The sequence below is a fragment of the Megalobrama amblycephala genome, linkage group LG22, assembly GCF_018812025.1.
Source record: "Megalobrama amblycephala isolate DHTTF-2021 linkage group LG22, ASM1881202v1, whole genome shotgun sequence".
Taxonomy (NCBI): Eukaryota; Metazoa; Chordata; class Actinopteri; order Cypriniformes; family Xenocyprididae; genus Megalobrama; species Megalobrama amblycephala.
This window is the reverse complement of record NC_063065.1, coordinates 25,150,527-25,222,615: the sequence shown is the minus strand read 5'-3', so window position 1 is coordinate 25,222,615 and position 72,089 is coordinate 25,150,527. Positions and strand designations below refer to the sequence as shown.

Genomic DNA, 72,089 nt, shown 5'->3' with positions numbered 1-72,089 from the left:
ATGTTTTCCACAGTCTTTTACAGTTATTTATTTTGGTTTTTCAGTTGTTTTTCAGTGGTCACCATTTGCATGTTTTGAAAAAAAAAAAAACTACGTTCAGAAAGGAAGAAATGAAGGGAAGGAGAAATGTTTTTGTTAATCCCATACCGTCTTTTACAGTATATTCATTTTTTATAGTTTTTCAGTTGAATGGTGCATATTTTGCAATTAAATTTGTTAAAGAAAAATGAATGTGTGTCCTTTTCATGTCTTTTAGGTAATCAATTCCTGTGTACTTTGGAGTACTATTATTGCCACTTACTGACCTGTCTTGGTATGACTGTAGCATCTGCAGCATTTACTTCCAGTGATTGTACTAAGATGGGCTAATAAGGTCAATGTAGGCACTGAACATATTGAGAAGAAAATGCTGTGTTTTCTTGAATAATACTGAGGGCATAATGCAAATATGAAAATATCTAAAAAAGAGCCACTTGTCAATAATGATGATCAGGGTTATACATACTTAGGCTGTTTATATATTTGGGCCCAGGGGCCAACAAGTTGTGTTAAAAGTGCGTCGCATACATAGTACCCTCTCGGGGGGCAAGGAAAAAAAGTTCAGGCTCAGGAATTTTTTTCACTATCAGCCCTGTGTATATTATCAGTATATAGTTTCCTAATTCCTATTAGATTAAATATAGCTGATGTTAGTCAATAACAAATAATCTCTCATTTGTTTGTTTGTTGCATAATAAGGTTCTCCACCTTATTATTTTCAGAGAAACAGTTTATCTTTCCATAAGATAACGTAACTCTTCCATAGCCACACTCAACTTAATCACTTGTATTCTATGTATCTTATGCACTTTCTTCCTTTATCATTCATGGTATTCATTTAGTAGTTGTGTTAGTTATTCTTGTTTATCTTCTGTTAATAAAATTTATTTTATTACACTTGTGTCTTCCTTGTGCTGATAATACAGAAAAGGTTCTACAAGTTAGCAATTTCACCAATCTTTCAGATAAATCAGCTGACCACTTTACATTAATTCTAAATGAATGAAAGCCCCTGTTGGGAGTGAAAGACCCTGACTGGTGCCCTGAACTAGGGAAAGGGGGGAAGTGGTCATCTGATGTACTCATAACCACACCTTAAGAGACGTGTGATCCAAAAGTCACAACGTCAGCGGTGACTTGAGTACCAATCCCTATTTTACTTTGTGTCCTTTGATGGACAAAGTAAAAATCACTACAGTTAGGTGTTTGTCTCTTACATCACCCTTATTATGACTATCCCTGTGAGGTTGTATAGTTCCTAGTTCTGGCCTCTTCCTGAGGGAGTTGTTAGGCCGTATGCCCATTTCCCCTCCGCTATTATGTAGGTGCTATGGCTGAGGCTAACAGCTAAGGTTATAGGCTGTTATTAGCCTTCCTGGTGCTGTTTTCCCAGGTGGTAGGGCCTTATCTTTGAGGAGATAAGTTATGCAGTGGAAGATACTCTAGGTACTCTAATGTGAGATGGTAAACTATTCCATCTCTTTGGTCCTGCCACTGCGAAGGCCCAATCACCCCTCCGCTTGTACCTCGTCCTCTGAATAATTAAAACAGACTGATCAGAAGACCTTAAAGTCCTTGGAGGCTTGTGCACCAGTAAGATCTCTGCCAAGTTAGAGGGAGCTAACCCATTCGGGCACTTATATACAAAACCCAGGAGCTTAAAATCAATCCTGTACTGGACAGGCAAACAGCCCAGAGAAGATAAAATAGGAGAAATATGATTCCATTTGCGCGTCCTCGTCAAGAGCCTAGCGGCAGCATTTTGGACTAATTGCAACCGGTTTAATGCCTTTTGACAAACACCTACATACAAAGAATTGCAGTAGTCAAGCCTTGTAAACACAAAAGCATGGATCACCTTCTCACAGTCATTAAAAGAGAGAAAAGGTTTATCCTTCGCCAAAAGACGTAAATGAAAAAAACATGTTTTAACGACTGAGTTGATCTGTTTATCAAATTTTAGGCAACTGTCAAACAGCACCCATAAATTTTTAACCACAGGTTTACAAAAAGGGGTCAGCTCGCCTAAATTTGACAGTTCAGGAAGGGCAGGACCACCGTTGAGTGTAGAGAGTCTTATTTCTAGTTTGAATTAAAGATGATCTCCGTTAACTCCCAGTTGATCATGACCACAGCAGCTGATTTACATACAGGTGCTGGTCATATAATTAAAATATCATCAAAAAGTTGATTTATTTCACTAATTCCATTCAAAAAGTGAAACTTGTATATTATATTCATTCATTACACACAGACTGATATATTTCAAATGTTTATTTCTTTTAATTTTGATGATTATAACTGACAACTAAGGAAAATCCCAAATTCAGTATCTCAGATAATTACAATATTACTTAAGACCAATACAAAGTGTAATATATAACGAATGTAGCGGTTATTACTAAATTTATGGATGAAATATGAATATAATAATTCATAAGGTTATGAATAAATTATGATTCATATATCGACCCAACAGGGAATTAAACATATATTGTGAATCAATTACAACAAATTATAATCAATTACATATATGATTAGTTCTGGTTTAATAATTATTTAGAGAAACTGTTAGTTTGTCCAGCAAACTAAGTCCCTCACAGAATATTATAAACAGCGTTATTCTCTGGCCATGAAAATAACTAAAGCATAAAGCGATCGAAAAACGTTAAAGTGACTTGGTCTTCAGTTGAAAGAACGAACAGAACAATCGAGCATGAATTAAAGTGTTTAATATATGCAGCTATGACTGAGATTATACGTCTAAAATATATACAGAAGGTATACACATATACATACACAAGAGTGAGAATGAAGAAAAGACATGGAAAGAAAGATGATCAAAGGGTGGCAAATTCTTTGTTAAACCTTTTTGAGAGAGAGCCAGCACAGAAATCAGTTTAGACAAATTCAGATAAATGATAATACTTGCTTATTGGTTCAAGTCCGTGTGTAGCAGTTTCAATGCGCCTGGCTGGGTTGGTCCTTTCAGAGAGGGTTTCTCCGGCGGGGTTTTCAAAAGAGGTTTAAGCTTAAGTAACTTAGCCGAAGAGAGAGAGAGTCTAAAGAAGTGGTCCTCCTGAGCTGCGCGCGTGGTTGGGAAGCGCGGTCACCTGAGGCGTCCGTGCACGAGGTGCTCGTGAGTCAGTCGGGAGACAAAGGAGAAGAAGAAGAAGCGAAGAGGTGTGTGTTGTTGTCTTTATGGGAACCCAAGCTAACACACCTCCTGAATTGTAGCGACCAATAGATGCGCAGAACTATTTGGCGGGCAAAGTTGCTTTGTTTGGTCTCCTAGCTGAATTTGCATACTTGATGATTATCCGATCGGATTTCGAGATGGAGTGCGTTCTTCGCAGGATCATTAAACACATAGAAAAATGCATTTGTCCGCTATGTGACACATCTCAATGAATAGCTCGAGTCCGGAGTTTTAAAACGAGATCAAACTCGATAGGTCAGAAAGGCATAGAGAAGGAGTTACGGTTTACAGACAAAATTCTCTCATTAAAATGCACACTAGCACAAATACACTCATTTAACACTAGGAAACATGCATGCGCTTCAAAATACAGGATGGGTATACGTCAGCGTAGTTGTATTTTACACATACAGTCAAAAATGTATGATTGTGTGTTTCTATATGTGTCTGTGTGTGTGTTTTTGTGTGTCCCTGTGTGTGTGGGGTGTTGGAATGTGGATCTGGTCAGTCTCTGGGGGGGGTGCTCCTTTTGTAGTCACCAAAGTGAGGAAGTTGGACTTTTCTGTTTACCATCGCAGGCCCACAAACCTGCCAAAAGTCACAGCCGTCCGGCGCCGATTTAGTGATTTATAAACAAAGTTCACCAGGTTAAAAGCGTTCTGAAAACTCCAAAGTTTATTGACTCTGAACGGATCCATCCAGGCGTTACAAAAGAAAGGATTTTTAGAAATCTTGGCCAACTGAAAAGTATGAACATGAAAAGTATGAGCATGTACAGCACTCAATACTTAGTTGGGGTTCCTTTTGCCTGAATTACTGCAGCAATGCGGCGTGGCATGGAGTCGATGAGTCTGTGGCACTGCTCAGGTGTTATGAGAGCCCAGGTTGCTCTGATAGTGGCCTTCAGCTCTTCTGCATTGTTGGGTTTGGCATATCGCATCTTCCTCTTTACAATACCCCATAGATTTTCTATGGGGTTAAGGTCAGGTGAGTTTGCTGGCCATTTAAGAACAGGGATACCATGGTCCTTAAACCAGGTACTGGTAGCTTTGGCAGTGTGTGCAGTTGCCAAGTCCTGTTGGAAAATGAAATCTGCATCTCCATAAAGTTGGTCAGCAGCAGGAAGCATGAAGTGCTCTAAAACTTCCTGGTATACGGCTGCGTTGACCTTGGACCTCAAAAAACACAGTGGACCAACACCAGCAGATGGCATGGCACTCCAAACCATCACTGACTTTAAACTTTACACTGGACCTCAAGCAACGTGGATTGTGTGCCTCTCCTCTCTTCCTCCAGACTCTGGGACCCTGATTTCCAAAGGAAATGCAAAATTTACTTTCATTAGAGAACATAACTTTGGACCACTCAGCAGCAGTCCAGTCCTTTTTGTCTTTAGCCCAGGCGAGTGGCTTGACACAAGGAATGCGACAGCTGAAACCCATGTCTTGCATACGTCTGTGCGTAGTGTTTCTTGAAGCACTGACTCCAGCTGAAATCCTCTCTTTGTGAATCTCCCCCGCATTTTTGAATGGGTTTTGTTTCACAATCCTCTCCAGGGTGCGGTTATCTCTATTGCTTGTACACTTTTTTCTACCACATCTTTTCCTTCCCTTCGCCTCTCTATTAATGTGCTTGGACACAGAGGCTCTGTGAACAGCCAGCCTCTTTTGCAATGGCCTTTTGTGTCTTGCCCTCCTTGTGCAAGGTGTCAATGGTCGTCTTTTGGACAACTGTCAAGTCAGCAGTCTTCCCCATGATTGTGTAGCCTACAGAACTAGACTGAGAGACCATTTAAAGGCCTTTACAGGTGTTTTTAGTTAATTAGCTGATTAGAGTGTGGCACCAGGTGTCTTCAATATTGAACCTTTTCACAATATTCTAATTTTCTGAAATACTGAATTTGGGATTTTCCTTAGTTGTCAGTTATAATCTAGTCTGGGTAAACCCAGCCTGATCTGCTGGCGATTTGATTTAGCTCGGTGTGACGAGCAGGGCGGGCGAGAGCCGTGAGGGAACGGCGCGAGGCCGGTGACGCGAGTGATAATGAGCGTCACCTGCGAGGCGTGCCGGCCTCGAGTCTCTCACGGAGGAGCTCCGGAGGCATAAAAGGAGGAGCGACATCAGTGAAGGACGAGAGAGGACCAGGCCTGGACTTTACGTTATGTTTTATTATGTTTGTGTGGCCGGCAGACGTCCGCGAGGGTCTGCCGGCATTACTTTCGTTTTGTTTGTTTATTTTGAGATTAAAGTTTTGTTCAATGTTCGCCGGTTCCCGCCTCCTTCTTCCCATATCTACTAACCTCGTTACATTGGTGCCGAAACCCGGGAGGAAGGAGGGACATGCTGTCGAAGAGCCCTCGCTGCTGAGGGGATCGCGGTGCTGCGGAGTTCGGGCAGCGCGGGAGTGCGTGTAGACCGCGAGAGGCTGCCCGAGGCGGTGGTGCTGGAGCCTTGTGAAAGGTGGGACGGAGACCCGGATGCCGTGCTCCTGGGACGAGGTGGGGTGGCTGCCGTCCTGGACCTGGAGGGAGCGGAGGAGTCGCCGCCGTCTGCCGTGGGCCGGAGCCTGCTGCCGTCCGCCATGAAGGGGAGGAGCAGGGGACGGGGGACTCGCTGCCGGCTGCCCTCAGTCGGAGGAGCCATCGCCGGCCGCCAGGAGGCGGTCGAGGATCGGGCCGTCCACCGAGCGTCCAGTGCCACCGCATGGCACCGCGAGGAAGAGCCTCCCGGCTGGCTGAGGACCGGGCGGCAGTGTGTCTGGGAACCGGACCAAGAATTTTTTTTTTTTTTTTTCTTTCTTTTTCCTCTCTCCCCTCTCTCGTCCTGTCGCTCCCTTGCTTCCGTCTCCTTTCTCTCGTCTCGTCTGTCCTTACCCCCAGGTGCTGTGGCCGCCGAGACAGGCCCCGGGGGGGAGTAAGCGCAGTCGCGGGAGTACCCCCCGGCCTGCGAGGGGCGTTGGGGGTATGTGACGAGCAGGGCGGGCGAGAGCCGTGAGGGAACGGCGCGAGGCCGGTGACGCGAGTGATAATGAGCGTCACCTGCGAGGCGTGCCGGCCTCGAGTCTCTCACGGAGGAGCTCCGGAGGCATAAAAGGAGGAGCGACATCAGTGAAGGACGAGAGAGGACCAGGCCTGGACTTTACGTTATGTTTTATTATGTTTGTGTGGCCGGCAGACGTCCGCGAGGGTCTGCCGGCATTACTTTCGTTTTGTTTGTTTATTTTGAGATTAAAGTTAAGTTGAATGTTCGCCGGTTCCCGCCTCCTTCTTCCCCCATCTACTAACCTCGTTACACTCGGCAACTCAGTCTGGAAACCCGTGCATTCATTTCTGCTGCGCTGTTACACTTTTGCGGGAACCAATCACAGATTGGCTTATCCACCTTGCTCGCTATTGGCGGGTATAACACGATGACGATAGAGAAGCGACGGCAAGATCTACCCGTCTTTCGCACGACCGTCACTCCAAAATAACAATGCATAATCACAGTGACGCCGATTGAGTTAAGAATTTACCTTATCTGAGAGAAATGTAGTAGAGCGTTGATCTGACAGTCTCTTCATAGGAAGATTACAAACAGCGATTAATGACACACAACGATTCTCTGCTGTTATTTTGGTGGTTTGCTTCACAATGTGAGTACAGGACTCTTTTACTTCAGTGCCTCTTGATGGTAGACAATAATTTTATTATTTGCTCTATATGTTTCGTCTCCCTGCTTCTTGAATCTCGCACCGCCTGAGCTGACTGGAATTCTTTTTGGTTGTCATGACAATGACGAAGTTTAGGGCGGCTATATTCCGCGTTCATTTACACTGAACCAGAACAGTATCAGAGTCACCTTTTAAACTCTTGACGATGCTGAATGACTTATTTAGTTAGCAAACAAATTGCTCGAGTGGGTGTAAATAACGATCACTTTCATGTTTTTTTGCACAACCTGGAAAAATCTCTCGATGCCATTGCTGCTTCTGCAAACCGTGGATCAATGCTACAAACCAATACAAACTAACCCTGCATCTCAATCAGCTCCCTAGTTCCCTAGGTCGTGAATCAGTATATCATGCAAGTGAATGTGGATGATTCCCTGATCAGTGCCCTGACTACTGAACTAGGGAGCTTATTGAGACACGCTGTCTGGAGTTTTCTCATTGCTCTGCAAAGGACGTCACCCGGATTGTTGATCTGATTGGTTGAAGGACTATCCAATTGCGTGACTAATGCTCGTTGATCACGCCTCTTGTGCAGTAGGAAATACATAGCAAACTCCCCAGACCAATGTTAAATTTTAAATTGAGCTTGGTCTGGCGATAGCCAGACTAGTTATAATCATCAAAATTAAAAGAAATAAACATTTGAAATATATCAGTCTGTGTGTAATGAATGAATATAATATACAAGTTTCACTTTTTGAATGGAATTAGTGAAATAAATCAACTTTTTGATGATATTCTAATTATATGACCAGCACCTGTATACTGTAAAGATTGTTGGCTCTTTATTGTTAGCCTCCTAAGTACAGCTTGTATCTCAGGCGCTGTTGGTATATGATCACGAGTTTGCTCACGTATCTTAGCACTGCCTCAGGCTTATGCTCAAGTTTGTTTGAGGTGGTAGGCCTTGTAGGCCTCCCTTAGACCATGTTAGCATATTTATTGTACCTTGTAATTTTTGGTACATTGCCTGTTGGAACGTGTAGGCTTAGCTCAGGTTGTTGTAACTAGTTACCCACAATTATTTTGTTGGGTCTAGAGCTGGTACCTTTGAGCTTGGTCCCCATTTATGACCACTGGCTGGCGCCACATGTTGCTAAAAGTAGTACAGGGTATCCAAGGGGCATTAAAAAGTATTAAAAGTCATTAAATGGATTTTGCGAAAATTAAGGCCTTAAATGGCATTGAAAAGCATTAAATTTCATTTCTACAGGCATTACATTTTTAAATAGTTTTGAAGGAAAAGAATACTACCAGTTTATTTTGAATAATGCCTAAATAATTCACTTTGATTTGCTGTCGCAAAATATGTACATTGGTGTGATACGCACACGGAACCAGTTTGGTAATTGCCTCCAGCCGGTGCAAAATTGCCGTTACACCATTTTGGACAGCAGCAGGCTGTGACCTGCGGAAGGCTGCATCAGTGTTGCCAAGTGACTTTTCAGACCCCTTTTGCGACTTTTTTCTAAGAAAGACCTTTTTTTTTTACCGTCTATGGTTGTGACAAATATAGCAACTTGTTAACCTGATCTAGCTTCCGAGAGACACCGGTACTGCCGCACGAGCGTGAGATCTTGCTTTCCTGCCCTTCCTGCCACAGGCGCAGGCCGTTCAGCCTCTGGTTCAGCGTTGAGGATGTGCACTCTGTCAGAGAACAAATAAAATAGATACTATTGCTTCTAACTTGAGTGATCATTTTACGTGTACATATAGCCAAAATCACAGCAATGTCTATCTTATGTGTATGGTGATTTTGTCAGACAACGTCTCGATTAACATGCCAGGGCTCGAACTTTACTTTCCTGACCGGACAAGAACCTGATTAAAGCGTCAATACCAAAAAAAAAAAAAAAACCCCAGCAACTTGGGAATCACCAAAACGCGAGTATGACTGATTTGATTACATTTAGTGTAAGTAGCGATCGCTAGTGGATAATAATAGTCTGTATAATGTAGTCACGCTGTAGTGAAACGTTGTTGAGGCTCACGCACCATCTCGAGGAGAAATGGAAACATGAGCGAAACACACACAAAAAGAAACTCAGTTAAACATACTGCTGTAAAAATTCACAATGTGGAGTTTTTATAACTTTATACTGGTAAGCAAAACCACACAACCAAGAATGCTGTTTACAGGCTACCATCACGATTAAAACAGTGACACTGACTTCATACAACAGTTTGTAAGGCTTGATTTTCCTGCTAAACGAAAACTGAGATCAAGCATCCTGCAATAAAGCAATAAAACTCACCTAGAGAAGAAGATCTCAGAGAAATAGCAAGGGGCAACGCCTTGCCCTAACTCCAAAAGGACAACGCCTCCCCCCACCACACACACACACACACAAACTCTCCTTCCCTCTGACTGAAAGTTATTCAACACATATAATGTAACTTGTGTATTTATTGTTTTTCCCTTTTCATGTTTGGTATCATTTTAAATGTCTCAGTGCGATTGGTAAAATGGTCTCAATTTCACAGCAGTCACTAGAATTATGAAGAAGATGGAAAACTAAGGAAAATGATGTCCTCTTTTTGGGTGGTGTCTCTTCTCCTCTCCCCCAAAACAGGTGTTGGTGTAATAAACATTTACGATCCTTTTGTTCTGGTCCTGGTATAAAAGATAAAGAGCAAAGCAGTCATGTGGGACCTTCTGTAACCAGAACCCCCATACAGAGATGGGTGAATGTCTGAACTGTGTGTATATGCATTTCTTTGAGTAATCAATGTTATGCATTTAACATTTCTGAATTGGTTTCTAATTGCCTAATTGTAATGTAATTGGCATGATATATTTTTACTTGACAAATAAAATGTTATATTTGGTTGATTCTGTATTATTCTTAATTCATTATTTCTAGTAGATCAAAGCGAAGGTATTACCTCAAATCTGTGTTCATGATTGTTCATACGGAAGGTTTAATAGATGGAGCATAGGGCACATCAATTAAGTCCATTTCGATTTCTGACAATCACTGCCTTAAATAAGTTGCAGTTTTCGTAAATATATAAAAAACTATGCTTTCTGCATCCAATGTTTAAGGTCAGACTGACGAGTTTGTGTCCGGGAAGAGTGCTCAAGTCGGCTGAAGTAACTCTTCTAAAGTGATACCGGGACTGCAGTGAACGAAATAATTGAAGATATAAGGTGATCAGAATAATCCAATATCTAAATTAATACATAACAAATGATTAATTTCTAATTGGAAACACAACCTAAGAGTAATAATCATTTGAAATTGGAGTCAGATTAAACAAGTGAAATTAAGTGAACATTCAGACACGCAGAAAAGGCATACACGCGTTAACCTTTGCCCAGGCGTGTCGGATTCCGTTTTTGGGCCGATGCGGGGTTCCTTACAAGTTCAATTAACAAGTAGTTAATATTAAGCCACTTACATTTTAGAAGGAACATTGACTGTTTTTGTTCTATTTTAGCAGCAAAACTTGTTTCAAAGATCACAGCAGTAGGCCTACTACCAAAGCGCAACACTCAGCCTTTTTTTCATTACTGAATGATTCAGCGTTTTGAACGAATCGGTTGTCAAAGATCAAATGACCCATTCATAAACAACTGCCTCATTCTTGAATGAATCAGTCATTGGAATGAACGAATCAATGACCCACTCAAAAAGATGGTTGCTTGATGCCACCTACTGGTGGTTTAGTTTAATTTTTAAAATATAATTTCCCCTCCAACATTTCTTTTTTGTATTTTCAAAAAGTATTTAAAACAATCCCATAACATTAATTAATGCAGTTGTAATCAATCAAAAATATGCAGATTTACATATGTCAAAGCTGCAATATTCTGAAAGGATATTGCTTCAGAACAAATTTATATTTCTACCACAAAAAAAAAAAAAAAATTTCCCCAGACAAGCTACTGTTTTACTCGTACAAGTGACCGATTTACTCTTGTCCACATGACGAGGCTTAATGTTGAGCCCTGCTAAATCTTAATGGGCAGTGTTTCAGTCACCATTTCATACTGTCTGACAACAAAAACTGAAAAAATATATGAAACAATTTTATTGGGAATTTGGCTGTATTAACCCTCTGGAGTCTGAGGCTGATTTGGGGCCTGGAGAAGTTTTGACATGCCCTGACATTTGTGCTTTTTTCAGTTGTTCATAAACATATTAATGACACAAGTGTCATTACACTGTATTCAGCACAAACTAGGCTACCATAATATGTGAGGAACATGTATGTACATGTTTGTGTTTTTGAAGGAATAATGTTTATGCGTGGTTATTGAAAAAACAAAAAACTTAAGTCACTGAAATAAGGCCAAAAAAAGTATATTAAATCTGTATTGACAAGACTTCTGGGTATTGGAGGTTGTAGACTAGAGTTTTTGCTTCAGAATTATGTAAAAATTATGCTGCCTACTCCTTCATATAAAACAATATATTGATTTAGTTTTTGTAAGACACTTTTTGTCAAGAAACACAGTATGCGTGGAGGCGTGAATCATCATGAATAATGAGCCTTTTACACCTGAGAAGACAAAAGAATCACATAATAATGACCTGAAATGACTTGCATATTAACCCTCAGGGGTCTGAGGATTTTTGGGGCCCTGGAGAAGTTTTGACATGCCCTGACATTTGTGCTTTTTTCAGTTGTTCATAAACATATTAATGACACAAGTGTCATTACACTGTATTCAGCACAAACTAGGCTACCATAATATGTGAGGAACATGTATGTACATGTTTGTGTTTTTGAAGGAATAATGTTTATGCGTGGTTATTGAAAAAACAAAAAACTTAAGTCACTGAAATAAGGCCAAAAAAAGTATATTAAATCTGTATTGACAAGACTTCTGGGTATTGGAGGTTGTAGACTAGAGTTTTTGCTTCAGAATTATGTAAAAATTATGCTGCCTACTCCTTTATATAAAACAATATATTGATTTAGTTTTTGTAAGACACTTTTTGTCAAGAAACACAGTATGCGTGGAGGCGTGAATCATCATGAATAATGAGCCTTTTACACCTGAGAAGACAAAAGAATCACATAATAATGACCTGAAATGACTTGCATATTAACCCTCAGGGGTCTGAGGATTTTTGGGGCCCTGGAGAAGTTTTGACATGCCCTGACATTTGTGCTTTTTTCAGTTGTTCATAAACATATTAATGACACAAGTGTCATTACACTGTATTCAGCACAAACTAGGCTACCATAATATGTGAGGAACATGTATGTACATGTTTGTGTTTTTGAAGGAATAATGTTTATGCGTGGTTATTGAAAAAACAAAAAACTTAAGTCACTGAAATAAGGCCAAAAAAAGTATATTAAATCTGTATTGACAAGACTTCTGGGTATTGGAGGTTGTAGACTAGAGTTTTTGCTTCAGAATTATGTAAAAATTATGCTGCCTACTCCTTCATATAAAACAATATATTGATTTAGTTTTTGTAAGACACTTTTTGTCAAGAAACACAGTATGCGTGGAGGCGTGAATCATCATGAATAATGAACCTTTTACACCTGAGAAGACAAAAGAATCACATAATAATGACCTGAAATGACTTGCATATTAACCCTCAGGGGTCTGAGGATTTTTGGGGCCCTGGAGAAGTTTTGACATGCCCAGACATTTGTGCTTTTTTCAGTTGTTCATAAACATATAAATGACAAAAGTGGCATTACACTGTATTCAGCACAAACTAGGCTACAATAATATGTGAGGAACATGTATGTACATGTTTGTGTTTTTGAAGGAATAACGTTTATGCGTGGTTATTGAAAAAACAAAAAACTTAAGTCACTGAAATAAGGCCAAAAAATATATATTAAAACTGTGTTCACGGGGATTCTGGGTATTGGAGGTTGTAGACTAGAGTTTTTGCTTCAGAATGAAGTAAAAATTATCCTTCCTACTCCTTCATATAAAACAATAGAGAGATTTAAATTTCTAAGACACTTTTGGTCAAGAAACACAGTATGCATGGAGGCGTGAATCCTCATGTATAATGGGTGATTCTCACCTGAGAAGACAAAAGAATTGAATAATAATGACCTGAAATGACTTGCATATTAATGAGGCCTTTCAGTCAGGTAGGCTGTGAAAAAACCCTCTGTGATCATGCTGATAACAGGATTAAAGTCCACTCAGGACAAAAAAAAAACATGATTTTTGTGATCTCATGCATGCACGTATTATTGCACATGATATGAAGAAAATTTTGTATAGGCCTATGTTAAATTAGGCCACATTGAACACATTGCCATTATAATGTTTTTAAAAGAAGTCTCAAGTCTCTAACCAAATAATGGTTTTCTATTTTAATATACTTTAAAATATAATGTATTTCTGTGATGCAAAGCGTCTGAACATTCCTACCTCTAGGGCATTTCATATAGGCTACTATATTTGTTATATTATAGAGCCTAAATGTTGATGTGCAGTTGACAAACTATACATCATTAAAAAGATCTAAGACTCAAGCTTCACATTTTGACTCTTAAAATCTTATATTGACCATAATTTCTTAATATGCTTAAAAGCATACACATTTGGAGAAATATTGATGGATTCTCATATGTTTATATCAATTTTCTATACAGAGGAGTAATATTTATTATTCTATATTTATTGTCATCATTATGAGCGCTGGATGCTGTGTTTTTAATTCATACTTGAGCCGGAGGGCGCTCTGCCCCTTTTGTCCACAAATGCCTCAGTAAAAGAAGAGGCATATCATGTGACAATCAAGGAACTAACAGAGGCAAGAGATTGTTAAATATGGCTATTCAAAACACTTTTGAAGACAATAAATACACGATTGAGACGATGAATGCATGTATTGCCTCTGAATTTGCGTCTGAATAGCGCTGGCTCCGTGGGCGTGGCCGCATTAGCGGATAATGAGCTGAATCACAGACTTCTGACATGGCTCTCTTTTCATACAGATTACATAAACACAGAAGGTTTGTTTTCGATTTGACTTATATGTTTTAAAACCTGACATCTTAACGTTTTTTTAGACATAAGTGTAATTTTTTTGTCATTAGTATTAACTAAGTTACAGTTCATTTTCTGAGAACTATCAGATTGGACTTCGTTCAGAGGGAGACGAGAGATCTGTAAACCCTCTGTAACATAGCTGTCAACCCTCCTGTTTTTTCCGGGTTTCTCACGTATTTTAGCTCCTTTCCCGCTGTCTTCCCGTTTTAGTATTTTCCCGTAAAATATCCTGTATTTTTACACTCTGATTGTGTTAACTCTGAACACGCAAGTATCTGTGTCTGTGAAGTGGCTTGCACTTGACCACGGGCGATGCACGTATGCATGCGCCGAACGCGTCTTTCCGCGCTCATGGAGTTTCTTTGAAAGGCTCGCGGGAAATGTACTATATAAATTGTAATGGACATCGGGAGAAATGGGAACACGGGGGCACCGCGATGCGACTGCAAAGGGCACTTTCACTTTCACGATCAAAGTGCACGCCATTGATAAGCATTGTAAATGCAGTATTACAGATTAAACGCGCAGGTCTCCTCTCGTGCGTCCTCCTCACTGGACGAGGCAATATCACTTTCGTTTCACTTTCAGATATCTCTTTTTATAGATGCCATCAATGCTTTTACCTTTCTAGATGTATTTACCGAAATCAAAACAGTCCATAAACTATTATCCTCACGAAAACTTCAGTCAAGCCAGCTTGCGCGTCAACCTGAGAGATCAGCCTTCAAATTTCTCGGTTTCTGAATGGGCGGTTTGGCTTGATTGACATTATATACCATCGACCTGTCCTAAAACGTTAGCACGCTTTGATCGATGGTTTGGAGATCGCGTGTTTCTCCGTTCGAGAGCGCATTTCCGTTGATTGTTTACGAACGAAAGCTCACAGAAACGTGAAAATGAAATGGTCTCATTTGAAAGAAAATATCCTAAGCTAAAAGATGATATAGTGTGACTGATTGAAGCAACCCTTATCAAAAGTGCAGGGGTCCTGACCCCCTCCCTAGTGCCAACGTAATAATCATGTAAAAAAAATCCCTTATTTTGGGTATGGATCCCGGGAAATCTCCCTTATTTTCAGTGTTCAATGTTGACAGCTATGCTCTGTAATCATGTCTCAGCTCAATTTAAAATAATTGTATTCTATTATATTATTTAAAATATCATGTATTTCTGTGATGCAAAGTATCTGAACAATTATGCTAACTCTATAGCATTTCATATAGGCTTTTAGCTTAAAAGCATGCACATTTGGAGAATATTGATGGATTCTTATATGTTTATGTCAATTTTCTATACAGAGGAGTAATATTTATTCAGTATTGTCATCACTGAGTGCTGGATTCTGTGTTTTCAATTCATACTTGCAGTTTATTACATAAACACAGAATGTTTGTTTTCAATTTGACTTGCACGATTTAAAACCTGACATTTCAACGTTTTTTTAGACATATGTGTCATTTTTGTGTCATTAGTATTCACTAAGTTACAGTTCATTTTCTATGAACTATCAGATTGGGCTTCATTCAGAGGGAGACGAGAGATCACGCATCATGTTAGCTTTCTTTATTTTGCAAAAAGCACAACATTTTGTTTTTACTCTGAGTGTACACAAATAAAAGAAGATATTCTATAGTTTCAATTGATATATTACTTGTGTCTCTATGACAAGAAATGACGGAGTATTTTAAGTCTGTTTTGCTGCAATGTGAAAAAAATCCTGCAAAACGCGCCGGCGTGTTAACGGACTCCAGAGAGTTAAAATAAATTATGTGAGCAAAAGTGTAGCAGAAGAGAAGCAAACAAATGTAAAGGGCTGACACTTGGCAGAATGCGAATGCATCGTAGGTCGTAATCTATTGACATTTAGCGGCATATATATGGCATTAAAAAATTGGCATTAAAAAGCATTAAATTAGATTTGATGAAACCTGTAGAAACCCCGTAGTAGGCCTTTCCAGGCCTCTTTTTAAATTCCACTAGCTGAGGCCACGTGCATACAAGTTGTAGGCTTTATAGGCCTCCTGTGTATCATGTATCAGTTTGGCTAAGTACTCCTCTCAATTTGAGAGTAAAAGGTGCTTTTACTGAGTACATTTCTGAGTGGCTGGCGCTATGTGTTGCTAAAAGTAGTAGGCCCCGCCAGGCCTCCTTTTTCAGATTACACGTTGGCACAGTTTGTGTTGGTCTTGTATGACTCGTACCGCCATTGGCCACGCCCACCTCTGTAAGAGTAGGCCCTAGGTTAGGCCTCTCGTAGAGTACTGTGGCAGAGTGTGTACTCCTCTTGTTTAAGAGTTAAGGTGGTTTTACCAAGTACTTGGCCTGTTGGCTGGTTCGGTCATGAAACTACCACTGGCTGATGCCATGTGCTTGTAGAGTCCTTTCAGTTTGCATGTTGGCACAGTTTTGTGTTGATTTCTATATGACTCATCACCATGGATGGGTTGTGATTGCCACTAGTTTACGCCACGTGTTTACAAGTCATAGGCCTTAAGAGGCCTCCCGTGTATCATGCTGGAGTTCAGCTATGTACTCCTCTCACTTTGAGAGTAAAAGGTGCTTTTACTGAGTATGGTTTCTGAGTGGCTTGCCTTTCAGGGTGAGTTTCTGTGTTAAACCGCTCTGTTGTTCGGTTTTTATGCATTTACTTCCTTGAGTATGGTTTCTCCTTTAGCTCTAGTTGAGCAAAGTAGTTACCTCGCTAGTAACTTGGTTCTATTTTTGCTCATAGAACTTTAGTGGCCACTAGCTGGCGCTGCGTGTGACAGGTAGGCCCTCTGGGCCTCCTTTGGGGATATGCTGGCATTGTTATGATATATTTCTTTACTAAAAAGAGTAAAGGGAATAATATGCTGCTGGTTGGCCAGGGCCCCAGGTGACTTATTAACCTCCTCTGTAGGCCGGTTATTTGTCACGCCTGGAGCTGGAGGGAAAAGCAGAGGTGGGGGTGTTTGTTTCTTTATCAACAACTCGTGGTGTAATGTAAGGAACCTACACTCTATTAAAACCTTCTGCTCCCCTGATCTGGAATTTCATATGCTTCTGTGTCGACCATTCTGGCTACCGAGGGAATTTACAGCGGTCATAATCACAGCTGTTTACATTCCTCCTCAAGCCAACACAGACCAGGCACTCAAGGAACTGTATGGGAATATAAGTGAGCAGGAAACCGCGTACCCAGATGCAGCGTTTATTGTTGCGGGGGACTTTAACAAAGCCAACTTCAGAACAATAGCTCCAAAATATTTTCAACACATCACCATAAATACGCGTGGTGATCGCGCACTGGACCATTGTTACTCTCCTTTCCGGGACGCCTACAAAGCTCTCCCCCGCCCACTTTTCGGAAAATTGGATCACTCCTCCATTCTGCTCCTGCCTGCTTATAGGCAGAAACTGAAACAGGAAGCACCCGCCCTCAGGACAATTCAATGCTGGTCGGACCAATCAGACGCTATACTACAGGACTGTTTTGATCACGTAGACTGGGACATGTTCCGGGCAGCGTCTGATGGCGACATAGAGGCGTACTCAGAAATTGTAACGTGTTTCATCAGGAAGTGTGTAGAAGATGTAGTGCCGACAAAAACAATTTGCATCTACCCCAACCAAAAACCGTGGATTAACAACGAGGTTCGAGCAGCCTTGTCAGCGCGGACATCCGCTTTTAAATCTGGGAGCGCTGATGATCGCAAACAAACCAGCTACGATCTCAGAAAATCCATCAAAGCCGCAAAAAGACAATATAAAAACAAAGTTGAAGAACAATTCAACATCAAAGATGCAAGAAGTATGTGGCAGGGAATCTATAACATCACAGATTTTAAAGGGAATAAACAAACTACTGTGAACATTGCCGCCTCTCTACCGGATGAGCTTAACACCAACACCGCCCACACAGTGAGCGCTCCCACAGCTGCTGCAGGAGATGTCAGTGCACTCACAGTCTCTGTCGCGGATGTAACCTGGTCCTTCCGAGAGGGTAAATATCCGCAAGGCTGCGGGTCCTGATGGCATCCCAGGCTGTGTGCTCCGAGCATGCGCATCCCAACTAGCCGGTGTTTTCACAGACATTTTCAACCTCTCCCTCTGTCTGTCTGTGGTTCCCTCGTGCTTCAAAAAATCCACCATTGTGCCCATACCAAAGAAAAACAAAATCACATGCTTAAATGTCTGGAGGCCCGTTGCTCTCACACCCATCTTCAGCAAATGTTTTGAGGGACTCATCAGAGATTACAACTGCTCTGTGCTGCCTTCCTCTTTGGATCCGCTTCAATTTGCATACCGTAGCAACCGTTCTACAGAGGATGCCATTGCTTTCACCCTACACACTGCTCTCTCCCACCTGGATAATAAGAACACCTATGTGAGAATGCTGTTTGTAGACTACAGCTCAGCATTTAACACCATAGTGCCTGCCACACTTGTTGCGAAGCTCCGGACTCTGGGACTAAACAGACCTCTGTGCAGCTGGATCCTGGACTTCCTGACAGGCAGAAGTCAGAGAATCAATATACATCATCCCGCTGACCCTCAACACTGGTGCTCCTCAGGGCTGTGTCCTCAGCCCACTCCTGTACTCCCTGTACACATATGACTGTACAGCCACACACAGCTCCAACATCATCGTCAAATTCGCCGACGACACAACGGTGATAGGCCTGATCACCGACAATGATGAGACGGCCTACAGAGAGGAGGTGAGCACTCTGACTAAATGGTGTCAGGAGAACCACCTCTCACTCAACATCGACAAGACCAAGGAGCTGGTGGTGGATTTCAGAAGACAGAGCAGAGAACACAAACCCATCACCATCGACAAGACACCTGTGGAGCGGGTAAGCAGCTTTAAGTTCCTCGGCGTTAACATCAGTGAGGATCTCACCTGGTCTACACACACTGACGCAGTGCTGAAGAAGGCACATCAACGCCTCTTCTTCCTGAGATGGCTGAGGAAGTTTGGAATGAGCCCCAGCATCCTCAGATCATTCTACATCTGCACTATAGAGAGCATCCTGACAGGCTGCATCACTGCCTGGTTCGGAAACAGCACTGCTGGCAACCGTAAAGCTCTGAAAAGGGTTGTGTGAACTGCCAGCCACATTGTTGGAGGTGAGCTTCCCTCCCTCCAGGACATTTACACCAGGCGGTGTATAAGGAAAGCCCGGAGGATCATCAATGACTCCAGCCACCCGTCCCACAGACTGCTCTCTCTGCTGCCCTCAGGAAGATGTCTCTGCAGCATCTGTGCCCGCACTAGCCGACTTAGGGATAGCTTTTTCCCTCAGGCTATCAGACTAATGAACAATAAAAACTAATACACCTTACAGCATACTCCACAATGGTATGCTCACACCGCACTTTAACTTAACAGCCCAACACTGGATGATACATACACACAGCACTTAATACAATAAGCTACCTGTTACCTGTTACTGGATACCGTCCGATGCACATCCATGACATTTTTGTATCCAGTTCACGTACATCTGTTGCACCTTAGCATATTTTTATGTGTATATATGTCTACATAATGTAGAAGGTGTCCTTTCTGTGTATAGTGTATAATGTGTAGTGCTAACTGTATGTATGTACATATTGAGTATAATGTGTAGTGTAGTGCTAAGTGTAAGTATGTCTAATAGTACACTGTGTGTACTGAATATATGTATTTGCATATTGCACATTTTTAGCTGTTGAAGTCTGTATGGTCATATGTCTGTATGGTATATGTTAATTGTTTCTGCAATCTTTGGAGCACGCTCCCAATAATTTCACTCTCCAAGGCACATGTGCTGTGGTGATGTGACAATAAAATTGACTTTGACTTTGAGCTGGATAACACTGCCACGAGCTGATGCCACGTGTCTGGCTAAGGTTATAGGCCCCGCGGGGCCTTCCTTAGCACGTGATGGCATATGCTGTACTCTAATTGCTTTAAAGGGTAAAAGGTTCTTTTACTGAGTGCACTGCTCGTTGGATTGTGTTGGATGGACTGTTATGTGGGCACTCACAGTTACTGAAGTTATATGCCCATTCTTGCTCCCAGCAAGTTTCAGGTTTCTGGTTCCTTGTAGGCTGCCCTTGGAATACATCTATGTGATTGAGTATTCTGGTGTGAGATATAGTTCTTTATGCAGAACTTCAGTCATGTCGTAGGCCCCTTTCGAAACTCCATGACTATGTGCCTACAGTATGGTCTATCTGTTAGGTGAGCTTCGTACTTCCGCTTTGGATTGTTTGTGTAATTGTGCTTAGCTCCCTAAGCTGATCATTGGTTGTAAACTTCTATGAAGTCTGCTGTTGAGATCAGCCCCAGGCTGGTTTGTGCTCCCCTGTATCAGGGTTCCCTAGTGCACAGCCTCAGTGCATTTAGTCAAACACAGAGTAGATCCTAGGATGAGCGGATTATACTCCCCTCAATACGAGGGTTCATAGCCCTCAGCTGAGTTCTGCTCTCCAGGATGCCCATCTCTATCCGTGGGTTTGAGTTGCTTACTGCTCGTTCGCAGTCGCTCTTACCTGCTCTCTTCTCTGAAGAATGCGTTTTTGAGATTCTGTATTCAGACAGGGTTGGTCAAGACTAAGTTTGTCCTTTGTCAGACCAGATCGGCTTCCCTGGTGGCATTGGGAGTGACTTTGTTCCCCTCTAGTGACTGGCCGGGGTTCATTTGGGTTTCCTGGCTACATTCCCTTTAACTCTCTGGAGTCGGGAAACGCGCCGGCGCGTTTTGCAGGATTTTTTTCACATTGCAGCAAAACAGACTTAAAATACTCATTTTTTGTCATAGAGACATAAGTAATATATCAATTGAAAGTATAGAATATCTTCTTTTATTTGTGTACACTCAGAGTAAAAACAAAATGTTGTGCTTTTTGCAAAATAAAGAAAGCTAACATGATGCGTGATCTCTCGTCTCCCTCTGAATGAAGCCCAATCTGATAGTTCATAGAAAATGAACTGTAACTTAGTGAATACTAATGACACAAAAATGAGACTTATGTCTAAAAAAACGTTGAAATGTCAGGTTTTAAATTGTGTAAGTCAAATTGAAAACAAAAATTCTCTGTTTATGTAATCTGTATGAAAAGAAACACGTCAAACGTCCGTGATTCAGCTCATTATCCGCTAATGCGGCCACGCCCACGGAGCGAGTGCTATTCAGACGCAAATTCTGAGGCAATACATGTATATATCATCTCAATCGTGTATTTATTGTCTTCAAAAGTGTTTTGCATAGCCAGAGTTAGCGATCTCTGGAAGCCTGTTAGTTCCTGGATTGTCACGTGGCCTGTTCTTCTTTAGGAGTCATTTGTGGACTAAAGGTGCACAGAGCGCCCTCCGACTGCAAGTATGAATTGAAAACACAGTATCCAGCGCTCACAGTGATGACAATAAATATTGAATAAATATTACTCCTCTGTATAGAAAATTGACATAAACATGAGAATCCATCAATATTTCTCCAAATATGCATCAATATATTGTTTTATATGAATGAGTAGGCAGGATCATTTTAACGTAATTTTGAAGCAAAAACTCTAGTCTACAACCTCCAATACCTAGAAGTCTTGTGAACACAGATTTAATATATATATATTGTGACAAGTCTCCCGAGCTCTCATCAGCGTCACCCTGGAAACAAACAAGGATCCCCTGCCAGCACTTAGCACGGGCCGGACCGTCACAGCTGCAGGAGATCAACGCACCCCATAAAAAGCAGCTGGTGATGGTCCGGAAACATTGCACCGTTGACACCGCCACACGCTACACAGGATCCACGGGAGACGGAAGCACCAAGCACCCGCACCTCTTCATTACGTTTACTCACTGTTTGTCACAATAAAACCACCCTCCGGGGGTTTTTTCACCCACCATTTGTTGTGTGATTCTTCGCCCCGTGACACTGGTGGAGAATGCGGGCATTGAAGTGAAGAATCACACACAAATTCAACACTTCTCAAGATTTTTTTCCCCCTCTGTTTTCTCACGCAGTCAGCAAACACCGGGAAAAAGAGGCGGCGCTCCTCCCCATCATGGAAGACCTGCTTAAGGGCCTGACAGAAGTGAGTGTGCGACAACAACAACTCACCGAACACCTGGCCGCCTGCCAGGCGAAGTTTGAAGAGGAACTCGCCGCTCTCCGCCTCAGCCCCGCTCAGCATGTTCCGCTGACTGACTCTCGCGTCCGCGCCTCACAGTTGCTCCCAAAACTAACCAACCATGACGATGTTGAGTTATTTTTGCAGATGTTCGAGACCAAGGCAACTCGAGAAAGTTGGCACAGCTTCTGGGACCCTTGTTGACTGGTGAGACTCAACAAGCTTATTTTTCTCTCTCTACAGAAGATGCGGATGATTATGATGTGTTAAAGAAGGAATTCCTCGGCCGCCTCGGGCTATCCGCCGTCTCCGCGGCCCAATTATTCCACGAGTGGGAGTTCACTCCCACTCGTGGGGAGTGAAGCGCCGCTTTTCCCTCGGAGGGTGGTCCAGGAGCGACGCACACCGGAAGGTACCCCACGCACAGTACACAGGCCAGCAGCTCCCGGCCCAGGCGATGAACCGATGCCCACAGAGGAGCCGGCCCCGCCTACACGCGCCTGGTTGGTTGGATGCAGTGTACATCAAGAGGTACCCCACGATGTGCCACGAGTGGATATAGAAATTAACACTCTGAGGACTGAGGGTATCGCCGGCGATACCACCCTGGTTTTTTTCTTATCAGTGTGAAAGAGACTCAAAATACTCTGTCAATGTTGCACATACAATTAAGAGTTATACACCATTTTAATCTGTGGAATATCTTCTTTCATTTGTGTACACTCAGAGTAAAAACAAAATGTTGTGCTTTTTGTAAAATAAAGAAAACAAACATGATGCGTGATCTCTCGTCTCCCTCTGAACGAAGTCCAATCTGATAGTTCTTAGAAAATGAACTGTAACTTAGTGAATACTAATGACAAAAAAATTACACTTATGTCTAAAAAAACGTTAAGATGTCAGGTTTTAAAACATATAAGTCAAATCGAAAACAAACCTTCTGTGTTTATGTAATCGGTATGAAAAGAGAGCCATGTCAGAAGTCTGTGATTCAGCTCATTATCCGCTAATGCGGCCACGCCCACGGAGCCAGCGCTATTCAGACGCAAATTCAGAGGCAATACATGCATTCATCATCTCAATCGTGTATTTATTGTCTTCAAAAGTGTTTTGAATAGCCATATTTAGCGATCTCTTGCCTCTGTTAGTTCCTTGATTGTCACATGATATGCCTCTTCTTTTACTGAGGCATTTGTGGACAAAAGGGGCAGAGCGCCCTCCGGCTGAAGTATGAATTAAAAACACAGCATCCAGCGCTCATAATGATGACAATAAATATAGAATAATAAATATTACTCCTCTGTATAGAAAATTGATATAAACATATGAGAATCCATCAATATTTCTCCAAATGTGTATGCTTTTAAGCATATTAAGAAATTATGGTCAATATAAGATTTTAAGAGTCAAAATGTGAAGCTTGAGTCTTAGATCTTTTTAATGATGTATAGTTTGTCAACTGCACATCAACATTTAGGCTCTATAATATAACAAATATAGTAGCCTATATGAAATGCCCTAGAGGTAGGAATGTTCAGACGCTTTGCATCACAGAAATACATTATATTTTAAAGTATATTAAAATAGAAAACCATTATTTGGTTAGAGACTTGAGACTTCTTTTAAAAACATTATAATGGCAATGTGTTCAATCTTTTGACTGGTAGTGTAATTTAACATAGGCCTATACAAAATTTTCTTCATATCATGTGCAATAATACGTGCATGCATGAGATCACAAAAATCATGTTTTTTTTTTTCTTGAGTGGACTTTAATCCTGTTATCAGCATGATCACAGAGGGTTTTTTCACAGCCTACCTGACTGAAAGGCCTCATTAATATGCAAGTCATTTCAGGTCATTATTATTCAATTCTTTTGTCTTCTCAGGTGAGAATCACCCATTATACATGAGGATTCACGCCTCCATGCATACTGTGTTTCTTGACCAAAAGTGTCTTAGAAAATTTAAATCTCTCTATTGTTTTATATGAAGGAGTAGGAAGGATAATTTTTACTTCATTCTGAAGCAAAAACTCTAGTCTACAACCTCCAATACCCAGAAGTCTTATGAACACAGATTTAATATACTTTTTTTGGCCTTATTTCAGTGACTTAAGTTTTTTGTTTTTTCAATAACCACGCATAAACGTTATTCCTTCAAAAACACAAACATGTACATACATGTTCCTCACATATTATTGTAGCCTAGTTTGTGCTGAATACAGTGTAATGACACTTTTTCCATTAATATGTTTATGAACAACTGAAAAAAGCACAAATGTCAGGGCATGTCAAAACTTCTCCAGGGCCCCAAAAATCCTCAGACCCCTGGGGGTTAATGGTCGTTCTGTCCAGGCCATCCTCGACTCCGGAAGCTCGGTCAGTCTGGTAAAATCTGATGTCCTGCCTCCGCAGAAGAATTCCAAAGCCCAACTTCCCATTACCTGCATACACGGTGATACTCGTCACGTCCCGGCCCGCCGAGTGACGATTTCCGCCAGCCCTGGAGCGTGGCCAGTTGAAGTGGGCATTGTGAAGGATCTACCCCTCCCTGTACTTCTCGGACAAGACTGGCCGGGCTTTGAGGAACTGCTGCGCGCATCCACTCAGCCGCCCAGCCAGGCCGAGAGCCGCCGACGCGAGCGCCGTTGTCGAAGGAAACCAACCCAGACCGCGCAGTTGACGACGGACAGCGGGAGAGATGGTGAGTCCCCCTCCCAGGCTTCTAACGTGTTCTTTGATGTGTTTCAACAGGTCCAGGGAGGGGGCGCGTTCGCAGATCGTTTCAGATGGCAGACTGAAAAACTGTTGGTCTCAGGTCCGAACGCTAGAGGGCCAAGCGCATCAGCCAGCACCCCATCCTCCCCCGCACTTCATTGTGAAAAACGGCCTGTTGTACTGTGTCGCCCAGCGTCGGGGGGAGGTGAAGGAGCTTCTCGTAGTGCCGAAGCCCAAAGTCGAGATGGTCATAGAGCTAGCTCACAGCCATCCAATGGCCGGCCACCTGGAGAGTGCCAATACCATCCAACGCATCCGGGACCGTTTCCACTGGCCAGGTTTGGATGGAGACGTAAAACGGTTCTGCCAAGCCTGTCCGACCTGCCAGCGAACCGCACCACGAGCGCCTCTCCCCAGTCCGCTCATTCCACTTCCCATCATTGGGGTGCCTTTCGAGCGAATTGGGATGGACCTGGTGGGGCCGTTGCCAATGTCTGCTCAGGGACATGAACACATCATGGTGATCGTCGATTACGCCAGCCTGTATCCAGAAGCAGTCCCCCTTCGGAAGGCCACGGCAAAGAACATCGCCCACGAGCTCTTCCTGCTCTACTCCCGTGTCGGCATCCCAGCGGAGATACTGACGGACCAAGGGACCCCGTTCATGTCCCGGCTGATGGCTGACCTCTGCTGGCTGCTGCAGGTAAAACAGCTCCGAACCACCGTGTACCATCCACAGACGGACGGCCTCGTGGAACGTTTCAACCAAACCCTGAAACAGATGCTGAAACGTGTGGCAGCTGAAGACAGACGCGACTGGGACTTAATGCTCCCCTATGTCCTGTTCGGAATCCGAGAAGTCCCTCAAGCCTTTACAGGATTCATTCCCTTTGAACTACTGTTCGGACGACAGCCACGAGGTCTGCTCGACGTGGCCCGGGAAGCCTGGGAACAGCAGCAGCCGGCACCTCTCTGCTCCACCGTCGAACACGTGAGGGAAATGCGTGAGCGGATCGAGAGGGTCATGCCATTGGTCCGGGAACACCTCACGAAAGTGCAACAGTCCCAACAGCAGCTGTACAACCGGGCGGCGCAGCCACGAGAGTTCCGACCAGGGGATCGAGTCATGGTGCTGGTCCCCACATCAGCGTGCAAGTTCCTCGCAACCTGGCAAGGCCCATTCACCGTTGTGGAGCGGGTGGGACCCGTAAATTACCGGCTACGTCAGCCGGGGAGGCGGTGCGAAGAACAGTTGTACCACGTCAACCTGCTGAAGAGGTGGGTGGGGAACCCGGAATAGCGCACCGCGCTAGCCTCCATTGATCCCCTAGTCATGGACATCGGAGATCATCTGGCCGCCGCCCAGAAGACGGAGCTGAACCATCTGGTCCGTCAGTTCTCCGATGTGTTCTCCTCGCGCCCCAGGCAGACCAACGTCATCCAACATGACATTCGCCCGGAGTCAACGTGAGGCAGCGGCCCTATCGGGTCCCAGAGGCTTGGAGACAGGCCATCGAGGATGAGATAAGTGAGATGCTGAAGTTAGGGGTAATCGAGCAATCACGCAGCGCCTGGTCCAGCCCCATCGTCATGGTACCAAAGCCGGATGGCACCCTCCGTTTCTGTAACGACTTCTGCCGTCTCAACGAGGTCTCGGAGTTCGACGGATACCCGATGCCCCGTGTCGGCGAACTACTGGAACGGCTGGGGAGGGCCCGGTATATCACGACTCTCGACGTCACAAAAGGCTACTGGCAAGTTCCCCTGACAGATTCCGCCAAGGAAAAGACCGCCTTTTCTACGGCCAGTGGGCACTGGCAATACCGGACCCTCCCCTTCAGCCTGCACGGCGCACCGGCGACGTTCCAGCGGATGATGGACATCATTCTGCGTCCACACCAAGCGTATGCAGCGGTTTACCTCAATGATGTTGTTATTCACTCCGAGACCTGACCGCCAACCCCCGGAAATGTCATCTTGCCCTCGCCGAGGCTCAGTACTTGGGTTTCCGGGTGGGTAGAGGGCTGATTCAGCCCCAGCAAAAGAAAGTTGACGCCATCAGGACAGCGCCCCGCCCGGAAACTAAGACCCAGGTATGAGCCTTTTTGGGGTTGGCGGGGTATTATCGCTGTTTTATCCCTAACTTCTCCTCCTTAGCATCTCCCCTGACAGACCTGACCCGGAAGGGGCAGCCAGAGAAGGTGAAGTGGGACAACACATTGGAGAAGACCTTCAGGGATATCAAGACCGCCCTAACCACTGAGCCGGTCTTAAAGGCGCCCGATTTCAACTGCCCCTTCCTGTTGCAGACAGACACCTCGGACACCGGCCTAGGGGCGGTCCTCTCCCAAGTCCAGGGGGGTGAGGATCACCTGCCAGCACTTAGCATGGGCCGGACCGTCACAGCTGCAGGAGATCAACGCACCCCATAAAACACCGCACAGTGAAACACCAGGTTGAGCATTACACTCCACGCAGCGAAGCAGCTGGTGACGGTCCGGAAACATTGCACCGTTGACACCGTCACACGCTACACAGGATCCACGGGAGACGGAAGCACCGCGCACCCGCACCTCTTCATTATGTTTACTCACTGTTTGTCACAATAAAACCACCCTCCAGGGGTTTTTCACCCACCATTGTTGTGTGATTCTTCGCCCCGTGACAATATATATATATATATATATATATATATATATATATATATATATATTTTTTTTTTTTGGCCTTATTTCAGTGACTTAAGTTTTTTGTTTTTTAAATAACCACGCATAAACGTTATTCCTTCAAAAACACAAACATGTAGGTACATGTTCCCCACATATTATGGTAGCCTAGTTTGTGCTGAATACAGTGTAATGACACTTTTGCCATTAATATGATTATGAACAACTGAAAAAAGCACAAATGTCAGGGCATGTCAAAACTTCTCCAGGCCCCAAATCAGCCTCAGACTCCAGAGGGTTAAGGGACCACTTTTCCGCGGAAATGTTGGCCCCAGAAGCTCTGAGCAGCCTTGGAAGTCATTCTGCGGAAGGTCTCTTTTAGGCTCAGCTTAGGCTGTTGGCCATAGGAAATACTGTCACTGACAGCCTTGCATGACCCAAGGGTGAGTTGCTTATGGCATTTCTTTCGAAATTTCCAGACGTTTGTCTAGCCATCTTTGGCGTGCACTCTTCTCGAGCATGGCGGCATGCGGTAAACGCAGAGTTGAGTTCCCTTTCGAAAGGGAACATCTCAGGTTACGTATGTAACCATGGTTCCCTGAGAACAGGGAACAAGACTCTGCGTTGCTTTGCCATGCCTCAGGTTGCCTGCTGAACAGTCCTTCAAGACGATAAGATACTGACTGATTCTCTAGGCGCTCATTATATACTTCCGGGTCGTGCCATATTACATCATAGGCCAATCTCTATGGCCAATAAAGATTGGAGTTGTTGGATAGTTGGCTTTCAGACACTGGGTCACATGTGACGTTCCCCAAAGTGGTAAACGCAGAGTCTCATTCCCTGTTCTCAGGGAACCACGGTTACATACGTAACCTGAGATGTTACGTGGACGTTCAATGAATGGACAAAAATAATGAGAGGTTAAAAATATCTTTTATCTCATTTGTGATGAACAAATGTCTTGTGTGTTTGGAACAACATAGGGGTGAGTAAGTGAGTAAGATGGCTAGACAAACGTCCGGCAATTTCGAAAGAAATTCCATAAGCAACTCACCCTCGGGTCATGCAAGGCTGTCAGCAAGCCTGGACTGGTAATCTGGCATACCGGGCAAATGCCCGGTGGGCCGACGCACTTGGGGGCGGGGCCGCGATATGATATGATTTTTTTTTTTTTTTTAATAAACATAAAATTGGCCAACGACCGGCCCATAAAGCAGGGACAGCGGCCCATTGGTTCATTTTCCATACTGACACTGGGCTGGCCCAATCACATCTCTCAACAGACTCCACCCCGTCCCCTGTGTTTCATGTGTCAGATGCAGTGGCTCAGAGCCAAAACATCTGTGGATTAGGAGGATGGAGAAACAAAAGCGCAAGTGCAAGGGGGGTGCGGAAAAGTTGCGGGCAAAAAAATAAAAAAAAATTAGAGGTTGATGCCTCAACATGCTAAAATTACTGACATGTTTAGTACGGTTACAATAGCTTCAGTTTACAGTACCTGACGACGTGCAAGAATATAGAAGAACATGGAGGAGACACCTGTCAGGCAGAGGAGCAGCAGGTGTTTGACAGTGAAGCCAATGAGGGACAGAGTAAGCAGGAGAGTATAATAGAAGCGGTAAGCAGGGTAGTTACATGATTAACAGGGAGGGAGGGAGCGAGGGACTATTAATGAATATTAGGCTATAAGACAACATAATCATCGTCGTTATTATAAAGTCAGACTGTCACCTACTGCACTGGTCACTCAGTCAGCTAAAGTCAAATAGCACAGCAAAAGCTATTTTGCACAGTTTTTTTGTAGCTAGCAGTGTGCCCTTGTAGCTATCAGAGTTCACTTATGCAGTAACGCCCCTTCTCATTAACTATAAAAACCTGAAATGATGCAATTTGATTTTTCAAAAAAAAAAAAATCAGGTTATTATTTTAATGTAATATTACTGATGATGTGTTTATTTCACAACGAGACTATGGGTGTCTTATAGCCGTTAGTCGTAATGATGGTCTACTATATCTCACTTTTCAGCTATAAAAAGTTATGTTTTGTAGCTCTTGTACCCTATTACTCTGGTATGAACACTTGGTTGTTTATGGCAAGTGAATAACATGTATATCATTTTATTAGGACGTTTTTTGCGAGTAATTTGGTAGTATAGTTTTCTTTTTTCATTGTTTTTAATGGGGAGTATCTAAACAATAAGAGGTAAATGTTTGACACTTAAAGAGGGGTTTGTGCTCTTTAAAACAAAGTATATTTGTAATTGTAAATTATGGTTTTTCTTCTGTCTGTTTCGTTGAAAAAAATGAAAAAAATATTTCTTTATAGAATTATCAGTATTCTACATCCATGTTCTAAGGGTTAACTAGCTTTTATAACATGGAGCACATTGTCCATCAAGATTATAATGCAAAGTTAAACACTTAAAATAAGATTTTTTTTCTGATCTTTGCTGTCCATTGGTGTGTAGGCCCTACTCCACTGCCACTTTTGATCACCAGGGAGTCAGTCAAGCGAGAGTGAGTACACTGGTCCACTTGCACTTACTACTCAGCTTTGTAGGGCTTTGGGGAATGGAACAGTAGGTATGCGTATTTACAGGGACTGCAAGGATGGTGTACTGGTGGGTGGTGTCCGACCGATTGTGGTGGGCCGGTCTGAGCAAAAATGCCAGGGCCATTTTTTTGTCCCAGTCCAGCCCTGGCTGTCAGTGACAGTATTTCCTATGGCCAACAGCCCAAGCTGAGCCTAAAAAAACACAAAGGACAGCATTATACTCAACACTTTCAAGGTCCAGAAAGGTACTAAAGACATCGTTAAGGTTGAACCACTGCAGTCACATGACTATTTTAATGTTATTGTAACAGTCACTGCCTGTCACAAGGTTTATTGTATTTATGGTTGCTATGCTCTTCCTGGACTCTAGGGGGAGATGGAGCGTACTCATTATGGTATATAACAGGAAACAGTAGAGTAAATGGTAGGGTCTGTTACCACCTGTTTGCCTAATCCTGTTTGAGAAACTGTTTGTTTCCTGCTCAAACAGGATTTTACTGTGATGTAGCTTTTGCTAGTCAACTATGGCTACCTCTACATGTTTACATACACACTGTGTTGCTGAAGCCACCCTTGGTTCATGTGGTGTGAAATGCTGAAATTGACCAGACATCCAAGCATAGGACAGCAAACGACCTCATCAACTTCTTCATCCTCCGTAACTATACTCAACAAAAGATAACATTGCTTTCCTTCAATACCTGAACTGTTTAAGTTCTCAAACAGCTGTCTTGGACAATTTGATTCCCTATATGCACATACACTTGCCTTTGATGAAATTGTTGAATTGTATATGTATGTATATTTTTGAGGACTTGTGGTATATTGGGTATTGTGAAATATTTAATATGAGAAATTGTTTGAACACACGCTAAATGAAACTGCACTCTTGTTTGTTTAAGACTTTATTTATTAATAGACCTTTCTTGCACAAAAGATGATTCCCCTTTAAACTCTTGTAGCTTGACCTGTGCAAAGTAACTGGGATGGTTATATTATGAAGAGACGAGAATACTTTTTGTGTGCAAAAAAACAACACAAAAATAATGACTTTATTCAACAATCTCTTCTCTTCCCTGTCATTATCCTCACGCATGTAATAACACAGTGAAAGCTTTCAGGCTTGTTTGACTTGATGCAGCGCCGCACAGACCGGTCGGCGGCTGACTTGAAGCAGTGCATGCCGGTAAGAAATTTTGAGACAGCGCCGACGTCATGTGACTGTGACGTATGGCTTCAAAGTACCACGAGAGCGATTCAAGATCAGCCGCCTGAGGCAGCCAGCGCAGTTTCTAAAGAGGAGCTGCATGAGCTCTGATGACGACACAGCTGTTTCACGATTGGCCGGATTCACCGCATGACAACGATCACGTGTGTTTCGTGTTTATTGTCACGCCTTCAGTTCCAGTAATGCTCAAAAATCTGTGTTTTTATAACAGTTAAAGCTCTTTTTATGTAGTCGCGATGTTACATTGTGTCATGTTTATCACAATAAAACTGATAAAAAACATAGACCCCACTACATTGGCATTTAAATAATATATGCTTATTTTGAACTTAAACAGACTTAAAAATAGACGCTGTAAGCAGTACATAAAGTTTTGAATGAAAATGTCTCTGAAACATCAGTGTATTAGTGAAATATTGCATTTATTTCACTTCAGCTGTGATAAAGTATGCAAACGCAGCACGAGCATCACTACAAGAAGCAGAACGTGTCCGACTTCACGTCTCCGTTGTCAGCTCCTGCCCGCCAGCACGCGGCTACTCTCGCCGATTGGTTGCATCCAGCCGCACACCTTTCGTCTTTACGTCCAAATGCCTGCTCAGTATTGGCTGAAGCTGATCACATGATCAGCACGACGCATGTGTATGATGCTGACGCTGGAACCGGCCAATAATGAGTCAGCATTCTGACGTAGAACCTGGAAGTGCTGGATGTAAACAACATATGAGAATGACACAGAAGAGAAGAGATTGTTGAATAAAGTCGTTATTTTTGTTTTGTTTTTGCTCACAAAAAGTATTCTTGTCGCTTCATAACATTAAGGTTGAAACACTGCAGTCACATGACTGTTTTAACAATGTCTTTAGTGCCTTTTGCTAATGTAACAGATGTTATATCAATTTATTAATTTCACTCAAAATCTCTCCCAGTATTTTTATATTGATTTTTGTTATTTGAGTTGTTTTCTATGCTTTTAAGTTCATTTTCTTCTGTGTTTGTAGTAATTGTAAAAATAATGGTACACGGCTCCTTTAAAAATTGAGTTCCGGTCGCTTTCCTATCAGTTCGCAGTAAACGCAGCTGAAGGAAGGTGAGTTCTACTTAAGCTCTGTCTATAAAGTTTGAAATTAGCTATTAAATGACAGGAAACAATCTATTTTTGTGTTAAAAATGGTTTTGGAACATGATGTATTTGTTTTGAGTGTTTAACCAAGATCTGTGGCTGAAATTGTCTGTTTTGACCAGCAGGTTGATGCTAAAAAGGCCACAGATTGTCTTTTGATTTTGTTTTGTTTTTTATTATCTCAGGTATGTTTTCCATCTACGTTTCTGTTCATATTATTGTCTTAAATTTATATAAAATGTTTTGTTGTGTGGAAAAATGTTAGTGTTAAATGTAAAGTTTGTTGATCAAATCATATGCAGTTCATCTGAAACTGTAATATAAACATCAGTTCGCAGTAAACGCAGCTGAAGGAAGCAGGTTGATGCTAAAAAGGCCACAGATTGTCTTTTGATTTTGTTTTTATTTTTATTATCTCAGAATAAAAACAAGTGGTCTGAGGGATCTATGTTGTCCGGTCTCATCTATAAACCACAACGCAGAGTGAAGGCGCAGGCCGGTCACAATGGTGCCGTGACTTTTCTCTGATGCAAGTCATCGTGGATCCTCTTTGATCAACATCAGCTTGGTCGCCGAGGTTTGCTGCATTCTGGAGCGTCCGAATTCTGCCTGTACCTGTGCTGAAGAAAAATAAAGGTTGGACATTAGACTGCACATAATTCAGAAAAAGACTGAAAGCTCATATTTTTAGAAAAAAAAAAAGAGGAAGAAGAAAGGTTTTGAAATTGTTATACCGTTTGTGTTTGATTATTTGGTTGTGCATTACTTTTAGCCTTGTGCACATGTGAACAGTTTTTTTTCTGTGGTCATTAACTGTTCTAATTTACCTTTGATTTGTAAATATTCAAGATGTCACAAAATAGTGATAAGACAAGTTACTCCCCTAGTGATGGGTTTGAATTGGGTTTTGCCAGGGGTCGTATCTTTGCTGAACTTGAACAGACATCACTAAGAAGGACAATTAATATTGGTTCTACTGAATCCTGTTCTACCCGTAACCCTGATAGAGTGCAAACTATTGAATCAAAAAAGTGTGAAGGTGCTGCTTCAGACAGTCGAGATTACAGTAATGCTGATTTAAGTAGTTTAATCACACAGCTTGCTCAACAAATAGGGCAGTCAATATCTGATCAGCTGAAAAAAGGCAGTGAAAAAAATGAGTGTCCTGATATTCAAACGCAGAGCGCAGGGACGAGCCAAGTTTTCACGGAGTCACCTTCTCTAAATTTGACTGGTATGAAGTTAGTGATGAAGCCTGATGTTAAAGCACCTCCATGTTTCAGAGGGGATGAATCTGACAAATTATCAGTACACGAATGGGAAGAACTCATGGATGTTTATTTGAGGAAGAAAGGCGTTCCTTTAGCTGAACAAGCTGACGAAATCATGTCGAACTTGATGGGGAGAGCTAAAGATGTAATCAAGATAGCATTACGCAGCAATCCATCACTGAATCCTAAAACAAACCCGAGGATTGTCACAGACATACTCAAACAGCACTTCAGTGAATTAACATATTCTTCTATGCCGCTTGCAGACTTTTATGGTACTTTACCTGTAGCAGGAGAGAATGCAATGGGATATTGGATTCGGCTTAATAAAGCTGTTGATGTCGCTGACGAGTGTTTGAGGAGACAGGGCAGAAGTATTGAAGATCCTACCCGTGAGGTGACGCAAATGTTTGTTAAACATTGCCCTGACCAATCTCTTTCTGCTATCTTAAAGTTCAAGTCTGCTGATAGGTGGACGGCGGCCGAAATACAAGAACGTCTTGATGAATATCAAGCTGAGAAAAGAGCACAAATGAAGGCACAGTCCAACCGTCCTTCCTTTGCGAAAACTGTGGCTGCTAATGCCCAAATGCCGAATTTGGATGATGGGACATCTGGGATTGAGCCGAAAGTGTCTGCAGGTCAAGGTGGGTTACCAGTTACACCATCAGTTCAGACAAGTGACAGCTGCACTCAGTCCCTTATCAGCCTTCTCGATCGTGTGCTGAAACAAAACATGCAAAGCCCTTCTGTACCTGTAAATTCTTTCAGACATGGGAATGTGAGCAGGAAGTTTTGCAAAGTTTGCAGAGGCATGGATCATTCTACAGTTGCACATTGTAGAAGAGACGGTTTATGCTTGTTTTGTTTTGAACATGGACACAGGAAAAGAGAGTGCCCTAAGTGGAACAGTCCTGACAGTCTGGAGGTGAACTATTCACCACAAGGAGCTTTAAACCATTAGACCCACATTTAGAGAGGGGATGTGTGGGTGAGAATCAAACCCTCATAAGTGATCTGGAACAGCAGTATGAGAATGCATGCCATACAGCATCTGATGGAACTTGTGTGATATACGCACAAAATATGCAGAATATAAAAGCTTTTGATGATCTTTTCTATACTTCTGTGGTTGTGAATGACCAGTTCCACATGAGAGGAATGCTTGACACTGGCTCCATGTCTTGTACCCTCAGTGAGACAGCTGAACAAAAGTTGTTGGCTGAAAATGTCGTTCTGGACAAACAATCGCTACCTGAGAATATCATTCTTGTTGGTGTTGGGGGTAAGACCGCACAGCCAAAATGTTTGTACGAAGTTACCATGAAAGTGTATGGTATCAGCTGTCGAGTTCCACTTCTCGTTGTTCCAGGACAACATGATGATTTAATTCTCGGCACCAACTTGATCAAGCACATCGTGAATCAAATGAAGAACACAGATGAGTATTGGGACTTCATATCGCAAAGGGCTACTCAGTTATCGCCGGACGGTGAACACTTTTTGGATGTGATGTCAAATCTCACACGCTGGCGACATGATGAGATACCTAGCAAAATTGGAACAGTGAAGCTCCAGCATGCTGTCACTCTTGCTGCAAGACAAGAACACTTAGTGTGGGGAAGACTACCCAGCAAAACTCCATTGTCCCTTGGGAGCACCATTCTCGTTGAACCAACTTCCTCCAAGACTATGCCAAGCAATATCATGGTAGCCCGTGTGATAACATCTATGCGGGGTGATAGGTGGATACCTATGAAAATAACCAATTTGTCTGACCAACCTGTCACGCTAAGGAAGAATCGGAAATTGGCAGATGTTTCACCTTGTCTGGCTGCAGAAGATTTCCCAGTCTTTCAGGGCACTGGAAAGATAAAGGAGGTTAGTTCAGAGATGCAAAGCTACTCCAAATTGCACTTTAAATTTGACACTGCAAGATGTTGGGTTAAGTGAAATTGACATTGATCTCTGCAAAGTCACTGATGCATCCAAAGAAAAACTTGTACAGTTATTAGTGAGTTACAATGATGTGTTTTCCAAACATCCCTTGGACTGTGGAGAAGCTAAGGCATTTGAACACCGTATCCGACTTACAGATGAGAGGCCTTTCCGTTTACCATATCGGAGGATCCCTCCTGCTCATTACCAGAAGTTGCGTCAGGTGTTAACCGAAATGGAGGAGCAGGGGATAATTAGAAAATCGGTCAGCGAATATGCATTGCCCTTGGTGCTTGTATGGAAAAAAGATGGGAGCCTACGCAGCTGTACGGATTTCAGGTGGCTTAATGCGAGAACACTCAAAGATGCTCACCACTCCCTCATCAGTCCGACTGCCTTGCTGCTTTAGGAGGTAACAATTACTTCAGCACCCTGGACTTAACCTCTGGATTCTATAATTTGCCCATGCATGAACAAGACAAAAATACACCGCTTTCATTACTCCCATGGGACTACATGAGTATAACCGCATGCCTCAAGGCCTGTGCAACAGTCCAGCTTCGTTCATGCGGATGATGCTGAGCATTTTTGGGGATATGAACTTCAGCAGTTTGCTCTGCTATTTAGATGATTTGCTTGTGTTTGCACCCACGGAGCAAGAGGCTTTGAGCAGGCTTGAAATGGTTTTTCAGCGGCTTCGGTTACAGTCCCAAAAAGTGTAATTTTTTGCGTGATTCAGTGAAGTTCTTGGGTCATATCATTTCTGGCCATGGTGTCTCTGTGGACTTCACGAAGGTGGATGTTATATCCAAAATGAACAAATTACAACTTATGGAGGAAGATGGCTTCACTCCATCAGTGCGAAGAATCAAGTCATTTTTAGGAATGATTTTCTACTATCAACACTTTATTCCTAATTGTTCTTCGATCGCCAAGCCTCTCTTTGCTCTAACTGCAGGTCAGAAGAGAAAAGGTAAAGGAAGAGTTAGGAAGCCTGTTGGCACATTCAGAAAGCTGAATCCAAGTGATTGGACAGAAGAATGCGATATTGCTTTCAATACACTCAAGGAGAAGTTGTTGAACTGTGCTGTGTTGGTACATCCTGATTTCTCTAGGCCTTTGATTCTTTCAATTGATGCATCTCTGGATGGGTTAGGGGCTGTGCTATCCCAAGTTCCAGTTGGGGAAGAAATAGCTCGGCCAATTGCATTTGCCAGCAAAACCCTGACCACGTCACAGAAGAAGTACCCTGCGCACAGGCTCGAGTTTTTGGCTTTGAAGTGGAGGGTGTGCGAAAAGTTCAGCCACTGGCTCAAGGGCACAGCTTCACAGTTTGGACTGACAACAATCCACTTACGCACATTATGACTAAGCCAAAACTCGATGCCTGTGAACAAAGGTGGGTTTCAAAATTGGCCCCTTATTCTTTTGACATCAAACATATTGCAGGAGTTAAGAACATTGTGGCTGACACCTTAAGCAGAGATCCATTTGCAAGATCAATTAGTCATAGGCTCATGAATGAGAGTTACAACCGCTTACTTACCAAAGCTGATGCTGTAGAAGAAGAAGGCATACAGGATGTGTTTCGTCTGAAGGTTGAGTGCCACAAGATAAGTGATCAGATTGGATGTCAATCAAGCTGTCACATGCAGTTATGTGATCCAGCAGCTGTTAAGACACTTTGCCAAGTCCAAGGTGATTGGGAAACAGCGGCAGTGACACGAGCAGTTCAGTTAGTGCAGTTAGTTCAGCAGGCTGCAGCCACTAGCCAAAATGAACAACCTCTGCTTATGTTCTCTCGTGACGAGTTGGAGAGAAGTCAAGAGCTCGACCTTACCATTTCCAAGGTACTCCCTTTCGTACTCCGTAAAAGACGCCCTTCTAGACGAGAGAGAGAAAAGCTCGACTACAAAGCGTGGGCTCTTGTCAAGCAATTGGATCACCTAAAAGTGTGTGGGATTCTGTACAGGGTAACTAAGGACCCAATAAGCAGACAGAAGAGACATCAGTATGTTCTGCCTCAGAGCATGGTAGAAAAAGCCCTACATGGTCTGCATGATCTTGCCGGTCACCAAGGACAGGCTAGAACAGTTCACTTGGCAAGACAGCGCTTCTTCTGGCCCAAGATGGAGCGTGAGATCAGAGAATACGTGAAGTGTTGCAAGAGGTGTATTCTGGCAAAAACACCTGAGCCAGCTGCTCGAGCTCCACTGGAAAGCATTCAAACTTCCGCACCTATGGAGTTGGTTTGTCTAGATTTTTGGAGTGCAGAGGTTAACAAACAGCATTCAGTGGATGTGTTGGTTCTGACGGACCATTTCACTAAACTTGCACATGCCTTTCCTTGCATCAACCAGACAGCTAAGCAAGTTGCTCGGAAGTTATGGGACCATGTGTTCTGCGTGTATGGTTTCCCTGAGCGGATCCACACGGATCAAGGTACAAATTTCGAAAGCGAGCTCATTGCTGAATTGTTAACACTTTCTGGGGTCTCCAAATCTCGCACGACTGCATATCATCCTATGGGCAATGGTATCACAGAGCGGTTCAACCGAACCCTAGGGAATATGCTTCGCTCCTTGCCTTTGAGATCTAAGGATAAGTGGCCGCAACAAATTCAGACTCTGACCTTCGCGTACAACTCCACAGTACATGAGACGACGGGTTACGCACCTTTCCAACTCATGTTTGGACGTGTCCCACGATTACCTGTGGATGTAATGTTCAAACAAGTATCGAAGGATCCAGTGATTGTTGATTACAGCAGCTATGTCGCAACTTTAATGTCTCATCTTCACGAAGCAGCTGAAATTGCTCAAAAACATGCTGTGCAGGAACAGAGGAAACAGACAAAGATTTATAACCGCAAGATCAAGGGAGTACATTTGAACAATGGAGATAGAGTGCTCATTGCAAATAAAGGAGAAAGAGGGAAATGAAAGTTGGCCGATAGATGGGAACCTACTGTTTACACCATTGTGGATAATGACCCTCAGACACACATATACAAAGTGAGAGATGACAAAGGACACATTAAAGTGGTACATCGAAATATGCTCTTAGACATCAGTTTCTTACCAGTGACTTGTCTTGAGGATGAAACATGTGGATCTTCAGTTGCCGATTGCACAAACGATTCTGACTGCGAGAGCCAATCAACAAAACTCCACTGATTCCTTGGAGGATGAAGATCCTGAAAACAGAAAACATTCATTAGTATTCAATGACAATGTCTCAAAGAGTTTGAAATCATTTGATGTACAAATGGAACAGGAAGAAGATGAGAGCGATAGCACTTACTGTGTTGATTCTGCTCCAGACAGTCAAAACCAGTTGCTCCCTGATAAAACACTGAGCGCAGGAACTTCTGATTGCGATAAAGTAATGGCAACAGTTGACTTTACCAATTTAGGTATCACTGACCCCGACTTGTCTGTGATGATGTGTCAGTGTCAGTTCCTGACCAAGCGCAAGGCATGGTTACAACACGAGCTGGTAGAGTAGTAAAAAAAGTAAACCGTTTGATTGAAACCATGGGCCAAAAACCATTTAAAATGGCTAAGTTGTCAGACAGGTTTCGGAAAAAGTCTCAGTCACTTTTGAGCCTATTCTAATCTTTATGATTGTGTAGGAAGATTACTTTCTATATATTTTTTTTTCTCTTCCTTCTTTATCTTTTTGAGAAATCTTTTTTCGTTAAGTGTAATATACAAAATGTGAATGAGGATTTGTTGAAGTGTGGTATGATGTACTTGGCAACATACTTTACTAAGAGGTTTTGAGGTCTGATCACCCTCAAATTTTCTGTATTTGTTAAGACAGATAGCTTTCATTGCTGTAACTGGAATTTTTGCATTGTGATTCTTTAGAAAACATCCTCTTTCTGTACATGCAGAATTTTGGTGAAATTAGGGGAGGTGAATATAACAGATGTTATATCAATTTATTAATTTCACTCAAAATCTCTCCCAGTATTTTTATATTGATTTTTGTTATTTAACTTGTTTTCTACGCTTATAAGTTCATTTTCTTCTGTGTTTGTAGTAATTGTAAAAATAATGGTACACGGCTCCTTTAAAAATTGAGTTCCGGTCGCTTTCCTATCAGTTCGCAGTAAACGCAGCTGAAGGAAGGTGAGTTCTACTCAAGCTCTGTCTATAAAGTTTGAAATTAGCTATTAAATGACAGGAAACAATCTATTTTTGTGTTAAAAATGGTTTTGGAACATGATGTATTTGTTTTGAGTGTTTAACCAAGATCTGTGGCTGAAATTGTCTGTTTTGACCAGCAGGTTGATGCTAAAAAGGCCACAGATTGTCTTTTGATTTTGTTTTTATTTTTATTATCTCAGAATAAAAACAAGTGGTCTGAGGGATCTATGTTGTCCGGTCTCATCTATAAACCACAACGCAGAGTGAAGGCGCAGGCCTACTGTCACACTGTCTATGTCACATATCGCTTGGATTTCATCAAAAATATCTTAATTTGTGTTCTGAAGATGAACGAAGGTCTTACGGGTGTGGAACGACACAAGGGTGATTAATTAATGACAGAAATTTCATTTTTGTGTGAACTAACCCTTTATTTTAATGGCTAGTTTACCCAAAAATGACAATCATCATTTACTTACCCTTGTTATTCAAAACATATTTAAGGAGATGTTAAGCAGAACGTTAGACATAGAAAGCCATGAATAAAGTGACAAAATATTCATTTTTAATAACCATCCCATTAATGTTGCTATATCATGTATTAAAGGACCTTACCAAGCATGATCAGCCTTGGAGTAGAAGGAATTGAAAGCCTGGATCTGTCGGAGTTGTTGTGACCTGCGCACACATACACACACACAATCAATCAATCAAACCCACGTTTTTCTAACTGTCAGTTATATCGATCATATAAATGAAAAAATACATCAGCTAAAAGAAACAATGATTCCTCCTTTTCTTTGAAGTGGGCCATCAACAGGACAGCTGCGAGGCCTGGGTCAACATACGAATCTCTTCATGAAGAGAAAGGGCCACCTTGCCTGAAGATCTGATATACTGGTTAAAGGGCTGGCATTAATGCTGTGACATTGTGCAATGAATGTAATTTTCATTCATTCTTGGACTTTTCTGCACTCGGCTGCATGAGGTCCTTCTTGGGAAAACCGACTAAGCATCTCCTTTCTCTTTATCTCTAAAGACTTAACGGTTTCTCCTTCAGGAAGTTCAGTAGGGTTCCAGTTCACACAACCATAGCTATAGTTTAGTGGATTTAGATGTTGAGGGTTGGCTATCATCCACTTAATCTCCTGTTCGTTTAGGTTTTCTAAGTCGAGCCATTGTATTGTTCCGGTTAAAATGTTCCACCCTTATCTTCAACTGACACAACAAAGAGTAGTATCCACATCCAATTAACTACCCCTCTTCTGTTTTGCCACTAAAACTGTATGGATACTTTTGGATGATTGACTGTGCAATTTCTGAACATTGCCGCTTCACACCTCTCTGATGGAATCCTAACCATTGTTGTTATCAGCCACACCCTGCTTCATTAGTAAATGCAACCTTTCTGTGCTAGTTGTACCTCTTCTGCTTATAAAGAATAATAATAAGAACACAACTGAGATTTAAGAAAAACATTTATTGAGATAAGTGATTTATAAGAATGATAATTCTTTAAGAAGAACAAAAACAGCTGCGATTTGAAGATAAAGAAAAAACCTAACTTGTCTGTGTGGAAAAATGGAAATAAGAGTGTTACAGTCACGCCTGTTCTGGACTCCGTTTCCCATGATCCTCCCTGTTCCACACCTGAACTCACTTCCCTCATCATCACTCCCGCTCTACCTGGATTCCCTGCACCTGGTCTTCGTCGTTTGCACACCCTTTATATTGGACTCACTCCCTGCACTCCTTGTCCATTCTTGTTGTTTGATACTGTCTAGTGTGTTGTTGTTGCTGTCTAGTGAAAGTTGTTCTTTCCTTTGCTAAATAAAGACCCGTTGGTAGAAGCCCGATTCAGCCTCATCCATACTGCAACACACTATTGTAACAGAGATGTGTAAGAGTTCACTTTTCATAGAATTTTTTTTTTTTTTTGAAGATAACTTGGGGGGAAAATAGATGTTTGGTTTATAGAATGAAAGACAATAGTTTTGTAAAACATTATTAAAGCATATATTAATTACTCATTAAATAATGAGAGACAACTGGTTTTGTAAAGCATTTAATAAAGAATGTAATAACTTTATTAAGAAAGACACAACTTTTTTTTTTGTAAAAGTGTTTAATAAGATAACTGTTAAATAAGATAATCTTATTAACACTCAATAATAAGATAAGTGTAGTGATTTTTACTTTGTCCATCCAAGGACGTGAAGTAAAGGGATTGGTACTCACATCACCGCTGATGTTGTGATTTTTGGATCACATGACACTTAAGGTGTGATTATGAGTACATCAGATGACCACTACCCCCTTTTTCCCTAGTTCAGGGCACCAGTCAAGGTCTGTTACCTTGGCAGTATGAGAACTCTCCCAACAGGGGCTTTCATTCATTTAGAATTAATGTAAAGTGGTCAGCTGATTTATCTGAAAGATTGGTGATATTGCTAACTTGTAGAGCCTCTTCTGTATTATCAGCACAAGGAAGACACAACTGTAATAAAAAATACATTTTATTAACAAAAAGATAAACAAGAATAACTAACACAACTACTAAATGAATACCATGAATGATAAAGGAATAAAGTGCGTAAGATACATAGAATACAAGTGATTAAGTTGGGTGTGGCTATGGAAGAGTTACGCTACCTCTAGGAAAGATAAACTGTTTCTCTGAAAATAATAAGGTGGAGAACCTTATTATGAACCAAACAAATAAACAAGAGATTATTTGTTATTAACTAACATCAGCTATATTACATCTAATGTAATATAGATGGTTTGGTTAAGTGATATTTACGTTCCACATGGTTGAGTCCGACATCTTCCACTGGTTGTGCTGGGTGACAATGCAGTGGGGAGAGGAGCCAGAATCTGTTTCAACAGTCTTGAACACGAAGCTCTGTGAGATGCTGATCTCCTGGAGCACCAAAGGGTCCTAAAATCTGGAACATGTAGATGAGGCCCTGGTGTAGGTGCAGAAGGTCCTTAACAATCTGGAACACGCAGACGAAGGTACCTTGGAGTGAAGCTTAACCTTGTTGTAGATGTTGTTCCTGTCTCGCTGGACGGAAAGGCTGGAGGCTCAGAACGTGGTCGTCTCGGTTGCTGCCTCACAAGCTGTAGACTCAGATCATGGGATCTGTTGTTGTCTCTCTGGATGAACCAGAGGCTCAGAACGAGAATGTATCTGTCAATGTCTATGCCCGTACAGGACAAACTCAGAACAGGGTTGTATCTGTTAGAATCTCAGCTTTGCAAGCCGGGACTCAGAACGGTATATATCTGTTAATCTCTCACTCCGATGAGGAGGAGATTGCAATTTGGCGCTTCTCCATTCGAGTGCTGTGATTGGCCGCTGGCATCAGAGGGGACACACAAAGTTTGGCCCACCCTTCTCTCCCCTGTGGAACTAATTTGCATAAAGCACAAAGTTGGAAGTCTTTACAGTGTCTTTAAAGTTTACCAATGCATTTCTCACTTTCCAAACCACCACCAGAATACATTTGGCAATATTCTAAACAAATAGAGACTAAACATGATGGAAAAAGATTGAACTGTCATTCAATTGTACATTAACAGCTGAATTTGTATCAGAGGTTGCACTACAAATGGCTGTCACTGAGTATACTTATTTCTGTGAATAAGTATGAAATGGATGTGTAGTTTGCATCAGTTCTAAGGTTTTCAAACATAGTTATGAATGGATTTGGATGGATCACTGCGATTTCTCTTTGTTTCACCCACTGCTGCTGAGGAATTTTTATGGCAGTCTCGTGCCAACATTAGGAAGTAGTCTCTAGATGAGAAACTGCATGTGGACCAATGAGAAGTCCTGTCCTTCCTGGTACAAGAGGTCTTCTTCTTGCCCTCTAAGAGGTGTCTGGATGTTGTCCTTACATCTTTATCTGATGGCGTTGGACAATTTGTTTGTGTTAGTCCACCAAGATCCAATCAAAATGTAGCAAACCTTTGTCCGCTATTGCGGACAGAGAGGGGGCCAGGCCTTAAACTGGGCCCTGGAATGTGCTGTTCACTACACCATTATTTGAAATATCTTTTGTAACATTATAAATGTCTTTACTGTCACTTTTGATCGATTTAATTTATCCTTGCTGAATAAAAGTATTAATTTCTTTAATTTCTTATAAAATATAAATTCTTACTGACCCCAAACATTTGAACGGTAGCTTTGTATTTCAAATAAATGCTGTTCTTTTGAACTTTCTATTCATCAAGGAATCCTGAAAAAAAAAAGTATACAACTGTTTTCAACATTGATAATAATAATAAATGTTTCTTGAGCAGCAAATCATCATATTAGAATGATTTCTTAAGGATCATGTGACACTGAAGACTGGAGTAACGATGCTGAAAATTCAGCTTTGATCACAAGAATACATTACATTATTGTCGTGAGGTAGATGAAAGGAGGACTCAAGTTGCGGTGAACAAAAAGTTTATTCAGGATGAAACCTGACACACAAAAGACAAAATAAACTCAAAATAAACAGGTGACAGTTTGAGGAAATTGTTTGGTGGCTCTTGTATAAACTGTGCACACACAGCAGACAGTGGCTGGAGAGACCACCGAGAAAGCAGGTTCCCGTCTAAGATTCCTGAACACAAGATTAAAACAGGTGAGACACAGAGCAGAAACACAATGCAGACATGAAACATCCACGCGACATGAAGTGATCAACTGACAACATGGGATAGACACAGCTGGACATATAAAGGGTAGAGGGAACGAGCGACAGGTGTGGGAAATCAGCTCGTGATTAACCCTCGGGAGTCTGAGGCTGATTTGGGGCTTGGAGAAGTTTTGACATGCTCTGACATTTGTGCTTTTTTCAGTTGTTCATAAACATATTAATGACAAAAGTGTCATTACACTGTATTCAGCACAAACTAGGCTACAATAATATGTGAGGAACATGTATGTACATGTTTGTGTTTTTGAAGGAATAATGTTTATGCGTGGTTATTGAAAAAACAAAAAACTTAAGTCACTGAAATAAGGCCAAAAAAAGTATATTAAATCTGTGTTCACAAGACTTCTGGTTATTGGGGATTGTAGACTAGAGTTTTTGCTTCAGAATTATGTAAAAATTATGCTGACTACTCTTTCATATAAAACAATAGAGAGATTTAAATTTTGTAAGACACTTTTTGTCAAGAAACACAGTATGCGACATTTCAACGTTTCTTTAGACGTAAGTGTCATTTTTTTTGTCATTAGTATTCATAAGTTACAGTTCATTTTCTGAGAACTATCAGATTGGACTTCGTTCAGAGGGAGACGAGAGATCACGCATCATGTTAGTTTTCTTTATTTTACAAAAAGCACAACATTGTGTTTTACTCTGAGTGTACACAAATAAAAGAAGACATTCTATAGTTTCAATTGATATATTACTTATGTCTCTATGACAAGAAATGACGGAGTAATTTAAGTCTGTTTTGCTGCAATATGAAAAAAATCCTACAAAACGCGACGACGCGTTTTCAGACCTCAGGGAGTTAAGCATCATAGCGCAGATACTCCAATCATGAGCTGCCGAAAAATGACAGGACAAGACAGACAACAGAAAGAGCTGGTGAAAGAGATTTTGGGTCCCAGTTTACGTGCGGGAAGTTTGAGGGGAATGTCCTGGGGAGACAGCCAAACCTTTTGACCACACACGTAAAGCGGGGGCTTAGAACGGTGAAGGTCCGCGATGCCTTGTTCCTCCCATAGATGAGACCGGGAGTGAGTTATGAGCATACTCGACCATGGTTAACCTGGAACTCCAAGTTGACGGCTCTGCCGATGCCACACAGCGCAGGACTCTCTCTAAGTCCTGGTTGGCTCGCTCACCCTGCCCGTTCGTCTGCGGGTGATAACTGGAGGATAGGCTCGCCGTCGCCCCCAGCTGTCGACAGAATTCTGTCCAAAACCTTGACACAAACTGGGGACCCCTGTCAGAAACCACGTCTAACGGGAGGCCATGAATGCGAAAAACGTGATCTAAGACAATGACCGCTGTCTCCCTCGCTGAAGGTAATTTTGGTATGGAAGTAATTTAATGCCAAATGTTTTTGAAATAAAAAGCTTGTTGAATTGCACTAATTGAAAAAAAATATGTATTACATTAGCTGTGCTTGCATTTTGATACATTGTATTTTAAGGCTTGAGTTTTTATGGGCTGAAATTCAACATGGTTGTATATTTAAGCTGTGAATATTTCAATTAAAAATATTTCACACATATTTTCATTATTAAAAATTCAATAATTTATTTTCACCTTTCAGATTTCACTTCCAAAATATTCATTCTTTTTAAAAATACAACCTATAAAATTCGACTAGCAATTTTCAGTCCATTTTATTTCGCTTTACAAATTCGCTTCCACAAATTCAGTGGTTAAAATTCGACAGAAAATTCAACATTTCACATCCGGGAACTGCAGGAAAAGCAGTAGAGTGCCGATGCATGATCTCTATCTGCTGTTAGTCTTCTTCACAAGCAGGTGCCGCTAGCGGCTGTTTAAGACCAGAGCAACGGCTAGTAAGTCATCATTCATTCATAAAAACGGATTTACAGCAATGGAGCAAGCGGTAAGTGAATGTGTGATGATTATCAGGGCCAGTATAAATGCAGAAAAGCTGATAAAGACACAAAAGTCTTTATGGTTACCTGTGTAGGCTACATAAGCAGCTTTCTCTCCCGTGAACGAGATTATAACGTTATTCCCCGATGCTGGTGTACAGATCAAATGTTAAATCTGAGATAGACATATATTTCTCTCTGTTGTTTAGTTTCCTGAACTTTATATAGCGGCGCTGTGTTGTAATACTAGGGTTTCCCTCATCCGTCATGGATTCCCCTGCCATCAGGACATATAAAAAGCTTAAAAGAGCTTAATGGACTCGTACAGTGATATAAAACACCAAACTCGCACCTCATTTGTGATGTAGGTTATACTATATAGGTTCCAAGAAAGCAGATACTCGCATAAAATTGTTTTGACGCTGAACGTTTGATATTCGCAAATTTAGGGACCGTCTCTAAAGTTACAACATTGGTATTCACGTTTCTACCTTCAATAGCGTTTAAAGAGAATGATTTACAGTCACAAAACCAACTGTAAAGTATTCATCTAGGTCTCAGGTCGAACAGTGATGTGCCCTACTCTCTCTCTCTCTCTCTCTCTCTCTCTCTCACACACACACATGATTACTTTTATTTGGATCTGAAAAACATTACAATGAAAACAGGACCCAAATACTCTGGGAAGGATCTTTGGCAAGGTGACAGATCTACAGTTCAAGGCTCACATACTTGTACAGGTTCTTCCATTTAGAACACTCAACACATTAAGGATAACACACACCTGAACTCACACAAACTCTTGTAAACGCACATACACATACATATTCAAACACACCCCACTCAAAGTAGCCTACATACACATATCCTTTTTTTTATTTATTTATTTTTTTAGACATTCATCACACAGTTCGTTCTACTTGGTTCATTTTTATTTTCCTGCTCATATATTATCCTGCTTATACAAATTTTACGTTGTGCTAAAGCATATGAGCAGGAAAAATAAAATTAACAAAGTAGAACAAATTGTGTGATGAATGTGTAAAAAAAAAGTAAAAAGTATTTTAAGTTGTGTTTGAATATGTGTGTGTGTGAGAGAGAGAGAGAGAGTAGGGCGCATCACTGTTCGACCTGACACCTATGAACACTTTACACAGGGTTCCTACACATTTTCCATTTCAAAATTCCATACTTTTCCAAACTCAAATTTCCAGACCTCCTTCCAAACGATTTTCTGCCATTGGTAAGCCTCGGTCTCCTTTTCTATGTTTTCTCTGCTTCATGTTTGTAGTAGGGGTCTTACAGTCTTTTAGTGATTTTTAAATCAGTGTTTGATTGTTGAAATAAAGTTTTGTATTTAGTAATCACGTCTAGGCCCTTCTCTTCTTAAAACTACGTTCCTGTGTGACTTCTGCTGGGGATTAATCTACAAGTACTAATATATTCCATCAAGAAGCCGCTAAGACAGCTCATAGAGCCTGGGTTATAGCTGGTAGACCCAGACAGGGGCCAGAATTAGAGCATAAGAAACTTACAAATGCTAGATACAAATATGCAGTGCGTTTTGTTGAGAAGCATGAGCAAGCCTTAAGAGCTCATTCTATGGCTGAAAACTTGCTTGGTAACAATGTCACTGAGTTCTGGAAAGAGGTAAAAGCTACAAATAGGGCCAAAGCAGTACTGCCATGCCACATTGAAGGGGTGTCTGGTGGAGACAATATTGCAGAGCAGTGGAGGCTGCATTACGCAGCTTTATTTAATTGTATTAAAAGTGAACCTTATTGTGTGGGCAAGTTAAAGGAGGAAGTGATTCATTTTACTCCCAGTGAGGTTTATTATGTTATAGAGCAACTAGCTGATAACAAAGCTAGTGGCAAGGATAACATCACTGCGGAGCACCTTAAGTTAGCCAGCCCCAGGGTAGCAGTTCTATTGTCCATCTGCCTCACAGGGCTGATGACACATGGCACACTGCCAGATACCATGTTGACAGTCACATTAGTGCCAGTCATTAAGGATAAGGCAGGTAAAATAGGGAGTTTGGACAACTATAGACCCATCGCTTTAGCTAGCATTTTTTCTAAGGTGTTAGAAAAGTTGCTGCTAGATAGACTGAGTGAGTTCATTTACACTACAGAAAATCAATTTGGTTTTAAGGCCAAGCACAGTACAGATCTATGTATCTATGCCTTGAAAGAAGCTGTTGAATCCTACAGAAGGCAGGGTTCTACAATATTTCTAGGGTTTATTGATGCCTCCAAGGCATTTGACAGGGTAAATCACCATAAGCTTTTTACCAAACTTAAGCTTAGGGGTGTGCCTGGATGCATCATACGTATCCTGGTTTATTGGTATGCCAAACAACATATGNTTAAAACTGATTTGCAAGCTACTTTCATATAGGCTAAATTACACATAAGGAAGTTTATATAACTTTTTAATGACAATTATTTTTCTACTCTTTTTTTTTTTTATTTAGGCCTAAACATTTAAATGGTGGCTGTCATGAAACAGATTTATACATTTAATATCGAAGCACATGTTAAGTACAAATACAATGAATATGCAATAGCCTATAGTGCATATATTTAGCAAAATGCTCCTCTTGAAGTTCATTTTTGTAGCTGAATAATGAGTTTTTGGACATTGAATGGCTTTTCTGAGGTAGGCTAAATGTGATATTTTTACATGCTGTTTTATTGATGCCTTTCTGCAGTTGAAACAACGATTGATCGATTGCATGTGATACAGATTTCAGTAAGTTGTACTTTATCTTTCAACATACCTTCGGATGTTCAATCATGTTTATTTTGTGCTAAACTAAAGTGGAAGAGATGGTTGGTTCACGAGAGCTACAGCGATCTATCATGCCATAGACCACCAAGAAAGATCACGACTCACTCCAGTCTATGGGAAAGTAGCCCATTTTCGATTCTTGTGAGAATCCTGAGACACGCACTCGCCCTGAAAAAAAACCTCTTCGGATCTACACGATTCACATAAATTATGTATTTTGATTCAAAAAGAGCTAATTTCGCTGTAAAGTGTCTAGTTTGCAGGTATAATAAATTAGAAAACTGAATAAAGACAATAGTCTGGAAACACAAATATTTTCCATACTCTGATTTCTTTTTTCCATACTTTTCCAGACCTGGAAATTACTCAAATCAAATTCCATACTTTTCCATACTTTTCCAAACCGCGTAGGAACCCTGTTTACAGCTGGTTTTGTGACTGTAAATCATACTCATCACATGCTATTGAGATTTAAATTATGGCATTTTTTGTATGATCCCATACAGTAGTGAAATACATAGCAATATTTACATATTATTTGACAGTTTATTTGGAAACACTTTACAATAAGGTTGATAATGTATTAACTAACGTGAACTATCCATGAGCAATACATTTGTTACTAATGCAGCAGTTCATCGTTCATGTTAGTTCACAGTGCATTAACTAATGTTAACAAATACAACTCTTTATTTTAATAATGTATTAGTAAATGCTGGAATTAATATCATTAACAAAGATTAATAAGTGCTGTAGAAGTGCAGTTCATTGTTAGATCATATTAACTAGTTAATATAAAGTGTTACATTTTATTTTAATAAACATCAAAAATCTAAAAGGTTTGCATTATACCTGAGACCTAGATGAACACTTTACAGTTGGTTTTGTGACTGTAAATCATTCTCTTTAAACGCTATTGAAGGTAGAAACATGAATACCAATGTTGTAACTTTAGAGACGGTCCCTAAATTTGCGAATATCAAGCGTTCAGCGTCAAACAACTTTATGCGAGTATCTGCTTTCTTGGAACCTATATAGTATAACCTACATCACAAATGAGGTGCGAGTTTGGTGTTTTATATCACTGTACGAGTCCATTAAGCTCTTTTAAGCTTTTATTATGTCCTGATGGCAGCTGAATCCATGACGGATGAGGGGAAACCCTAGTATTACAACACAGCGCCGCTATATAAAGTTGAGGAAACTAAACAACAGAGAGAAATATATGTCTACCTAAGATTTAACACTTGATCTGTACACCAGCATCGGGGAATAACGTTATAATCTCGTTCACTGGAGAGAAAGCTGCTTATGTAGCCTACACAGGTAACCATAAAGACACTGAATTAATCACAAATGCAGCTTTTGTGTCTTTATCAGCTTTTCTGCATTTATACTGGCCCTGATAATCATCACACATTCACTTACCGCTTGCTCCATTGCTGTAAATCCGTTTTTATGAATGAATGATGACTTACTAGCCGTGATCTGGTCTTAAACAGCCGCTAGCGACACCTGCTGGTGAAGAAGTCTAACAGCAGATAGAGATCATGCATCGGCACTCTACTGCTTTTCCTGCAGTTCCCGGATGTGAAATGTTGAATTTTCTGTCGAATTTTAACCACTGAATTTGTGGAGCGAATTTGTAAAGCGAAATAAAATGGACTGAAAATTGCTAGTCGAATTTTATAGGTTGTATTTTTTAAACAGAATGAATATTTTGAAGTGAAATCTGAAAGGTGAAAATAAATTATTGAATTTTTAATAATGAAAATGTGTGTGAAATATTTTTAATTGAAATATTCACAGCTTAAATATACAACCATGTTGAATTTCGCCCATAAAAATTCAAGCCTTAAAAATAAAATGCATCAAAATGCAAGCACAGCTAATGTAATGCATATTTTTTTTTCAATTAGTGCAATTCAACAAGCTTTTTATTTCGAAAACATTTGGCATTAAATTACTTCCATATTTGGGGAGGGGAATAAAATGAACCGCCTTCGAGAACCTGTCCACCACGGTCAGAACCACAGTATTGCCACTAGATGGGGGTAGACCCGTGACAAAGTCCATGGCTATGTGTGACCAGGGTCTCGAAGGGATTGACAGCGGTCGGAGTAGCCCTGCCGAAGGTCGATTAGAGCCCTTACCCACCGCACACGCCGGACAGGCCGATACGAATTCCCGAGTATCCCGCGCCAGTGAGGGCCACCAGAACCGCTGCTTGATTAACGCACATGTTCGAGATGCTCCCGGGTGGCAAGCTAGACTGGATGAGTGACCCCACTGAAGAATGGCAGTTCGGACCGACTCCGGCACGAACAGCAGACCCACTGGGCACCCTGCAGGAATCGTGACTTCGTGTAATGCCTCACGGACTCTAGACTCCACTCCCCAAGTAACCGCTGCAACCACCTGGCTGGGGGCCACGATGGTCACCGGGGAAGTGGGACTAGCCTCAGCCTCAAAAATCCGTGAGAGCGCATCAGGCTTACCGTTCTTACTACCTGGTCGATAGGAGATGTTAAACCTAAACCGGCCGAAGAATAATGCCCAGTGAGCCTGCCGAGAATTTAGCCTCTTTGCGGATCGAATATATTCTAAGTTCTTGTGGTCGGTCCAAACTAAGAATGGAACCCCTGCGCCCTCTAACCAGTGACGCCACTCCTCCAATGCCAACTTAACTGCCAGTAACTCTCTATTCCCGATGTCATAATTCCGTTCTGAAGGAGTAAGACGATGAGAAAAGAATGCGCATGGGTGTACTCTGTCGTCCGAAGGTGACTTCTGAGACAAAATCGCTCCCACTCCTACCTCTGACGCATCCACCTCCACAATGAATTGACGAGACGGGTCGGGGTTAGTTTGAATCGGGGCCGAAACAAAGCGTCTCTTTAGTTTTTCCAAACGCCCTCTGAGCCTGCGTTGACCAACAGAAACGAATTCGTGTGGAAGTGAGATTCGTCAGTGGTAGGGCGACCTGGCTAAAGTTCCGAATGAATCATCGGTAAAAATTGGCGAACCCCAGAAATCGCTGGACCGCCTTACGATTATCTAGGGTGGGCCAATCAGCAACTGCCTTTACCTTCCCGGGATCCATCCGGATGCCTTCAGGCGACAGAACGAAACCCAAGAACGGAACCGACTGTGCGTGAAACTCGCACTTCTCCACCTTAGCGAATAAACGATTCTCGAGTAGCCGCTGTTACACTCGCCTGACGTGCTGAACATGGTCGCGCTCGTTCTGGGAGAAGATTAGGATGTCGTTGAGGTAAACAAATACAAACCGGTCGACCATGTCTCTGAGCACGTCATTGACGAGGGCCTGGAAGACCGCTGGGGAGTTTTAGAGTCCAAAGGGCATGACCAAATATTCAAAGTGACCAGTAGGGGTATTAAAAGCGGTCTTCCACTCGTCCCCCTTCCTAATCCGAACTAGGTGGTAAGCATTGCGTAAGTCCAACTTCGTAAAGATAGTTGCTCCCTGCAAGAGTTTGAATGCTGAAGACATCAACGGCAAATGGTGGCTATTCTTTACCGTGATGTCATTCAGCCCCCGATAATCTATACAGGGACGCAAAGAACCATCTTTCTTCCCCACGAAGAAGAACCCCGCCTCAGCCGGAGAGGAAGAAGGACGTATTATACCGGCTAATAGAGAATCGCTGATGTATCTCTCCATGGCCTCCCTCTCAGGACTGGAGAGCGAATAAAGGCGCCCCTTGGGTGGAGAAGTGCCAGGTAATAATTCTATTGCATAGTCGTACGGGCGGTGCGGAGGAAGAGATGAAGCTTGGGACTTACTGAACACCGCTCTCAAATCATGGTAAGCCTCTGGTACACCCGCCAGGCTCACCGGTTCCTCCTGTAACACAGAAACAGACATTAAAGGAGAAGAAGCAGACACCAAACACTGAGACAAACAGAATGGGCTCCATGCCAATATGGAATTAAGAGCCCAGTCGATGTGTGGGTTGTGCTTAACCAGCCAAGTGTGCCCCAAAACCACTGGAGCAGAAGGGGAATGAATCAATAGGAAACGAATCTCCTCAGCATGATTCCCAGAAATGGTGAGGCTAACAAGCCTTGTGGAATAGGTAATTCTTGTGAGGGGGGTACCACAAAGTGTTCTGGCTGAAATTGGCTCCGCCAAGAGGGAACGTGAAATGCCCAAGTGCTCAGCCAGTCCAATATCCATGAAATCACCCTCTTCCCCAGAATCAATTAAAGCCGCCACTCGATGGACCGCCCCCCCGACCTGCAGTAAGGCCGGGAGTGTGGATCGACCACCAGACGGCAGTAGTGTGTTAGTAACGCTCACCGTGCGTCTTCCTCTGACGGAAGAGCGTCGCCCCTTTAAGGGACAAGCCGCAGCCATGTGCCCCGCCTCCCCGCAGTAGAGACACAAGTTATTGGCGAGGCGATGGTGCCGCTCCGCGACAGTCAGATGAGCTCTCCCGATCTGCATGGGTTCCTCCTCAGAGAAACCGGACTGCTGCGAAGTAAACACTCCCGTGTTCTGTGCGTTGCTGACGGATCTGTGAGGGAACTCCGCCCTTCGATGCTGAGAACGAATGGAAATCCGGTTGTCAACCCGGATAGCAAGGTCCACCAGTCCGTCAAGCATAGGGGGTAATTCCAGCGAGTAAATCTCATCCTTAATGTATTCAGCTAAGCCATGGAGAAAATGGTCCCACTGTGCTTTCAAATTCCACCCACAGGATGCTGCGAGTGTACGGAACTCGATCGAATATTCCGACACGGATCGAGTCCCCTGTTGTAACAGCGACAATGCCCGTGCCGCCTCGGTGCCCAGTGACGAACGGTCAAATACCTTGCGAAGCTCCGCTGAGAAAGCCTCATATTAACTGCAGCAATCGTGCTCATTGTCCCACATAGCTGTTCCCCACTCTCTTGCAAGCCCGACCAGGTGCATGATGACGAAGGCTACCTTAGACTTCTCCGTCAAGAAGCAGGTAGGCTGTAGTGAAAAAGTCAATGAGCACTGAGATAGAAATGAGCAACATGAGTTGGGCTCACCAGAATATGGAGCTGGTGGGTTAAGGCGGGGTTCAGATTGGCGGGGGATCACCACCTCAGTGTCAGGTAAACCTGGTGTAGTGGGGACCACGTGAGGATGGGGCTGAAGCAGTTCGAGCCGCTGGGTAACCTTGGCTAGTTGGCGTGACATCTCCGTCATGGCACGATGAGACGCTGACAACTCCTCCTGCTGCCGTCCCAACAGAATGCCCTGTTGAGCAATAGCTCGTCGTAATTCCAGTTCGTCCGCTGAGTCCATCGTGGTCAGTTGATTCTGTCGTGAGGTAGATGAAAGGAGGACTCAAGTTGCGGTGAACAAAAAGTTTATTCAGGATGAAACCTGACACACAAAAGACAGTCAAAATAAACAGGTGGCTCTCGTATAAACTGTGCACACACAGCAGACAGTGGCTGGAGAGACCACAGAGAAAGCAGGTTCCTCGTCTAAGATTCCTGAACACAAGATTAAAACAGGTGAGACACAGAGCAGAAACACAATGCAGACATGAAACATCCACGCGACATGAAGTGATCAACTGACAACAAGGGATAGACACAGCTGGACATATAAAGGGTAGAGGGAACGAGCGACAGGTGTGGGAAATCAGCTCGTGATTAAGCACCGTAGCGCAGATACTCCAATCACGAGCTGCCGAAAAATGACAGGACAAGACAGACAACAGAAAGAGCCAGTGTCACACCCTGAAAATGTGACAATTATAAAATATATTCAAACAGAAAACAGTTATTTTAAATTGTAATAATATTTCACAATATTACTGTTTTTACTATATTTTTAATTAAATAAATGCAGCCTTGGTGAGCAGACAAAACTTTTAACCGGTAGTTGAGTAGTTTTTTCATTGGATACTTTAACTCTTACTCAAGTAACTATTAAGATTATTATTTTCACTTTTACTTTGAGTAAATATTACTTTGAGTAAGTACTTGAACTTTTACTTGAGTACAATACTCTTGGATACTCTACCCACCTCTGCACCTAACTCTATCTTGGTCACAAGCCACTTCCTTTATTCATATTACTCAACTCCTGTAAAAGGTTTGCCTTTATAGATTCAGGAGGAGTCAGGTAGGCATATAATATTATCTTCTTAGATTATATTATCTCAGGGTCTACTTCTGATCACTACCGTACCTCCTAGGCCTACGGTTCAGATATCAACCAAGCCTACCTGGGTGGGGTGGGTTAGCCTCCCGTTCAGTGCACCACAGCTGGCTCTTCGCCCTCAGAGGACAGCTATGCCTGCTAATGCACTCCCACGGCCCACTCTGTTGTGACTGGTTGGCAACCTTGACTGACTTTGTAAAGTCCGTCAGGATATCTTTATAAAAATCTATCTTTTTCCAGGCAGTCAACTTCTGATACCCCCAAATGGATTCTCACTCTGCAAGAAATAATAAAGAGGACTGCCCTCAAACTCTGATAGTATTGTCTCAGTCTGTTTATTGTTGTAAAGGCAAAAGCTAAATACACCACTCTATGCCAGCTAAGCTGGAAGTTCCATGGGCCAGATAAATACACACTGTAAGAAGAACACTGTGAAATGTACGGTATCTTGCTGGCAGCAATTAGCAAGTTGCTGTGTTCTATTCCACAGTATGCTTACTGTAAATGTAATCACAGTAACTATTTTGTTACTGTGTTTATTATTATACAGTAATTTTACTGTAATAATAAACAGTAAATTACTGTGATTCGATTTACAGTTACTATTTTGTTACTGTGTTTATTATTACAGTAAAATTACTGTATATAAAATAGTTACTGTGATTACATTTACAGTAAGCATACTGTGGAATAGAACACAGCAACTTGCTAATTGCTGCCAGCAAGTTACCGTACATTTCACAGTGTTCTATTATTACTGCTGTATTTTTTTTATCACAGCAAACATAATATTACTGTAAACTGCTTTAATTGTGTACTGTAAAATGAAGACATGATTTTTGTCACAAAATGACATTTTATTTTAAACATTTTAAATGTGAAAATACATAATAATGCATAAAATATTTTACATTATATACACATTTATAGGCTATACATTTTTATTATTTGGTATACAACACTCCTAAACTCCTAAATTCCATCATCTTTGTTGAAGTTGAATTAAAATGTCCAGATACAATTGGTAATGAATGAAACAGAAAAGTAAATATAATTCAAAAACTATATAATTTTAAGCGTCAAAATCCTTAATAACAACTTTATTCCTGAATGGGAAACTTCCTTCTGGGCTGGAGTCGTTTCCTGCAGTGGAAGAAATTAGTCATTAATGTAGACGACTAAAGGCAAGACTGGTGGCTTGATGACAATGTATACAAGTTGGTCTGGGCTAAATTAAACAATCCAGTCAACATTAATATCTAGCGTTAGCGTCAGTTCTGGCAGGTCACGTCAGTCAAGCTTGCATCAGCTGACTCCCAGGTGACTTGCGTCTACCTATAGGAATACGACGCCTATTACGGCATCTATAAATAAGCTCCTCAGTATTATCAGCAGCTATTGCATTTCTCAGGAGCAAATTACTAGGGGTGTAAATCGGACAGTTCATCACGATTCGATACAATATCGATTCTCATAGCCAGCGATTCGATATTTTCCGATACCTCAAAAAGTTCTGCGATACGATTACGATACGATTCGATTCGATTAATATTTCGATATTTTGAGCCTATTTTACACAACCAGTTACATTTTTATTAACTCACTGCAACCAAAATATATAACAAACATTTATTTCAAAATTTCACATCCTGAACCCTGATTGGGTCATCCACAAATAAAAAAATTCACACAGTAATCTAATGACAGCTTATGACATGACAACAGTCAAGAAAGTATTTTAGTTCTGTGCTAAAATGTGTAATGTCAAAAAACTGATAAACAAGGAATACATAGGCTACACACACACACATAATTTAAATTTAAAGACATTTAAATACATTTAAAGACATTTATTTTAAATGTATAGCGCAGGTTTTTAATGAAGCAACAACATATTATAGGTAGGACAAAACAAGCCAGGCTATTAATATTCTTTCATTGTGCAAATTTATTATAAATGCTCCAATACAGAGCGGCACAAAGCACGTATGCGCATCCCGTGTGCAGAATGATGTGCTTGAAGCAACACAGAGTAACAGCGCGCGGCGCTCTATGCGGCAGTTTATTGACCATATTCTTTTAACAGTTTTAATTTCAGTTAGTGTGTGTGTGAAGAACGATTCATAGCACTCTATTCTCCAGTGTTGTGATCTAACGGACACTGTTTGAGATGTGTGCGCACTGCTTTTTGCAAGGCTTTAAACACAAGCAAATTATAAACTTTCGTGAAGATTCAGCACTGTCCCGATCAGCCAGTGACAGTTCCATCTACTGTCCCGAGTGTCTTTCACAAGTTCTGAAAGTTAGTTTAAACGAGAATGCACGCGTTGGCGATAATGCATAGACTGATATTGTGTGAAAATGTGGAGAGTGTTAAAACAAAGATGCCTCTATAAATAGCCCACAGGTATTGATTTTTTACGCATTGCATCGATGCATCGGATCGTTAGACATTAGATCGATGTATCGATCTATATCGATGTATCGTTACACCCCTACAAATTACCCTCCTCCATCCCCAGCTCCTCCTCTCTTCAGTCAGGATTGGCTTATTATTCCCCTGAATCAGACTAATTCTCGAAAAATGTGTATGTTAAATCATGACATTTAATGATATCTGCATGTTGGTCCTGTTCTGTTTACCCTGGGGGGTTTATTGCTGCTCTCCCTGCTCTTATCCATGCTAGGCTGCATGGATGCACAGGGAGTTCTTGCCCAGAACAGAACCATACCGCCAATACAAACTCTATGCATTATCTATCATATTTGACGATAGTGGTCCTGACAGAAATTACTATGTTGACCATATTAACTAGTGTGGACATGATAATGAGTGGGCCTCAATCAGCTCCCTAGTTCAGTAGTCAGCACTGATCAGGGAGTCAGCCATTTTAAGGGCTGTCTCAGTGACAGATTCCTCCCAGTGCACTGAAATATTCACTTCCTAAAAAGTCCCACAATGCACCATGAAAATCAGGGAGCAACAATGCTCACTATGCTCCTTTAACGGAAGTTCTGAAGAGTGAAACTTCGATCACATGAGCCAACTCAGCACACATAATCACTAGACAGGTAATTAGCACAATCCAACTAACATTTTCATCCCTGAATTGATGCACGTATATGTAACAAGAAAATGCTGCTGTTCATGAATACCAGTAGTTGAGTTATAAAATAATGACATTGTGTTGTTGCCAGAAATAGTCATCTGTGTCACAGTGTGTGAGCCAATGTCTTTTACTGTTCTTACAAGTGCCAGGATTCATGTACACCATATACAGATTCACAAGTTCAGGAGTTAGGGAGCTGAGCTGACAATCCCAAAATTTCATGGCCATGTCCTGTGTTGAGGAAACATCATCTTAATGCATAAACAAACCTGTATGAATTTAGCAACATGGGATAGTCATGAAGGGAGATTATTAATTGTCACCATTTCACCCTGTTTGTATTCCTGTTTTGCAACATTTCCCGCCACTAATTTGTCACCATAGTTACTGATCACTTTCATCATCAATATCAGCTGTGTTCCATTACCCACCTCGTTTGTCAGTGTATTAAAGTCTTGTGTTTTCAGTTCATCCTTGTCCGGTATCGTTCTGTTTATGGTTGTGTCTCGTGTTTGCCAGTTTGTGGATCTACTTGCCTGTGGATTTATAAAAGACTGTTCTACCCTTTATCTTCCTCTTCGTGCATATACATACAACCAAGCTGTAACATTAATAAATTTACTATAAATTTAAACACTTTTTATTTTCATTTATGACATAATGGCTACATTAAAAGACTATTGCAGCATTGAATATAAATCCAATACCAAGTTTGATAAATCCCCCAAAGACAAGACAATCCACTAACAGGCAGAGTGACACACCTTAACATAACTGTAACACCAAACAGAGAATGGAGACAAGGCACAGTTTAACTAGTTAATACAAAGGAGACTAAATAATCAAACACAGCTGAAACCAAATGAACTAATGACAGTTACTATAGAAACAAATGAAAAGCATGTAATAATAATCTTAATATGTAATAACTTGTCCCTCGAGCAAGGAATAGACTGGAGACGTTATGCTGATTCAAACAACGCAGCCGGATTTATTTATCTTCACATCACTGTAGTGCAAATGTGTATATTAACGCAAGTCACGCAGGACTTCTTTTTTTCAGTTCACCTAACTGCATAGGAACATTAACTATGAAATAAACATTTCGTTGCTTAACTCTTAAATGAAAACCAAAAATAATAATTCTTTTGAAATATCACATTTCCAAATTACTACATTCTTTCCCCCCTTTAAAGATAACAACATCATCCATATATATATATATATATATATATATATATATATATATATATTTTTTTTTTTTTTTTTTTTCATATATATATATATATATATATATAACGCTTCTGCTTACAACTTCCTTTTTTTTTTTTTTACAACACAAAGTCTTCTAAGTGTTTGGGCCTTTTAACAGTCCTTTGGGACCTACGGACCTCTGGAATTGAACTTTGCCTTTCAACAGTCTCTGGTTGGTTCTGAGAGCCCAAATTCACGGGCTCTGTCACAGTGTCTCCACAAACAGTGGCAGTTCCACTACACACTGAGGTGTCCAAGGAAACATCCCCACACACATTCTCTCTTGACTCTGAACTTTCCACATCCTGAGAGAGAATTTGATCCACATGTCTACGCACTGTTTTACCATCTCCGAGCATGACCTGGTACGAGAGAGGGCCTGTCACTTTGGTAATGAACCCCGGAATCCACTTGGGACCATAACTAAAGTTCCGTGTCAAAACTGTATCACCAACTTGAAAACATCTTCTTTGCCATTTGTTGTCATGATACTGCTTTTGTTTGATTTGTTTTTCTCGCACCTTCTGTTGCAAATCTGGATGCAATAAATCAAGAGTGGAACGCAGTTTACGTCCCAACAGCATTTCTGCAGGACTCAACCCTGTAGTAGACTGTGGGGTGATCCTGTAGCTGAACAGTACACGCGCCACTTTGGTTGCAACACTGCCTTCTCCTGCCTTTTTCATCATAGTTTTGAATGTTTGAACGGCTCGTTCAGCCAAGCCGTTGGATGAAGCATGAAAAGGGGCAGAAGTGACATGTTTGATGCCATTTTTATTCATGAAGTCCTTGAACTCAGTACTCACAAAGTAGGCAGCATTGTCAGAAACTAACATTTCTGGCAGTCCATGATTGCTGAAACTCTTTCTTAGGCAATCAATAGTAGTTCCAGATGAAGTAGTGGAAACAGGATATACGTCCATCCACTTCGAGTGAGCATCAATGAGAATCAAAAACATGTGACCAAGGAATGGACCTGCATAATCTATGTGTATCCTTTCCCACGGTTTCTCTGGCCACTCCCATGGATGAAGTGGTGCAGTGGCGGGAGCTTTTCTGTGTTCCAGACATGTTGAACAACTTTTTGCCAAAGCCTCAATGTCGTCATCTAGCTTCGGCCACCAGAAATAACTCCTCGCCAGCGCTTTCATGCGAGAGATACCAGGATGACATTGATGCAATTGCTGTAAGACATCTTTGCGACCCTGTGGAGGTATGATGACTCGGGCACCCCACAAGATGCAACCATCTTGTACACTCAGTTCTGTTTGTCTGGCTGCAAAGGGTCTAAATTCAGGGCTGTCCATTTGATAAGCCCCCCCCCCCCGTCAGCACCACCTGTCGTACGCGAGCCAGAATGGGATCCTTACCAGTCCAGGTGCACACATTCTTGGCTGATACCAAGGGTATGTCTTCCATCATTAATATTCGGTCCTCTGAACAGGTTTCTGGAGAAACATCGGAAACAGGACACCTACTCAAGGCATCAGCGTTGGAGTGCTCCTTCCCAGGCTTATAAACAATAGTATATTCATAAGCCTGCATCATAACTGCCCACCTCTGAATTCGCGGTGACACAAATTGTGGAACAGCTCTCATTTCACTCAAGAGGGATATCAGCGGTTTGTGATCTGTGCAAATTGTGAACTTTCTTCCAAACAGATATTTGTGGAAACGCTGAATTCCAAAAATAACAGCGAGCCCCTCTTTGTCAAGCTGTGAATAACTGCGTTCTGATGGAGTGAGAGTTCTAGACATGAAACTGATGGGTCTCTCTTGGCCATCCTCCATTCGATGTGACAAAACAGCCCCCACCCCATAAGGAGACGCATCACAGGCCAGGATGAGGTCTTTTTGAGTATCATAATGAACCAGCACCTCAGGAGACTGAATGAGCTGTTTGGATTTCTCAAACGCCTCGCGCTGTTCACAACTCCAATGCCATTTCACACTTTTTCTCAAGAGATTATGTAAGGGGGCCAGCAAGGTTGACAAATTTGGCAGAAACCTGTGGTAATAATTGAGCAACCCCAAATATGCCTTCAATTCGGTCACATTTCGGGGAGCTGGTGCTTTTTGAAGAGCTTCCACCTTGTTCAAAAGTGGACGAAGACCTGTAGAGTCCACTCTATGGCGCAAAAACTCTGCCTCTCGCTGCATAAATGCACACTTTTCTCTTTTTAGCCTCATTCCGCCATCCATAAGCCGTGTCAGAACCTCACTGAGCGTGTGCAGATGTTCCTGATCATTTCGGCCTGTTATGAGAATGTCATCTAGGTATATCGCTACCCAAGGAATACCCTGTAGTAAGCCCTCCATGATTCGTTGAAAAATGGCAGGACTGGAAGCCACACCAAAAGGCAGTCTATTGACCGTGAATAATCCCTTGTGAGTGTTCAGCGTTACATATCTCTTAGAGTCCTCATCCAAGATCACTTGCTGATAAGCATGACTGAGATCAAGCTTGCTGTACTTTTCACCTCCTGCTAACTTTTCCAACAGGTCCTCCAGTTTGGGAATGGGGTACTGTTCCAGTTTGGATGCCTGATTAACGATAAGCTTGTAATCTCCACAGATCCTCACTGAATTATCTGGTTTAAGGACAGGTACAATTGGAGCCGCCCACTCTGAAAATTTGACAGGTTCTAAAATTTTGTCATTGAGTAACCGCTCTAACTCCACTTCCACTTTTTTTTTCAATGCATAAGGTACCGGCCTGGGCTTATAGTACCTTGGTACTGCATCCTTGTCAACATGAATTTTCGCTGGGGGCACTGTCCAGGTCCCTAAGCCCTCTTTAAACACAGCTTCATGCCTGGTCAACACCTCCTGAAGTGTCATAGTTTCTGTGTTCACTTGATTCACTGCACTCCAGCATATGTCTAACTCTTTAATCCATCCACGTCCCAGAAGATTTGGTCCTTCAGAGGACACCACCACCACAGGAAGCTCTTTCACCTGATTTCCATGACGAACGATCACATCTGTAGCCCCCAGTATCTTTACTGACTCACCAGTATAAGTTTTCAGGTTAAGAGAACAATCTTTCAAATCAGGGACTTGACCCACATTCCACAACTTAACATATTCCGTGTTCGACATAATAGTGACACTGCAGCCCGTGTCCACTTCAAAATTTACCTCGGTGTCATTCACTTTTAAAAGCAAGGTGATCGGAGAAACTTTTGGAATTTTAGTTTCCACCACACTGTACATAGTGAAGACTTCCTGCCGATCACTGGCACTGGTTTCCGGTGTATCGCTGATGTGATGAGCTGATCCATGTTTCTCTGTGCTAGACTGCCGTTGCTTGTATTTCCCTCCTCCCCCTTTAGGCTTAAACTTGGTGGAGGGCAAACCAACCCTACACATTTTCCTAATGTGCCCTTTTTTACCACACTTGTAGCACTGCTCTTGCAGAAAACGACATTCATGCTGTTTGTGATCACCGCATCTGTAGCAGTGTGCGCGTGGCTCTTTATGCGTCCCTTTGCTCCTTGTTTCAAACTTGAGCACCACCTGCGTTGACTGTTTAGCGTGCACGTCCGCGAACGCCTTGGTCTGTAACTGTAAATCCAGCACGTCTTTATTTGCAGTCTCTATGGCCTGCGCCAGCTTCAGCGCTTTTTCAAAAGTCAGCTCAGGTTCTGCCAACAACCGACGCTGTATTCCATCGGCCTCAATTCCACACACAAGTCTGTCACGAAGCATTTCTTTCAACTTGTCTCCGTAATTGCAATGTTGAGCGAGTTCACGAAGCACCGCGACATAATCTGCCACAGTCTCATTAGGCTGTCTATTCCGAGAATTAAATTTAAATCGCTGCACAATCTCGCTCGGTTTGGGATTATAATGGTTTTTCAACAAGTCCACTAACTCACTGAAACTTTTATCCCCAGGTTTGTCGGGGCTCAGCAAATTTCTCATCAGACTATATGTCTGACTCCCAACCGAACTAAGTAGAATAGCCCGTTTCTTTGCAGCATCTTCAATCTCATTTGCATCAAAAAAATGAGACAGTACCTCGCAATATTCCTCCCATGACTGCAGCTTACTGTCGAAAGGAGTGAGTGTCCCAACCGCGAGAGCCATAGCTGTTAAAGCCTGGACGACGATTACTTTGTGTGAACAAACAACGAAAACAATCCAGTTTCCTCATAAACTCCGCGAAGTAACTCCAAAACTTTAATCCTCGTCGCCATTATGTAATAACTTGTCCCTCGAGCAAGGAATAGACTGGAGACGTTATGCTGATTCAAACAACGCAGCCGGATTTATTTATCTTCACATCACTGTAGTGCAAATGTGTATATTAACGCAAGTCACGCAGGACTTCTTTTTTTCAGTTCACCTAACTGCATAGGAACATTAACTATGAAATAAACATTTCGTTGCTTAACTCTTAAATGAAAACCAAAAATAATAATTCTTTTGAAATATCACATTTCCAAATTACTACATAATAGTTACTTGAGTAAGAGTTAAAGTATCCAATGAAAAAACTACTCAAGTTACTAGTTACTTTGTAACTATATACACTTGGTAAATATGGTCATGTAGATAATTTTACACTAAACTTGTGGCCTTGAAAACATATGAACTTGAGGTCATGACAACACATTGATTGGCCACAACACAATGATGTACATACATAGTTTGTCATATCCATTTTGTATCAATGAAGTTCTGTATCGATCAAGTTCCCAAAAAAAAACTCGTTGAACCAGTCACCATATATTATAATGCTCATTTCTCTTCTCTATAAAGCATGAGCTAGCATCTATTCTATGTAGCTGCTGTATTTTGCCTGGCAGAGAAGCTCAGAAAAACATGATCCTTTGAAAAATGTTGTGCTGTTTAAAATCCTTACCTGTTGCTGCGTTTTACTTCAGCCTGCTTCGTTATTTGATTCATTATGCCATAGCTAGAAAAACAAGAAGAAACGGCTAGCGCACTTTGCTAACACTCATGCATGTGCATAGAGTTCCAGTTTACTTTTATCCAGCAATGTTACTCCACCAAACTAATGACATTATCAAATATTGACAGATAAAAAAAAATCTATCAAATTTACATGAGCAAACAGTTATGTTTGTGATGATATGGCTTACTAGTGCCGCTCTCTGCATCTCTCTCCTGGCGCACTCCTAAACACAAGTAAATTTACATGAGGACGCCTTGGTAAATTAACCTAACATTGCAAAATATGAGCAAAGTCAAATCCTAAAGAAATTGTGGAATCTCCTCAGTTTCTGCTGCTGAAAAAAGCCCTGCTAAAAATTTATTTATTGTGATTCACAGCAAAAAATTAATTTACTGTAGAATTTACCCACCATTAAAATTTAACCATGATGCTTTGCAGATTTACAGCTGTATACAGGTTCATTTGTTCATTTTACAGTAATAATGCTTGGAAAACTACAGATATTTGTTACAGTGCATTTTAAAGCTTACCCTCTTCTCTACTCAGTATATGTTCAGAATTTGAAAAACATGTGTCTTTGATCTTCTGAGGGTTGTGGTCTTTAGCTGGCTTCCGCTTGCTGCTTGCTTGTAAGCTCTTTCTCTCTTCAACAGATCTTCTACACATATCAGAGAGCTCTAAGTGTTTTTATATTCACTTTTGATACACTTTATCTCTTCATTTACACACATGTGGTTTCTACTTGCATTAACATGTTACCTGCATGCATCAATTGCAACATTGTGTCTATCATCTTTTTTTACTTGCGTCAATATATTTCCTGTTTGCCTCAAAGGCTTTAGCAATACACACATTTTTTATTGTACATTTTTATCAGATTTCTACCTTGCTAGACATTTGGGTAACACTTTACAATACGGGTGCACTAATATGCATTAATTCATGCTTAACTAATCCACAGATAATCATGTGTTAATGTATGACTCCTGAAGAACTAAACCATTATTATTGATTACTGCATCAGCAACTAATAAAGTTTCTATATGATTAATAGATTGATATACTCATGTTCCCTTAACAAGTAAAGTCATACCACAATGATATATTTTCAAATCATTAGTTACAGCTAAAGCAGACAACTGGAAGTTGAAGTACATGGCTTCAACCTATTGTGGTAATTAACACATTAATTTACACTATTAATTAATAAAATGTGTTATTAAGGAATTGATACATTATAACACATAACACGTTTAATTAATAACAATTCATATATTACTTAGTCTATTAATCATGTAGAAACTTTATTAGTTGCTGATGCAGTAATCATTAATCAATTGTTTAGTTCTTCATGAGTCATACATTAACACATGATTATCTGTACATTAGCTAAGCATTAATGAATGCATATTAGTGCACTAATATTGTAAAGTGTTACCAACATTTATTTCCAAACTATCTTCATTTTTGTCTGTTACACACAACAATGCTTCTATCCCCCAGAACCCATGTTCACCTACACACATAATGCAACATGCGTCATCTCTACAGGATGTGGCATACAGTTCACTTGAGCACACAGCATGTGTGTTTTTGTATGTCACCTTATGTAAAATTCATGGCCCCTAGAGATTTTCCAAGATCAACAATTTTCTGCTTTTTCTTATATCTTTTCTTATTTTTTAAAGGGGAGGGGTGTATAATGCTATTTCATGTTTTCTGACTTATTTACACTGTTAAAGAGTTGGATTCTCATGCTGAACATGACCAAAGTTTCAAAACATGAGTTGGGCATATGACGGAGTATTTCTGTTCCAAAAATACTCTTCCAAATACTCACGAACTTCGTGGTCTTTTTTTCGAGTATGGGCTTAAGTTACGTAAACGGGGGCAGAATTCCTTGTACGGCCACTTCTCCTGGAAGGGCGCATACGACACATTGACCAGAGAGAGAGGTTTACAGAAGTCGGGTATAAAACGTTCGGGTTTACAGAAGTCGTCGGCAGCACTGCACACCACAGGTCACAGGACTTCACAAAATCAACAATGTCACCAAAGAAGTGTGTTTTCAGTTGTGAGGGACAGATAACCTTGCTTCCCAAAGAACCCAGCGTTAAGAGGAGGTGAGAGTTTTGTGCTCACGCATTACATTGATGAGCTCTCAATATTTGTCATTGAAATAACCACAGAAACTGATAGTTACAATCACTTTTTTATTAGTTAAAATGAATGGAGAATATCTTGTGTTTTTCCGTGGCGCTTATGGTTTCATAAACAAGGCCCAGTTCTACACTGGATTTACAGATCATTTGAAACTGAGAGATAGAGCGGTCACAGCATTAATGATGACTTAACACTGGATCATAGTTGTTTGGGAGTAGCCATGTTGGTACAACATACAGGTCAACAATGTAAATGTTCTTTCCCTTAATAATATTGAGCATAGCATCATCATCAAAAAATAAATAAATAAAATAATAAATCTTAATCTTAATTTGAAAATTAAATAAAAGTACATTTTAAGTACCTCCAATTCTGTCAGTCAATCGAAAACAACTATTTACAATTTAGAGAAACACATTATATTTAAACTGAGGAACCACTTGTAACAAAACTTACAAAAACATGGGTCAGGCATGCCTTTGCTGTTCAAATAATCAGCTCATTCTCTGATCTCTCCAGTCCAGTACATATTTGAGCTAATAAAATTACAATATTAGAAAACCGAAGGCTAAACACAAACTTATGCAGAATTGTTGTATTGATGATCTTATGAAACTAACCAGTTCTTTTTTTATCTGAATGGTATCTGTGGTGGAAAAATTCTTTATTCCTTTAGTGGTGAGAATGTAATGAAACAAACACTCAGGAAATGTCTTTGTTGATTTTATTCTTGCAATAATGTCGTTCAATGCAGATTCAGAGCTCTACACAGAAGAACAACCTCAGTGCTGGCTGTCTTATACACGCCTCTTACTGTTCTTTGTTACCCCAAACCAATCATAAAACATGTTGCCTTATTAGGATCATAAAAAAAGAAGAAAAAAAAGTCTAAACCCTTAGCAGATGCACTGTTAAACTCCAAGCTGTCTACACAAAACATATACACCCTTGCCTCACTTCCTGTGTTAGTTTCAGAAGCACTTCTCAAAAAAACAACAGCATAAGCAGTATTTTTTTCCACTGAACAAGCTGTATGAAATGTCATACAAGACAGAGAAAACCTAATATCAATGCATCATTTTATAAATCAAGAAAATAAATGATAAACAATAAAGATTCCTCTACATTTCCATCTACAGTTTTTACATTCACTCTAACATTCATCATTGTTGTTCAGTCTGATCATTTGCTAACCAAGATACAGAAAAATACAAGGCCAAACACACATCAATATTGTAGCACACAGATCTTTATAATTGTTTTTGAAATTGCTGTTTTATTTTGCACCTGCAGTTCTAGGGTTAAGGCAGGAAGTTAATAAGCCCGGAAGAAAAGCAGTTTGAGGGTTGGTTAGTCTGATGCGCTTGTGTTGCAGTTGTTCTGCGGTCCGATTAAAGAGTTTAAAACGAAGCCTCAATTGTCTGTCGTTCTTCAGACATTACACTATCAATATTATCAGGATTACACATATAATCATGATACCTATATATTCAGCCTTTGTTATCAACCCAGTAAACCATGCCCAGCTCCATACTGTAAAAAAAAAAAAAATAATTGTAACCCAGGTAGGGTTATTATTATGTTGGGTTAATAACAGAATGGGTTAATGCTAGGTAAAATAAACAAGTTATTATTGAGTAAATAATATTTAATTCATGAGAAGGGTTAATTTGGAATACATTAGATGGGAGTGCATCATTTATGCTTATGTACATGTGATATTATGTGTTTCAGTTGTGAACTACATTTTAAAGCACTGTTTCTTTAAGAATTACGGTGATACTTAAAGTTTGTATGTAATGCACTTGCGAAAATGTGCTTTTGCCTAGCAAGTTAGTATTATTTGTTGCTGATAGGTTGTTGTTTTATTTGTTCCCGCCCTCACATGTGAGAGTGCGATTCTGATTGGACTAGAGGGAGAAGAGAAGAGGAGAGAGGGACGCATGAGAGTGTTGTTCGGATGGCGGAGAAGAAATGTACATGTAAACGCTGGATGAGTTGTTGAAATGTACATTTCTTCATATCTGAGAGTTTAAGGACATTGAGGAAAGTGTATGCGCGTTACTCTGCATGAGTATAAGCAGGTTTTCTTTTGTAGTGTTGAGTTCAGTCGTTAGTGTGAGAATACGTTGGATAAACGGACATTCAGGTACACTGGACTGCATTAACGTTTATCTTGCTTAAATGTACGAGTTTGCTGGATCAACAAAGACCCAGATAGCATTCTAAATCTCCGAGTGATTTAGAATACCTCTGGCGCCGTGGGACATGATCAGCGCAACTTCGTCATGTGAAAGAGAGAGCGAGAGAGAGCGCTCGTGTTCGAGTTTCGGAGGAGTCTGAGACGAATGCTGCGTCAATAGGAATTCAGGTGCTATTATTTCATTTTATTTGCTCAATAGAGTGAAGTGGCCATTTGTTGTTTCACGGCCCCAACGATCGCTAGCAACGTCCAGGCCTGCAACGGGGAGGGGTTGGGACTTGTGAGGTGTGTGTGTGCGCGCCTATGTGAGTGGCCACTCAGAAGTTATAATTGTTTCAACTATTGGTTTTGAAACGAATATTTTGTATTGATGTTATTTGTTTATTTGAGATATTAAGGAAGTGTTGATCTAACATAATTGATTATTTGAAGTGATTGCATATTTTCCTCAAAGGAAAAGAAAGACAGAAGACAAGTGTATGGTTTAATTTGAAGTTTATTGAACATTTGACATTTAAACATATATTTACACGTTTATTTATTTTATTTTACTGTGTATAAATAAATCTAAAGGTTAATTTTGTTATACTTACCTATTTGTGTTGATTGGAGTCATTATACAGTGACATTTCTTAGCTTAGTAGGGGGAGGGTAGCATTAGTGCATAGTCGAGAGACACTTTAAGAACCCGGTGCGCTGCCCTGGTTACATTCAGGGCATAGGGGGCGCTACACAATTTGGGGGCTCGTCCGGGATCATTATTCTCTCCCTGAAATCCTGAATATTAAGATTAAGTGTTCAATAGAATATAAAGGGGACTTACTGACTACTCTTTCCAAGATTCAAAATGGCGTTCAAGAGTGATTCACTTTTGTCTGTTGAACTTTCAAACTGGTGCAAGGAAGCTGTAATTGAGGAAAGCCATGCTATCATGTTAATGGGAGTACCTGCAACAACTGATGTGGCATGTATTGAAGAGGCTGTCGAAACTATAAAAGCTGTAGGCAGAGTGAGAGTTAGAGACTCTAAAAAGGGACAAAGCCCAGATACTGTGTCGATATTGTGTGAATGCCGTGAAGTAATAGATCCTACCCGCATTCCAGCTGAACTGCAGAGAGCCGAGGGGGAAGAGACGTGGAGGGTCATTGTAGCATCTGTTGATGTTCCTGCATCCGGGTTTTCTGAGAAATTGGCAAAATTTCTGCATGAGGAAGGAAAATCCATGATTGACTTGGAATCTTTATTCCATTTATCTAGTTCCAGTGCTGGTTCACCCGAGTCCATTATACGTGCAGTTGGGGACCTTCTGGAAAAAACAAAGCCCTCTGGAGACTCTAATGCGTATAGGCGATTGCGTATGTTTTCTGGTACTATTCCCACCCCGTCGGGAGAAGAGAATCTTGAGAACTGGATGGAACAGGCCAGATTAATGACAGCTGAATGCGAGTGTTCAGAAAGAGAAAAGCGGCGACGGATAATGGAGAGTTTGAAAGGCCCTGCTCTTGACATTGTGAAGGCGGTAAGGTTTTCAAGTCCTGAGGCTAGTGCTTCACAGTATATTGAGGCTCTAGAAAATACATTTGGAACCTCTGAATCAGGGGAAGACCTTTACTTTGCTTTCAGGTTACTGAGACAATTCCCTAGAGAATCTCTGTCTGACTTCCTGAGACGAATAGAGAAGTCGTTGACAAAGGTGGTGCAAAAAGGCGGTTTGATGTCTCAGATGATGGATAAAGCGAGAATTGAACAGCTAATCAGGGGTGCTGCTTTTGACTCAGACCTGATGTTATTACAGCTGAGGCTAAGAGAACGGAAAGACCAACCTCCGACTTTCTTGGAATTATTGAATGAGTTAAAGACAGCTGAAGAGAATGAACTTGCACGTCGTAGAATCGGAACGTCAGTTAAATCAATAAATCTGAAGACTGATGATAATCTGGAATCGGATGTAGTTAAGCAACTCCGAGCTGAACTTCAGGAGCTAAAAGCCAAGATGAGAGATGATTCAGCTAAAGTTCCTGTCGCATCCATGAGGATAGGTCCTAAAGAAAAGCTGGAAAAGCAAAGAGTGGATACTCATGGAGAGTCTGAAGTGAAAGAGTTAAAGAAACAAATTCACAAGTTGAATAAACAGTTGGAGGTGATGAGTATCAGTTCAACTGCTAAGCCTGTTCAAATTAAAAATAGGCAGGACTACAGAGCAATGCCTTCGCGACATAATGAGAAACCAATGAAGCCTAAGGAGGATTTTTTCTGTTACCGTTGCGGGGAAGACGGACATATAGCCACTAAGTGCAGAGCATCAGAGAATACTGGCAAAGTCATACAAAAACTGGTGAGATCCCTCCGAAGGGCTAAAACAGAAGGGAACAGAGCGAAGGAAGATCCTGCTGCTTCTCGTGGTCCAGATTGTTTCTCCAAGAAGGGACTAACTGATGTCATTGAGAAGGAATGTGTGCCTATGGGTCTAGTGGGACCGGTCTCAACAATTTCAGTAGAATTGAATGGATGTCCATGCAGTGCTTTACTGGACAGTGGATCTCAAGTTACCATTGTTTTTGACCAGTGGCATGCCAAGTACTTACCACAGATTCCCATTCAACCTTTGACAGGATTGTCTATCTGGGGACTAAGTGCCTGTAACTATCCATATAAGGGATACATTCTAGTGGATGTGTCATTTCCCGAGTCACTTACTGGAGTGAAAGAAACGGTACCTGTCTTAGCATTGGTGTGTCCAGAACCACAAGGTCCTCAACAGGTTCCTGTAATCATTGGAACCAATGCAAGTTTTTTTCGAAGACTGATTTCACTTGGCCAGGAGTCAGGAGTTTCGGATGCTGCACATTCCCTAAGGATTCAGTCAACTGTTTCTATGCCTTGTGTCCAGCATATGCAATGGAAGGACCAAGTGACTGACTCAGTGGAAGGAAATGTTAAATGGATGGGACCTGGATCCTTAACCATACCTCAGAAGGGTGAAAAGTATGCTGAGTGTAAAGTCAAACTCAAGGAACAGGCGAGAGAAGATATTCTCCTAGTGGAAGCCACTGATGAGAACCTATTACCTGCTGGGGTATTTGTCCCATCGTCTGTCCTGTATTCATCTGATATAGACGTGGATAGCTTCAAATTGCTTGTGTGCAATGAGACTGCAAAAGATATAAGCATTCC

General features: G+C 41.5%; 2 long non-coding RNA genes across 2 annotated transcripts; one reads left to right on the top strand and one right to left on the bottom strand.

Annotated features, from left to right (window-relative positions):
• Nucleotides 1–39,645: 39,645 nt before the first annotated feature.
• LOC125257752 lies at nt 39,646–39,922 on the top strand. Its single transcript, XR_007182448.1, has 2 exons — nt 39,646–39,680; nt 39,836–39,922. It is a non-coding gene; the product is annotated as an uncharacterized LOC125257752 (long non-coding RNA).
• Nucleotides 39,923–64,444: 24,522 nt separating this feature from the next.
• Nucleotides 64,445–65,361, bottom strand: LOC125257624. The gene is made up of 3 exons (XR_007182433.1): nt 65,080–65,361; nt 64,737–64,772; nt 64,445–64,549 (listed from the first exon to the last, which is right to left on the bottom strand). It is a non-coding gene; the product is annotated as an uncharacterized LOC125257624 (long non-coding RNA).
• Between the last annotated feature and the right edge of the window lie 6,728 nt (nt 65,362–72,089).